General features: G+C 37.7%; 4 protein-coding genes across 6 annotated transcripts in view; 3 read left to right on the top strand and 1 right to left on the bottom strand.

The window, feature by feature from the left end:
* The first annotated feature begins 4,128 nt into the window (after positions 1 to 4,128).
* LOC143847218 (isopentenyl-diphosphate Delta-isomerase I) lies at positions 4,129 to 18,605 on the top strand. Of its 2 annotated transcripts, none has more exons than XM_077355963.1 (6): positions 4,129 to 4,230; positions 11,412 to 11,467; positions 13,493 to 13,584; positions 17,679 to 17,781; positions 17,868 to 18,005; positions 18,115 to 18,605. In XM_077355963.1, exons 1-6 carry the CDS (start codon positions 4,169 to 4,171, stop codon positions 18,366 to 18,368), a joined length of 705 nt encoding a protein of 234 aa, XP_077212078.1. In that variant the 5' UTR covers positions 4,129 to 4,168; the 3' UTR covers positions 18,369 to 18,605. The 2 variants fall into 2 exon arrangements, with proteins under 2 accessions (XP_077212078.1, XP_077212079.1); XM_077355964.1 differs by lacking the exon at positions 4,129 to 4,230 and adding an exon at positions 5,893 to 6,038.
* A 1,635-nt stretch (positions 18,606 to 20,240) lies between these two features.
* LOC143847215 (Putative adipose-regulatory protein (Seipin)) lies at positions 20,241 to 24,222 on the bottom strand. Its single transcript, XM_077355959.1, has 2 exons — positions 23,518 to 24,222; positions 20,241 to 21,125 (listed from the first exon to the last, which is right to left on the bottom strand). The coding sequence occupies exons 1-2, from the start codon at positions 24,097 to 24,099 to the stop codon at positions 20,364 to 20,366; spliced, it is 1,344 nt and encodes a 447-aa protein (XP_077212074.1). The 5' UTR covers positions 24,100 to 24,222; the 3' UTR covers positions 20,241 to 20,363.
* A 5,009-nt stretch (positions 24,223 to 29,231) lies between these two features.
* On the top strand, positions 29,232 to 46,400 carry LOC143847214 (WRKY transcription factor SUSIBA2-like). The gene is made up of 5 exons (XM_077355958.1): positions 29,232 to 30,358; positions 35,814 to 35,996; positions 41,920 to 42,767; positions 43,371 to 43,529; positions 45,409 to 46,400. The coding sequence occupies exons 1-5, from the start codon at positions 29,999 to 30,001 to the stop codon at positions 46,106 to 46,108; spliced, it is 2,250 nt and encodes a 749-aa protein (XP_077212073.1). The 5' UTR covers positions 29,232 to 29,998; the 3' UTR covers positions 46,109 to 46,400.
* Positions 46,401 to 51,715: 5,315 nt separating this feature from the next.
* The window catches only part of LOC143847212 (cyclin-dependent kinase-activating kinase assembly factor-related / CDK-activating kinase assembly factor-like protein), a 12,730-nt gene continuing 7,490 nt past the window's right edge, over positions 51,716 to 56,955 (top strand). The window contains exons 1-2 of one of the 2 annotated variants that reach the window (XM_077355957.1): positions 51,716 to 51,993; positions 52,434 to 52,561. In XM_077355957.1, coding sequence (XP_077212072.1) covers positions 52,494 to 52,561 — 68 coding nt within the window. In that variant the 5' untranslated portion in view covers positions 51,716 to 51,993; positions 52,434 to 52,493. Of the gene's footprint in view, positions 51,994 to 52,422; positions 52,562 to 56,955 lie in introns of both variants that reach the window. The other variant, XM_077355956.1, reaches the window with a different exon arrangement.

The raw sequence follows: 56,955 nt of genomic DNA, 5'->3' as shown, positions 1-56,955 counted from the left end.
AAAATAGGTCTTAAATCCGTTTTTACAAGGACTCTCACGGGTTGTTAGATAACGACACCCTCTTCTTTAAAATTAGGTAATTTATTAATTCGAATCCCTTCTTTGTTCATAATGGCACTTAGTGTAAAGGCTACAAAATTTATTAATGTTATTACTTTTAATAATTGCTTAAGAGTAATTTAGTAATATTACAATTTATTGAAGGATAACTTAAAGGGTTTTGTTGGAGGCACTTTTTAAGGTGTATTGAAAATGTAAATGTACATATTATTTGAGAAAAAAATACTCAAAAGTCATGTAAATTTACATTTCCAATGCACCATTTATTGTATATTTACATTTTCAATGTAACAAAACCCTAACTTAAATACTCTATGCATTGATTTTGATACTTAAAATTTTATTGATTTTATCGAATTAATAAAATTTAAGTGCCAGGGTTCCTAGATTAATTTAAAATATTTTTTTGTCTACTGATATTGGAACTACCATATTTTGATAATTGCACTAAGTCATCTTGTCTTTTAGTATTTAAACGGATGACAAAGGTTTTTAGTTTTTACAGTTCTCAAAATGCTCTAAACAACCAATTAAAAAAGAAAAGACAGGCTGAGTTTGTGCAACTATTAAAGATCGTAGCGCCAATATTAACCTTTTTTCTAAACTTTTTTGGTCTCCCACACACCATCTACCACTTTCTGAACACTTGGTAAACTAATATTCCATCGAAAAAAAATCCCACGTTGCCAAACATGGCTTATGTGACCAAGGTTTTAGAATAATCCAATTATTATAGCGAGACCAGTTGCAATGTGTTACATTCAGGGGCAATGCCAGAAATTTTGCACAAGGGGGGCAAAAATTATAGTAATTTTTTATCTATCTTAAAATTAAGATAGAAAAAATTTCTATCTGAAATTTTGCACAAGGGGGCAAAAATTACAGTAAATTTTGCACAAAAAAGGGAGATAAAAATGGTAAAATTAAAATTTTAAACTTATTTTCTATCTTAGGGATGATTGGAAAGGGGGGCATATTTTTTAAAAAAGGGGGTAAGTATAAAAAAATATTAAAAAATAAAGGTTTTTTTTTTTCCAAAAAATTAAGGGGAGCAATTGTCCCCTTTCCTCTCATGTGGCATCGCCCCTGGTTACATTCGTAGTTGCCAACTAGCTCAATAGAATTAGTTTATTGTGTACATGTGACATGCATGGCCTAGAGGGTTTTAGATAAATCTAAATTTTATGAATAGACCATTTGCAATGTGAACTTATAGTTACCCACCTATAATTAGTAGATTTAATTATGTAAATGTGACATGCATGGAGTAGATTCACCTTTCATTGTTTTTGTTTTGTCTTCTATAGCATAAAAACAAGAGAAAACATGAGGCACTCTTTTTTTTGAAAAGGGCAACAGAATATATATATATATATATATATATATATATATATATATATATATATATATATATATATATATATATATATATGTAAAAACAGAACCGAGGTGGTCCTGAAGGAACAAAGATAATACAAAGATAGCAGTACAATAATTCAAGGAGGTAGATAGTCAAAGCACTCAAACGCGGCCCGAAAGACTCCTTTCTTGGCAAGGGTGTCTGCTTCCGCATTGGCTGATCTCCTGACATGGCGAAAAACTATTGAGGAGCCCTTAGCTCTGTCCTCTATTTCCTCTAAGAGAGGCAAAAATCGCCAAGGGGGAGAAGCGTTACTCGAAAGCCAGCGAATAACATTTAAGGAATCCCCTTCGACGATAATTTTGTCGCACTCTAGACGAGGCATCGAGAGAAGCCCGCTATGAACGGCTCGGACCTCTGCCTCGTTTGAGTCTGCCACTCCGATAGGCCCCGAGTAGGCCCAGAGGACTTCCCCTTTATGGTTTCTACATAACCCCCCTACTCCTGCCATTCCTGGATTGCCGATAGACGATCCGTCAAAGTTAAGTTTCAGGGACCCCGGAGGAGGAGGAATCCAGGAGGGGAGGATTTTCACTTTGGTAGCCGATTCCAAGCATATGATTGACCATCCTTCCCAGAGGTCGAAAGCTGAAACAAAACGAAACAAGGGAAGGCTTCGAGCCCAGGATATGACCGCAGCTATCAACTGACTATAAATCCAATAGGGAGATCTAGCCTTCCCTTCAAAGATACGAGCATTCCCCTCTTTCCACAAGAACCACCATGAGGCCAGGAGACACATCTTCCACAGCGTTCTGCCTTTCCTTTTCCAAGGAGTCCAGGCCCAACTCTGAATGAATTCAGCCATAGAGTTGGAGGGGACCCAACTGATTCCAAAACGAGAAAAAATAAGACCCCAAATATGGCGAGCGACCTTACAGTGTATGAAAAGGTGGTCAATGGATTCCCCAGAGGATAAACATAGAGGACAGTGATCTACCAACCACATTCCTCGTTTCCTCAAAAAATCCATAGTTTGAATGCGGCCCCAGCTAACCGACCACCCAAAGAAAGCAACTCTCGGAGGGCAAGATTGTCTTCAAACCGAGGAGGACACATGCTCCACTAAAGAAGGGATCAGATGGTTATAAAAAGATTTGACTGAAAATATCCCCGAAGGATTCCAAATCCAAATCCGACGATCTACGCCCGAAGACTTGATGAAGCAAGAATCCAATAAGGAAAGGAGGGTGCTGTAAGAGTTTAACTCCCTAACAAAGAAGTCTCTGCGAAACTTAGGAGACCAAGCCACCTTCCCATGTTCCCTTGCAAAACATTCCGATACCCAGGCCTCTTTCTGAGATGAAACGATGAATAAGTCAGGAAACATCACTTGAAGAGGAACGTCCGAACACCAAGGATCCTGCCAGAACCGAATCCGATCCCCCCTATATACTCTGAATCGGACGCCAGGAGCAAATAACGACTTCAACTTCAAGATGTCCCTCCAAACCGTGAGACCTTTGAGTTTAAAATTATCAACAGAGTCCCAATGCCCATGATCTGAACCATACTTACTTCCAATGACCCGGACCCACAAAGAGGATTGTTCTTCGCCAAATCTCCACAGCCACTTGCCCATAAGGGCCTGGTTAAAACTCTGAACCCTCTTGATACCCAAACCTCCATTTTTAGTAGGCAAGCAGACCATACTCCATTTAATCAGGGAGACCCCCTTGGAAGACCCTGATCCGCCCCACAGGAAGCGTCTCTGAATTTGTTCGATGCGTTTAGCAACCGAGGCGGGACATTGAAAAAGAGATAGAAAATATATCGGCATATTGGATAGAACGGCCTTTATAAGCACTAATCTACCTCCTTTGGAAACCAACCGGCGCTTCCAGGTGGCCAAACGTCGCTCAATCCTTTGAATAATAGGAGCCCATAGGTTGTGTTTCGGTCGACCCACACCAAGAGGAAGACCCAGATAGGTTGCTGAACATGAGGCACTCTTTACACCCATTTCTGGGTATAGTTGGCCATGAAAGACCTAGTTGTCAACTGGCAATTCATTTGGATTGGGTCAATCAAGTTGGGTAGCTATTAGAGGAAGCCCAACGTGGTTAGTTACTAAAAAGCTCCTCCTAGTGAATGTGGGGTAATGAGGAGCGGTTACCTGGATAAAGTTATATATGGAGGCGTCGGTCTCTAAAGAAGAGGTCCCAGAACCAAATCGTTGTCTCTGTAGATTATGGAAAACTCTATAGATTGAAGGGCTAGTATCGTCCTATGGAAATTACTTTTTGGGCACAAGCTATTTACGTTATGGCTATCGAATGGACGGTTTGGATCATCCTATAGTGTGGTCCGTACAGTATTTCTTGAAAAACTGTATAAAATCTCATCATATATTCTTCCCGGGGACTCTCCCCTGACGTGTTTTTGACTTATGGCTATTTTAACACTACAAAGGGTGGCCTGGGGAAGAAAAGGGGACGAACATATCATTTACCAAAAAACAAGTGCAAGTACATGCGAACAAAACTACAGAATCTCCCCACCTAACCTGTCTAGATTTTTTAAATCCACAGATAGCATATAAAGAATAGATTTTAGTCCCTGGTCAGAGAAAGGGTGCCACGAGTAAGACCACGAGTAACACTGCACCACGCTCCCCGTTCGTCTATAAATCAAGCTCTCTCTCTCTCTCTCTCTCTCCCTCATTTTCTTCCACTTTCTTACACTGCGATGGGCGAAGTTACGGATGCCACCATGGACGCAGTCCAGAGACGCCTCATGTTCGAGGACGAGTAAGTACCCATTTAGGATCCGATCTTATCCGTACAGATCCGATATCGATCCCTCCATATTTTCATCTCTCTTTCTTATTTGTTTTTGGCTAGTCAAGTAATCTTTCTTTTTTCGATTTTTCTATTCGTTTATGGATAACATGTTGGATTTTTTCTCATCTGTTGTGAAACTAATAGCAATAGTTCTGTTGATTGGTATACTACTTAATACTTATTCTTAATTTTAATGAAATCTAATCGGATTCAAATATTTTATGTTAGACTCAGCTTATATCTCGGTTATAGATAGGGTAACACCTGGCAAAAAGTGACCCAGACCCGCATGTCTACCTGTAATTTAATGGGTCTGGGTGAAATTTGACCCGGCCCGTACTGGTCACGTCAAAACTGGGCCGGGCCGGGTGGACCACATCATAGGATGATCTAAACCGTCCATGTGATGGAACACAACTTAAATAGGCTGTGCCCAAAAAAATCATTTCCATAGGATGATCCTAGCCCCCGAGGATCAGCCCTCCGATCTCGAAGGGCTAGGATCATCCTATGGAAATGATTTTTTTGGGCACAACCTATTCACGTTATGGCCCATCACATGAACTGTTTGGATCATCCTATTTTAGTGTGGGAATAAAAAAAGCAGAAAAAAAAAGAAAAAAACCGGGTGACCCCAGGTCCACCCGGCCCGTACGGGTGGGGTCCGGGTCCACCAATTAGTGACCCGTAAAATTCTGGGTCATTTTTGACCCTGCCCGTATGACCCGTACCCGTAAAGGTTGGGTGGAACCCGGCCCGGCCCACCCGTTTGCTAGGTCTAGATAGGGTGTGCCTAAAAAATGAGCTCCATAGGATCATCCTAAACCTTTGATTAGCGGACGGACCGTTAACTGAGGTGATTAGTGGACGGACGGTCAACTGAGGAAGTCTACCTCAAATTCATTGAAACTAAAGTGTCATCGTTGAATGTTTCAGAAAGTTGAGGGGGTGTGAGTGTATTTTTCCCTTTACAATCTATATGGCCCCACTCCACTTTTTAGAAAAAAGAAGTGATATATTTGGCCCTTTTCTTCCCCAGCCACCCCATTAATTAGGGGTGCAACTCGAGTCGGGTCGGGTTTTTATTTTTTAGTGTACGATAGTGACTAATTTTAAAGATTGTAGAAAAAAAAAACACTCTTCACACCAAAAATCTCTAAATTTATGTCATCAAGTGTATAAATTTAAGAAGGACACTATATTTTCACATACAGACATGATCACCTTAACGAAAATAATAGTATCAATATATTGGAAAATAATTTGCTATGTTATTTAAGAGATATTTAAGAAAGTCATAGTACACCCATATGAGTCGGGTCGGGTTTCAGTTTTTTTTTTCTTTAAACCCGGCCCTACCCAAGATTGAATTGGATTTTCCAATTTAAAACCCGGCCTTACTCGAGACCCATGATTTCTAAACCCGACCCATGTTATTTTAGTTGCAGCCCTACCTTTAATACGCCAAGGGCCACCCAAGAGAAGAAAAGGGGGCGAATATATCATATTAAAAAAAAATAAGCGCAAGTAACATGCGGTTACACTACAGTATCCACTATCCACCAACCCAAATAGCATTGATTAAAGTAATAAATTTTAGTCCCTGGTCAGATAAAGGGTGCCACGAGCAAGACCACGAGTAACACCATACCATTCTTCTATAAATCTCTCTCTCTCTCTCTCTCTCTCTCTCTCTGTCACACCCACACTACGATGGGCGAAATTACCGATGCGGCCATGGATTCCGTCCAGAGACGCCTCATGTTCGAGGACGAGTAAGTCCATTTAGGATCCGATAAGTTCATTTATGATCCGATCTTATCCGTACAGATCCGATATCGATCCCTCCATATTCTCACTCTCTATATCTTATTTGATTTTGATGAAAATGGTGCATGGATAAACTTGTTCCATTTTCTATTCTGTTGTGAACCTCATAGTAATAGTTCTGAGGATTGGTATACTGCTTAGAATTTATACTTAATTTTAATGGAACTTAATAGGATTCATATATTTCCTATGACTCTCACATTTTTACTCTGTTGGGATTTTTTTTTACCTAAATGTTTTTTTTTTTTTTTTTTTCAATTGATTGCAATAGATAATTTATTTCCAGTTTAAATGAACTGGAAATAAGTGCCAGACTCTAAAGCTCCATTTGGATTGCAAGATAAAAACATTTCTGATGGAATACTTTTCCTCTGTAATTTTTTTTTTCTTTCGACAATTTAGAGGGAACTAATATGATTATGGTTAATTTAGAGGAATGTTAGTATAAATTGAAGGTCCCTCTAAATAAAAATTGAACAAGATTGGTTCAAGTTATTTTTTTTCCATGGGTAAAATATTTGGCAATTTTACAATGTTTTTTCCTTTCCTAAATTTTCTGCAAAATTTCAGCAATCCAAACAGGGCCTAATGCTACCCTTTTTTTTTCTCCTATTGATGATTATTGTTACCTTAAGGGTTTGGATTGCAAGAAAAAACATTTCTGATGGAAACAAATTTCCCAGATTTTTTCTTCTTTTTCTATAATTTCGAGGGAAGTAATATGATTATGGTTAATCTAGAGGGATATCATAATAAATTGAAGGTCCTTCTAACTGAAAATTGAATAGGGTTGGTTCAAGTTATCTTTTTCGGTGGTTAAAAAGAAAAAAAAGAAAGTTTCAGAAATATTTTTCCTTTCCAAATTTTTTTAGGAAATTCTTGTAATCCAAACAGGACAACCAGGCTCGGCTCGTTAAGCTCAAGAGCTCGGCTCGGGCTCGAACCAGGCTCGCGAGCCTTACTGAGCTCGGGTTATATTAAGCGCAATGATATATTCACACCCCTCATCTTCCCTACCTAGACAGCCCTATCTAGTGTAATTTGACTACTCTTTTTACACCACTGGTGGTGGTTCAAGTAACAAATGGGGTTCCCAAAAAGAGGTGACATATTTTGCCTTCCCCTTTCACACCCTGGACAACCCTTTTAGTGTGTGTGTGTCTATATATATATATATATATATATATATATATATATATATATTTAAATAATTAAATCATTAACAAGCTGAGCCGAGCCTGGCCTAGCTCGGGCTTAGCTCGTTAAGTTTAACGAGCCTGGCCAGCCGGGTCGAGTCGGCTTGGCTCATTAAGGATTCGAGCCGAGCTCGAGCGAGCTTCCGAGCTCGAGCAAAATTGACACCCTTAAGGAAACTTAATTTCTCATTGAATTTTTAATTTTTATCCGAAGAAATACAGAACTCATATATAGTATGGGTTAGACTTAGTCAATTTGAGCCGGGTAGATCCTTTCAAGAAGATATTGTGGTATTTGGCCACCAAACACTCAATATATTTACTTCTTTTTTTCTGTCAGATCCATATTAAGAGTAAAATCATATTCGTTGGGACAAAGAATGTTTCCTTTTAATATCAATTTGTGCTTGATTTTGATAGGACTTCTTTATGCTTTTTTTTTTTGGTTTTGTATTTATTGTTGTAGTGATTACTCACTTCCATTGTGGTATTTCATGATATTTTTTGGTTTATTACTTGGAATACAATATTGGATATCAACATTATAATGCTTCTGACGTAAGGTTCATAAGCGTTTGAGTACAAGGGTCAACCCTTCCTTGGTTGAACATGGAAGAGAGTTCATGTTTCATAACTCATTTAGTAGCAGATTTGGGCCAAAGATGGTTCATTGAGACCCGTCTTTTATATTTTGCTGTTTTACCTTTTCTGTTATGGATATAATCTAAGCACTTTTATGATTGAAGCCACACCTTGCTGTATGTGTAACTTCAATAGCTTATGGAAAGTGTGCTTGTTTCCCAATGTCGTATTCATTTCCTGGTTCCCTATTCATGTAATGTCGCATCTTGACTGCAAAACGCACGCTGGTTTTGCAGTCATGTCAATCCTTGGAAATAGTTGAGATATGATATCCTCCAACGTATTAGGAAGGGGAAATGGTTCATAAAACTTTAGAAGGGTTTTACAACTGTCACAATTCCGTGAGGAAAGTAGTGTCACAGTTTTATGGTGGTTTCTGACATATTCCTAAAAATGACATTTTTAGACATTTTTCATCATTTGAGGACATCTGTCAAAATCAATGTTACCGGGATCACCTTCCCACCCTCCGACCCACGATCCAGGATCACAAAAAATAATGACCCAGTAAAGAGAGAGATCAACATAGAGAGGGGGAAGAAAGCAGGAAAGAGAACAAAAACCGACATTCCTTTCGATTTCTGCAACCAAAGCAATTGCTTTTGCTGTTGCTATGAGAGAGAGAGAGAGAGAGAGAGAGAGAGAGAGAGAGCATCGGTTTGTATATGGCATACCTTCGGTACTGTTGTTGGAGGGAAAGGGGTTTATGATCTGGTGAGGACATATTTTCCCTTCTCTTCATGTTCTTTGCGTCTTGATTTCAGAGCTTGCTTAGCTTTTTTATTCAAGTTGATTTTCTAAATATTCACTTCTTTTTCTTTTGTACGGGTTTTTTAATGGAAACTTCCGTTTTGATATTCTCTTACTTCCCTCTCCGTTCTTTCATTTTATTTTGGGTTGGGTTGGAACTGAAATTTTCATTTTGAATAAATATGAATGGCATACATGAGGTTTTTGATCTTTTTTTTTAATGGCACATGAGGTTTTTTTTTATCTTGTTTATTAAATATAAATACACATACACACAGAGAGAGATAGAGAGAATTAGAGCGACCTGAATTAGCGCTCCAAACCGACCCGCGACCCCAAATAGCGAACTAACTTAGCATACCCTCATCGTACCGCTTACCGGGCTACCATTGTACCCTGTACCCATTCCGTGCTGCTAGGGGTGCAACTCGGGTCGAAATTTAGGAACTCAGGTTGAACTTTTACCTCAAAATCAGGTCGGGTTCGGGTTAATTTCAATTCATTTTTTAGCAAATGCTCAACCCAACCAGACCCAAGTGGCATCACTACATGCCAAGTACTGGAACGAACCATGTTCCAGGTAACATTGGTCAAAATTACTACTAAATTTGATGTTTATCTACCAAAGAATCCTAATGCCACTAGGGGTGGCAACGGGGCAGGGCCGGATGTTGCACTCCCCGTCCCCGCCTCAAGAAAAATTCCCCATCCCCGCCCCGGCACACTACGGGGAAAAATTCCCCACCCCTTTCCCGCATTTCTATAATAAAAATTTCTACTTTTTTAAATCTAATTAAACACTTATTAAATAAGAATCCAAATTTCTAAACAAAATTATAACAATTTATGGAAAGACAGCCACTTATAGGGATATTTATGTAATTTTATAGATGAGGATTATTGGGCGGGGCGGGTCTAGAGGCATCCCCATCCCCATCCCCCCCCCCCCCCCCCCCCTGTTCGTGGAATTTTTGCAATCCCCATCACTGTTCCCGCTTAAATCAGGGATCCCCGCCCCGTGCGGGGCGGATCCCCGTTTCGGCGGGTTTAATTGTCAGCCCTAGATGCCACCAATTTTCAATTTGATAACAAGGAAATCATAGCAGGCATAATCCTGTTTCAGTATGTAATTCTCTCTCCTGAGTTGTATTGTAAGCCTCTCTCTAGCCTTGACATGAGTCTTGGACTCTTGAGGCCCTTTTCTTCCACCTTGTTGTCTGGTGTAAGCCATTAGCCTAGATGCAGTAGCCTTTCGAAAGTCGAAACTATGTATACGATTTAGTTCTACCAACTCACATTTTGAGTAACATATTTGAATTTTATTTTATGAGCATGTTTGATAGTGGTAATGGTTAGAATTTTCTCACTGAGTTGCAGAACTTGCTCATCCATGAATTGAATTTCATGAAGATAGTTGGAAGGCGATTGACTTACCTCATTTCAGAGACATTGCCTTAGTTATTTAAGTTCAAACAGTCAGCATATTTTTGGACCCAAAATGTTACCAATTATTGTTGTAACCCAAAATAAAATACAGGGGCTCTGTTCTCCATATAACATATTGCCTACATGTTATGGCTTTGGAGTGTTTATAATGGTTGGCTATTTTTTTTTGTAAATCAATCTAAAATATATAGGGGTTAGGCCTATAGCTCAGTGGTGGAGGCTTTGTTTCTCAACTTTGAGGTCGTAGGTTCAATCCCAGTTTACCGACCAAAAAAAATCTAAAATATATGTGAGACATCTGTCGTCCATACTAAAATATTTATAACGATTCTAAATATAGATGTATCTCAGCACAAGTAAATTATTTGACACCACTCCGCTTAGTTGTAGGTAATTTCATGGCTTCACAATGTAGTGATCCCTGGTGCTTGGCCACTTTATAGTGATCTCTGGTGCTTGGCCACTTTAATGGTTCATTCATAGCAGAGCCTCAGCCAATATGCAAAGTCTATGAGCTTTGGTTTGATTATCCATGGCAGCTTGCAGATTATGTGGAGGAGATTTTGAGCCTGATTTAAGAACACCAAATATGGTACAACATGTATTTTTTTGGGTTGATAATTGAAGGCAGGTACCATGAAAAGGGTATGGAGCTACAGATACACTTAAGCTAATTGCTAGATATCGGTTTCCTATTGTTGATGTAGGTGTAACAAGGGTGGAGTACAAAATTATTGTTTCAGTTGTTTCTTTCTATGCTAACCTTAGTGTCTTTATGTTTTCTTCTTGTTATCTCTGTGCCATGTTTAACATTTCGCTTTCCCAATATCATTTATGATACGTACACCATGAATTTCTATCTTTTTTAAGTTAGCAATGTTTAACATTAAGCGAGCCTTGGCGCAATGATAAGGTTGCTCCATTGTGACCTGGTGGTCACGGGTTCGGGTCACGGAAACAGCCTCTCTGCAAAGCAGGGTTAAGGCTGCATACATCTAGCCCTCGCCAAACCCCGCAATGGCGGGAGCCTTGTGCACTGGGCCGCCCTTTTTAAGTTAGCCATTTAAGTCTAGTTTATTCTCGCTCAACGATTAACAATAGGTTGTTCTTAAATTCCTTTTCAGCTTTCCTATTTATATTTCTTTTAATCATGTAAATGAGTATTATATGATAGGTTTCCATCTCTTTAATTATGTGAATATCATCTCTTTACTCTAAAGAAAATTAGATGTTTTTGTGAATATCATAAAAGATTAAAATAAGTACTTTGATGACTTTGTGCAGATGTATCTTAGTGGATCAGGAAGATAATGTTGTCGGCCATGATTCTAAATACAATTGTAAGTGTTAACTTCTTACGGCAAAATCAAATTGCTGTCTTTTTATTAATCATTTGAAGAATCTTTACTTTCATGTGATAACTATTAATTTTCTAGGTAACATAGCTTGTAAACAATACACGTATGGTTTGTATACTAAAGAAAAAGGTTATCACAGCACCCTTTTATTTCCGTTATTTTCTGCTAGAAATGTTATAACGTTAATTAATGCAACAGTTGTATGATCACTTTAAATAAACATTTCTTTGGACTTTAGTGGCACTTTTTGACAATTTAATATTGTAATAATAATATGGACAATATAAGTAATAAAATAAAGAAAATTAATTATAACATTTTTTTTCACTGCGGCTTGTCACTATAATGACCATTAGACCAGTAGATAATGGCCATCACTTGACAATACAATGGCATTTAATGCTTTTTCTCTTTAAAAATTTCAAAGAAACAAACAATGGTGTTAAAGATTAAGAGGAACTGATGGCATCAAAGGTCGAGAGCAAATTGGCTTAATGCTAGAAATCATAATACAACCTTTTTTAATTGCATTGCGACTTTTAGAGGAAGAGAAAAGTTTTTTAAAAGTATCACCCTGAGCAGAGATGTCTCCAATTGTCATTCTAGTTGAGTATGGACGTTAGGATGTTTTCCATGCTGACCCAGATTTATCTCAATTTTTCATTAAAATGCTGTGATAATGACCAGAAGGAAAGTCTCCTGTTAATTCAAATTTATCACCTGTCACAACCATGGATTTAAATTTCGGTTCGAAACCCTTTTTTTTTTTCAAATTTCGGTCATTTCGGCCGAATTTTTTTTACAATTTCAGTCAAATGACCAAATTTCGGCCGAAATCTGAATTTTCAGATTTTGGAGCCAACGACCGAAATTTCAGATTTTGGCCGAAATTTAAAACAATGGTCACAACTCAAATCTCTACCAGGACCATGTCCTCCATGTCCCCACCTTCTACTACCTTGACCCTCTAGACATATGCAGTTCCGCAGTAATTTGCTTAATCTGATGTATTCTAGTGGTAATGCTTGATACACAGTAAATTGGCACCAAAACCTTATACTATATATGAGATAACCATGGAGTTATACTTAGGAATTATTGCTCCTCTCATAAAGAGGGCATTTATTGGACAATTTGGAGTTCTGGACTAACCGCTTGAAACCTGTCAGTTGTGTAATTGTACACCCAAATTCGCTGTTTGTCACCATTGAGTTGATATCCTGAGAGGTTGCAGTGATCCTTTATTTCTTTCAATTATGCATTTTCCAGCTCTTGCTTGCTTAAATGTTGCCAGGACCATTAGCAGTTTTAGAGTGTAGGCAAACCACTCAACATCTTCGAGTTACTTACTGTGCTCAGGCATATCACCTGAGTATCCTGCTAATGTGTGCGTGTGCGTGTGCGTGCATGCACTAGTGAGACCCGACATGCGATGCACGACACAACAAAGAAAAAGTATATGATACAAAAAATGATTAGTTAACAATATGTAGAAATAATAAGAAAAAAATTAAGTAAAAATAATATAATTTTTGCTGTAAACTGCATGCATACCCAATTATCAAGTAATAGAAAAGTGCAAAAGAAAAAAAGGGCGATGATTTTTTCGCCCCCTATAGGATTATGTGACCCCTTTTCACGTGATTTGACGTCAAAAAGTGTTTTTTTTTTTTAAATTATCTTTTTTTTTTCTCTCGTGTAAAAATAGTGGGAAGTGTGACAATGGTTAATTTGGAGACCTTGTTTGGATTGCAAGCAAAACATTTCCGATGGAAAAAAAAATTCTTTCTTTCCATGATTTAGAGGGAAATGATATGATTATGGTTAATTTGGAGAGATGTAATCATAAATTGCAAGTCCCTCTAGATAAAACTAGTATTAAAGGCTATGCATGGGTGTAAAAATGTATATTCCTTCTCATTGCTCGGGAGTCAACATGTATATGGCTGACCTCTAATTATTCTTAAACTCTGCTTGGTCTTATTATGGTTGTATGCTATTGCACAGGTCATCTGATGGAAAAAATAGAATCTGAGAATCTGCTACATAGGGCTTTTAGTGTCTTCCTATTTAACTCAAAATATGAGTTGCTCCTCCAGGTAAGTAAATTTTTATGCCTGAAAAATGGAAGTGTACTGATTGTACTTTACCTTCTACTTAGAAAGGTATTAAGGTACATCATGTCTTGCATCAATTTGAAAGAGCATAAGGATCTAACTTGTGTATATAAAATACTTTTTTTTATGGGTAATGTGTATAAAATACTTGATCAATGCTTACCAGAAGAAATACTTATGTTTGTTAATATTCAGGTAACTTTAACCACCAACATGAGAAACCAGTTGCTTAAGTATTGCTTAGCATGACTTGTAGTATCTACTTGATATCTCTCTTAAGAGATCTGCATTGGTTTGTTTTTGCGCTATCTTTTCTTTGACACTCTAATGTTAGTAAATGTGCCGTGTCTTATGCTACCTTCAACTTTTAGTATGTTTATACATTTCTTAATGATAGTGGAGCATTAATTTAACCTCTGGTTGTATTTATTTGTTTAATTAGCCTTCTCGGTTTAGATATTACATATCCCAAAAATTATGTGACCCAGGTTTTAGAATTGGTAAAATATGTATGTGACAGGCACGTACTCCGCATTGACAACCCCTTGTTTCGAGATTTTGATATTCCATCAATCTTTCTTAAGCAAACTGATAGCTTACTAACCCAGTGTGTTTCCGCCCAAAAAGCTATAGCCCACATTTCTGCATTGAGTAGAATCACTAAGATAGTGATTTTGGGTGGAAGTCCACATTCCTGGAAATCACGATTTTATGCACTGTCCAGAGTCTCCAGACTCCCCAAAGAAACCAGAAAAACTCTAATGGGCATTTTTGACCTGCATACATGTACGCCCAATATATTCTGTCCAACAAATTATGGTACCGGTATTGGTAAATGACACTCCCTGGCTACTACTTTTTGTCGAATTAACTATCATGCTGCAAGTACGTCGCTTTCTTTGAATTACCTATCATGCTTCTTGTTTGTTAGTGTTATATGTGTGCAATTTAATCTTTGTGCATATGATTATTGTAAAATCTATGATTAACCTATTTTAATTCATTTTCAAAGAATTTTCTACTTATATATGCCTTTACCTTATCTCATTGTATCGGATGTCCGCACCCGTATCCGTGCCGTAGATTTTCAACAAATGCATATCTGTAACTCCTCTCCTCATCCGGGCTTGTATATGAGAGTTTCAATATGATGGCTAAAATTGATGTGTCATACTGATTTTCATCGTGTTTCACAAGTCAACAATTCTCTCAACAATATTATTTCCATGGCAAGTGAAGTACAGTGTTGCACAACAGAATTAACAACATGTCCTCTTATTCATTTTGCCAAGTTTTGACTTTTAGGGGTCCCAGATTAGTAATTGGAAATACCTGATTTATGCCTTGCAGTTCTTTTGATTTTCTTTGTTTCTCTTTTTGAAATCCTTTTTCATGTTCTCTAATTCTATTTTACTCATTTTGCAGGGGTGCTTGGTCATAGGACATTTTTCTATTGTCTAGGGGGTATTTTTGTTAAAATCCAATGTCTATCAGTTGTCACTTGAATGAGAAAATAGTTCATTCTGGAACTTCACTTGCTATTAGAGCCATTCTCATTGTTCTGTAATTCTTTTCAATTCAAAATGTCATCTCTCCATTTTTATGATTGTCAAAATAGAATCATTTTTTCTTCCCAAGCCTACACTTCCAGGGCCATTTCATCAATTCATCATCAATCTTACAAGTGTGAGGCTCCTTGTTTAGGGTTGTTCTTTGTACTTTTTGAAGACTAACTTGTTTATTGATACCGAGAGCACACTGTAAAACATGAGAAGTGATTTTGATAAAATTTCTGAACATTTCCCAAGAACATCCTTACTGATTTAGAGTTTCCCCGGAAATTCACGATATGAGAATTTTTTTTTCTAGAAAGCTATTAATCACGGTGTCCATGTTAGGTACCTTAACAACACACCAAAAGCTCCAGAGTTGATGGAACGAGTTAGGCTAGGCCCTTTAAACCCGTCCCATACAAGGCTGGGTCCCACCCAGTCCCACCTAGGCAGCCTCCCACTCAGGACCGTAACATTCCATCATGCTTCTACATCCGCCGTTCTCGACGGCCCACTCTGTGACGGCTTTCACTTTAGCCTTTTTTCTAGGTAGCCCTTTCCACATGTCGTCCCTTCTGCGGCAGCCCTCTCTGTGGAAACTTCACTCTGGCGGTAGAGGTGGCAACGGGGCGGGGCGGATGTTGCATTCTTCGTCCCCGCCCCACCCCCGCTTCAAGGATTTGGGAGATTCCTCCCCTCTTTCCCGTTCCATCCCCGCCGTGTTATAATAACAATTTCTACTTTTTTTAATCTAATCAAACAATTATTAAATAAGAATCCAAAGTTCCAAACTAAAATATAACAATTTATGGAAAGACAACCACTTATATATATATATATGCTAGTAAAAAATCCCGTGCGATGCACGGGCTGACAAAGAACTGTATGGACCACATCATAGGTTGATCCAAACCGTTCATGTGATGGAACACAACATAAATAGGTTGTGCCCGTAAAATCATTTCCATAGGCTGATCCTAGCCCTCCAATCTATAGAGGTCTCCATAATTGTTGTTCCTCTTAAGGTGCCCGAATTGAATTCGTCAATATTTTTAAAGGTGTCCTGAATCCGTAGTATTATGTAATATGTTCACAAAAATCCGTAGTATTATGTAACACATGCACCAAATCCGTAATTTTGCAAAGAAAAAACGCCGTCATGTTGACTTTGTGGACAAAATGTATAATAAAAAATTCATAAGAAGGGTAAAATAGGTATTGTGAAGGGGGTAGGATTGAAAATATGGGGCTTTAATAGGGCCTTTGTTAACAAAAGCAAAAAAAAGTGAAGTGTAATTCAATTAGAATTTTGGAAGAAATTCAAATAATTCTCTCATTTTCTCTTCTGCTATATATATATATATATATATATATATATATATATATATATATCAAGATTTTCATTTCAAACATGAACATTAGGTATTGAATCGGGGCGGGGGCGGGGCGAGAGAGTCATCCCCATCCCCGCCCCACCCCTGCCTAAATCAGGGAAACCCCACCCCGCGTGGGGCGGGGCGGATCCCCGTTTTCATTGGTTTAATTGCCAGCCCTATCTGGCAATTTCCCTCTGGCTTTTTTTACCATATAGCCCTTTCTAGGTAGTCCTCTCCACAGGTCGCCCCATCCATGACTTAAGCGCGGGACTTGGTGGCTGCTTTGATACCAAATGTTAGGGTACTTTACCAATACGCCAAAAGCTCCAGGGCTGATAGAACACGTTAGGCTAGGCCCCACCCAGTCCCATACCTAGGTGGGCCCCCACTCAGGACCGTAACTGTCCATCACATCTACTGCCTTTTAAAACTGGTAAGGAGTTTCCATTTCACTTCGTACTGTACATGCCTTCAACTTAGGGTCCCATAATATGTTGATTTCCCATCTTCCTTGGGTTCAATTTAGTTACCTTATCTGGTTGTGGCCTGTGTGTGAGCATATTCATTACCTTTTTTTCAATGCAACCTGTTTTGCTTGTCGATAAAAGCCATAATAGGGAGCAGGGAAACCCTCTGTGCTGCCATTTGGTCCATCTAAAATGGCAGTTTCTCAGCTAAAGGGATATTTCCTCTGTAATTTTATGTAAAGAAATTTCCCCTTTAAAAGCCTGTAACCACCAATGATACTATCACATCAGAAAAAATGACACTATCACATCAGAAATCTATGAATGGTTTGAATATGGAGAAGGATGTAAGAGTAGAAGAGATAGATGGGAGAAGCCACACAATTTTTGGTTGTTATGATGGTAGCAGGAGATATTAGTTTCTTTGCCTATATGGGTTTCATGTCTCTTGTGCTCTTTTAGAAGTAAGTTGCATTGTGTTGTACATTAGTACGTCTCAAGGCTGATAGCCCTTTCTGATCTAAGGGATCTGCCCAGGTTTTATTGGCTATAATTTTCTCAAATTCCGTGAAATTGCTGTCATCTTCTTTATCTGACAGCAGTTATCTTCTATATCTGACACTCGCTTTGGATGGTATGAGTTTTCTTTACAATTATATATGCCTTTCTTTTCTCGACAGCAACGATCTGCAACAAAGGTAACATTTCCTCTAGTGTGGACAAATACCTGCTGCAGCCATCCGCTTTATCGCGAATCTGAGCTTATACAGGAAAATTTCCTTGGTATTTCTTGAACCACTTAACACTTCTCAGTTTGTCTACTTACTCATTCTCGATGGCATATAATTACTTCCTTTTTTCTTATACAGGGGTAAGAAATGCTGCGCAAAGGAAGCTTTTTGATGAACTGGGTATTCCTGCTGAAGATGTACCAGTCGATCAATTCACTCCCCTTGGCCGTATGCTGTACAAGGCCCCATCCGATGGCAAGTGGGGAGAGCATGAATGTATGTCCACATGCAACATAAACCCAACTAGCTTAATTAATCTTTTGGCTACTTTTTTTTTGGCTAGTAATTTATTAATGATCTGTATTTGACTTTTGCTTAATTACAGTGGATTATCTACTCTTCATTGTGCGGGATGTTAATGTACATCCAAACCCGGATGAAGTTGCCGATATTAAGTATGTTAATCAGGATCAGTTGAAAGAGTTGTTGAGGAAAGCAGATGCCGGTGAAGAGGGTATCAAGATATCTCCCTGGTTCAGACTAGTTGTGGACAATTTCCTGCTCAAGTGGTGGGACCATGTGGAGCAGGGCACTATTAAGGAAGCTGCTGACATGAAAACCATTCATAAATTGACTTAGAGCAGTTGCAGTCATAGAGGGGTGAGATTACTGTTCAAATAAGGCAGGAGCAAAGCCATTTTACTGCCCCATTAAAGTTGTGTTTTCTTTTCTTTTACTCAGTCTCAGACTCACAGTATCTAAGAACTGTGGATTCTATTATGGTTTGAACTTTTCTCATATGTGGGTTTTTGTTTTGGTTGACTTGTAATTTGTATTTGGTGGGTTATGTTGTATGCTTTTCTAAGTTGTTTTCTATCTCTTCTGCTCATGTTGTGGAATGTTAAGGGTATGTTTGGATCTGCGTAATTCGATTTCAATAATTGATTTTTGCAGGAAGTTAATTTTCTGCTTGGAGTTCTGCGGAAATCGATTTTCATTGAAATTGATTTCTATCTAAAAACCTATGAAATTGCTTTTGTGAAATACCAGAACTCTCATGAGAACTTCTCCCTCCCTCGTGCTCTCAAACCCTCCTTTCTGTTCTTCCTCCCACTATTTCAATGCCGCTGATATCTTGGTAGGATCTTCGTTGCCACATACCACATATGTCATGTGGCTCGTATCATTGAGTTGTGGATTAACACTCAGAAAAAAGGGTGAATGTGGAGAGGAAGATTTGACTGAAGAATTATTTTGGTGGACTCTCTTATGTAGGAGATTATTGTTTTTTAAAACTGTTCATGTGCTTGCATTTCTTGGGAATCAGGTCTGGTTACAATATCAACTGGTAGCAGAGCCAATTTTGGCTCCGAATCGAAATTAACCTTAAGATCATGGGTGAGGAGGTGAAGAAAATGGCACAAAAGGTTGACAAAGTTGAAGTCGTTAATCCGAAGGGTGACTGGAGGAAAGGAAAACTGGCACAAGGGGTTGTCACTGAGAAGCCCTTAACCAGAAGGGCGTCTGCCATAGAGGAAAGGAGCATACACATGATGCCCTTGTAGTGGCAAGTAGTGTTTGTTTGTCAACTGAAGTAGTTTTCTGGTGCGGAGTATCATTTGCAAAATAAGGAGTAAGTAGGGGTAGAGAAGAGTGATAAATCTCATGACTCTAGTCGCAAGAAAAAAACCTTTTTTTCAACAGTTTGGCAGGGGACAAAAGTCATGCCACAAGGCAGAGACAAGTCAAGTAGTCAGCTGTTTGGATGGATAGATTTTGTAACCCAAGATAGTATAATCGTGGACTTCACAAGCTAAAATCTTGGAGCCGTTTGGATTATATAGATTTTTATAACCCAGGATAGTATAATCGTTTCACAAGCTAAAATCTAGATTTTATAATCCTAAAAATGTACTAAAATCTAGTTTTTTAACCTATATAATCCAGGTTTTAGCTTGTAAAGTCCTGGATTTTGCAATCCTAGATTATCAGATCCTTGTATCCAAACGGCAGTACTTTGAATTAAAGAACGCAACCAAACACCACTAAGTACATGACGTGGCACCCGAAAACCAACCAAAACACCTATTAAACCCTAGAAATTGTGCAATTAAACAAACCCCAGGGTGCAGATGTCTCGGCTTGGGGAAATTTTGGAAGACGGACTCTTCATCTCAAGATTGATCGTCCCCAATTTGATGGTCAAAATCTCTATGATTAGATGTTTTTAAGGCTGAAAAACACAAGACCTGCAATAACATGCCTGTACGTTTTGAACTCAAAATAGTGCCCAAGTCCACAGGCGAAAACAATCAAAGAACGTCCACTATACAAAGATTAAAGATTACCTCACAGAAATACAACCAAGACCTTATATAAGATCTCAACCATAATCCCAATATAGAATTTCCACCTACACAGGAGACCATGCGATTTCATCACAAAAATGGATCGGATCTGAAGATAAATTATGGAGAACTTGAGAAGCACTTTCCAGACAGAAGGCTATAATTAAGCAAAAAACTAAGGATTACAACCCCCAGTTTCTATCAACTTTGATATATTTCTGATATATTCTTACATATTATTTTGCCACAACAAGCATTTAGATTAGATCCTACTGACACCCCCCACTTAAAAACCCACAAACTCAGATTCTGACGCCGCCAACTCGCCTGAATCTTCAACAACCACCTCCATATCTTCTCTGGTCACACTCAAAACAGAACCAACGGGGTCCAGCAAGTCACCTGAATCTTCAACACCCTCTCCCATTTTTTCTCTGCCCACGCTCGAACCAGAACACCCAACTCCATCTGGCGAAACCCCGCGTGAAAACATCAATGCCTTTCTCTTGTTTCGGCTTTGACGCCATTTTCTCAGTCTATCTGAATCAGAGCTCTCTCCGGCCCCTCCAACACTCGACTGCCAATCCCTCACCACTCTTATAGATCTGTTTATCTGATTCTCGTGCTGTCCAATTGTCTTTGGGAAAACAAATGGCTTGAAGTAGTAAACTAGAATGATCAAAAGCATTACATACACATACAAAGAAGCCCACACATAAAATGTCCACTTCCATTTATGGACCAACTCTTTCCACCGAGGGAGCTGAGAATTCATGAGGATCTTAGCAGTGTAAAGGAGAGGAAGATCAGTAGTTCCAGCTCGTGGTTTTAACCATACACGAATCATCTCTGTTTTTGGATTCCCCTCTTTGTACTTTAATATTTCGACCGTAATTTTCTGGGTTTCACTGGAAATCCCAATTAGAATGGGTACACTCATAATAAACGTCCGCATTAGTCGGACTGGAAGGCTGTGGTAGTGTAACATGCATGGCTGACTGGATTTTGCGATGATACTTCCGGTGGCTGAGATGACCTCTGCAGTTAACTGATAAAGCAAGTGATGAAAAATAGAAATAACTGATGAATTGTAATCAGACTTGGTAAACAAATTTAGCTTCACTCTCAGATGAAACACAACAGTCGTGCTATGCAGGTCCATTTGCGAAGTAGTCGCTAATCTTATCCATTTAGTTACATTTTGGATGATAGGATATGGTGATAATATTGAGATGCATGTCTATGAGTATATGCATAGAGGAATGGGAGATGGAGTTTTTTGTTAAGCACTACTAGATTTCAATCTATTCCAGAGAGGTCTCTTTGTATAGTGCTTGAACCATTGGTTATGGTGCTATAAGCCTACAACTTGTTGACGGAGATGGGAAACTGTGAAACAACCAATGACTCCAAAAGAATATGGACCGTGGAATCTTTGGGCATCTTCTCTGTCAAATCTTTCTATCTTATCTTTATGCCTAATGGTGTATCCTCCATCTCATCCAAGGTATGGAAATTTCAATGTCCACCTAGAGTTTGTTTCTTCGGGTGGGCAGTAAGCCGCAATCGGATTCAAACGGTTAACTTCCTACGAAAGCGTTGTATGTTGCTTATTGACCATTGCCCTCTATGCTTGGAAGATGGGGAATCCGTGGCTCATCTTTTCATGCATTGCTCATTCACGCGTCAGAAATGGGCTTTCCTATTTATGAGGTTTGGTATTGCTTGGGTGTTTCCATTATCTATTCCAAGTTTGCTACAACAATGGGGTTTTGTGCCATGGAGTAGGAAAGGAAAAACTTTGTGGAACTTATGCTTACTTGCGTCATGGTGGGTGATTTGGAAAGAGAGTAACTCTAGAGTTTTTAAAGGGATTGCCAAATCGCCTCATTGGCTTTACATGAAAATTATTGCACTATTGATATCTTGGGTAAAGTGTCTTCTACCTTCCTTGTATCGGCATTTGATCTAAAAGTGGGGTTGGTCGTATGGAGTTCGAGTGGTTTGATTTTCTCCCTCCGTAGTATATTTTGTATTTTATGTTTTTTGCTTTATTGTATTTTTCTTTGTTTTTCCTTCCCTGTACATTTGGGTGTGGACCATCTCGGTCCCCCCCCCCTAATTCTATAATATATCTTTGCCATTTCAAAAAATTAATGTTTAACTACTGTTTTAAACCTCCCTGCATTAATCGTCGAATCACAAGAGTTGACTCCCTTTTACCTTTGACTGAGTTCTTGTCCGAGTTTTGAAACATTGTGTTTAACTATTATTTTATTTTTCAGGAGGGATGCCTGTTCTATGCACATAGGAGGCACAGTGGCAATATATATCGGCTTCGAAGTTTCTGAAACCCAAAACAGAATGCTATGGTCGATATCCAAAACGGCCAAGAATACACTTGATCAAAAAACATCAAGAGAAGTGCTGCAGGCAGTGATAGGCAACAATTCTAAATAAATCAACATATAAACAATTGCCGGAGAAAGAAGTGTAAGAATGGCTAGGGATGTGTGGAGCAGCATACTGATGAGATTCGGTTTGATCTGGGTCTTCCCATTAGGACATATAGATCTTTTGGGATGTTGGTTTTTCGTGCCCTGGCGAAAGAAAGGTGCCACATTATGGGTGCTTTGGAAGGAGAGAAATGCCAGAGACCAGAGTATTTCAAGGCATTTCAAGGCCTGGTAAAGAGTCCGTATGTCATATTCCTAAAGATAAATCACCTTAACTATTTCATGGCTCAGGACTCTTCCTCATTTCAAGTTAGATTCAGTCTATGACTTCTAGCATGGGTGAAGAGAGATTTGTCTTAGTAGCGAGCAGGAGGTGACACGTACTCAGGAATGGGAGCTGCCTCCCGGTAAACTAAAAGTCAGTTTCGATGGATCTAGCTTGGGTAACCCTGGGCCAGCAAGTGTGGGTGGTGTTCTCAGAGACAAGTACGGATCGACTTGGTCGGCTTATTCAAGCCCCATCCCAATTGTGCGTGGGAGAGTAGTGGAATGGGAAGTCAAACGGGAGAAGCAAGGAATAACGGTCAAGAGGGAGATGAGTGGTAGGTGTAAAAGTGTCGTTTGGTTATCATGGAATTGTGAGGGAGCTTGCTTGAAAATAAAAAGTCGTTTGGGTTTGGTTGCATGTATTTGAGAAGAAGAAATGTGTCACTTCAAGTTAATATAGTTAATATTGTGAGGGAGAGCTTGCTTGAAAAGGAGACATGTGGAAAAGTAGGCAGAAATGTGTCACTTCAAGTTAATATTCCAGAACTCTACTTTCATTAGAAGAGTCCTTAAATAAATCAAACGCCACAATAGCCAACAATTCTCAATAAATCAACATATTAACAATTGGACGATAAATAATCAAAAGAGTCCCAAAATCAATCAAACCCCCAAAACAAAAACAAATCAAGGATTATTATTATTATTATTTTTTACCTGGAAAACACCAACTCTGTGGTTGTAATCAGAGTCAGGCATAAGAAGAAAAACAGAAACATGAAGAGTGTGACCCAAAGGAACAGCCCTTCTCTTCTTTCCAAACGAAATAAAAGCCACAGGATTGGGTTCTGTATAATCAAAATGCAGAGCTTCCCTCATGAACACAGGCTCATCCACCCAAAACCAAACCAAACACACACCAATCAAAACTGCCACAATAAACAGAGCCAACAGAACCAGGCTCGCATAAACCGCACCGAAGAAACCGAACCCTAGTTTTCTCAAGACAAGGCCAACGCCATGGCCAAGGCGAGAGGGGACGGATTTGACAGCCTTCTCAGCCTTGTCTTTGGTTTCCTCGGCGAGTCGAAGGGAAGTGGAAGCCATTGAGAAGATGGTGATGATTGGGGAGGAAATAATTTCTATTTGGAAAGCGATGAATTGGATAAACCATGATGTGGGTTTCAGTAAAAACAGGTCATTGTGGTCGTTATACTCTGAATAAGGAGGAAGAGGAGGGTTGGTGGTGGTGGGTGCTAACGTGCGCCTGTGGTGGGGTTTACTGAGGTGGGTTTCCATGGAGGATGAGGAGGAAGGGAGAAGGGAAAGAGGAGATGGAGATTTTGCATCTGGGCTGAGGGTTTTATTTTTAATTTTATTTTTCTTCAGTGAGAACTGAGAAGTGGCAGAGAGATAGTGTTGAGCAGACACGTGGTAGTGTAGTGTATGAAGTTTCAGCCACGATTCAAATTGGAACTGGTGCGTAACTACGCTTATCGGTTGCGGGAGTCATTGCTGGTGGGGTGAGGTTTAAACTGGAATAAGCTCTTCCCCCGCCTGTTTTTATGGATTGCTTATCCTGATTTGGTTTATCTTTTGTCTGGAAGGATTTATACTATTTTAGATTCATTTTTGTCCTCTGTTTGATGGATGTCATACTATTATAAACTGAGATCTCACATGGTTCTCTACTTCTCTCATGAAGTGGCCTATGTGTTGCTAGAGACCCACTCCCTTCATTTTTATGTCCTTTCGGCCAAAGAGTTACAAGCTATTATTAACTATATTAGAAGAGAGAAAAGATTGCAGGTGCAAAGTTTGTCCTAAATACTAAGGAATCCAGCGAGGCCCTTCGGAATATGGACAAAATAAATAATCTACCATCATACATTGTAAAGAATTCATCCAAAACCGTAGCTAATCTCCAAGAGAATATACTTTTAACTTGAGCCCAAGAAATAACATCAAGACAAGGTGGGTAGCATCAGCCTTCGTGGTGTCTATTATGCCAATCAGACCTGAAACACATGAATGATGATGTCATTGCTATCTCTAAACACATGCAAATTCTTGCTTTTGCCGTACATTGTAAAAAAATTTCATCCAAAAACTTAGCCAATCTCCAAGGACATGCGCTCTAACCTTGAGCCCAAGAAATGACATTAGACGAATCGCCTTCCACCCCTATTTTACCTTCCATCAACTCGAGAAATATGCTCATGCCGAGGTGGATAGCCCGGACATCATCCTTCATGGAGTCTATTAAGCCAATCAGACTTGTAAACACGTGAATGATGATGTCATTGCTATCTCTAAACCCACCCAAAATCCTGATTTGCCGGGGTTACCAAGGAGAGCAACTGTAAACATTGAGTTTAAGAGTATTGGGGGAAGGTGGTTTCCACAAAGCTAATATCTTCTTCTTTCGCATCGGTGCATGACAAGATCATCTTCCAATTCCTAATAATGCATTGAACGGAGTAACCCCAAAAATCTTGGTGACGACTAGCCCATGTAACCACATTGAATTTGATCTTCCAAGCTAGATGGCAGGGGGAGGCACACTTATCCTTCAAAATTCCGGCATTTCCTTCTAGCCAAATTCCTCACATAATTGCGAATGGGATGATGATGCACCAAATAATCTTTCCCATAGAAACTAAACCAACAATGTTCGAACTTAACATGAGGTTTTTGATTGAGTCAGATGCCACCCATTGGTATCCAAATCATACATAGACTTGGGTCCAGATCATGTAAGCTTCTCTGCAATGGATGAATATCTTCTCTTTTTCTATCAAGCGGAGAATGCACCTTTCGTTCACGGATCGAGTTGAGAGGTTCTGACAACATTAGTCTTTAACTATAAGCTGGTCAGACATGTAATGCATCCAAAAGTACAGTGAAGCCCATAAATGAAATGATATGATCATCCAAATAGGTAGGCCCCACTATACATTTTGCTACACTTGTACCTATTAATTGCTTAAAGATATGAGAAAAAATTCAAAGGATATTTGAACATTTTTTTATTAAGGGTTATATTAACCTACATAAGAATAATTTATAATAATCCTTTATTCATCATTTGTCAAGTATCTATTAAGGACAAAAGTTATTCCAAAATCCGTCTTTAACCTGAAAAATTAGAATAAATGTAACTCCCCATCGTTCATGGATAAGATTTGTCTATCTATACTTGATTTTGGCCAAAATCATATATCTTGTATCGACAACAGCCATAGTTGTTGGAAAATCTGGATTTGTATTCTCAACATGAATGATGTTGTGCATCATAGTTTAGCTACGGAGAAGACCCCTCGTTACGCTTAGAACGTAACGAAAGAATGACAAGGCTTACTTATTTGTCTCTCCTTCATCTAGAGATTTGGCATTTTCAATTGCAAATACTCTTATCTTGTTTAGCAAATCTTCAAGTATGTTCCATGTCTCCCTTCCTCCGTTTTCTGTTTCCATTGGAGACTTGTTTACTGTATAATCTTCAACTATTTGTTGTTTGGTGCAAATCCATGGTTCTGGTCTTTTTCCATATCTGATCCGTTAATATGAGATTTGTGATTTTCTTCTTCTCTTTTCTGTGTTTGTAACATTAAATTTGGGAATCTGAGACTCTATGGTTTGTTATAGCTTATGTAGATGTCATTCTGAGTAATTTAGTACATTTTGTTGTGTATTTATGGCTCAGAATTGGAATCTATTGATTTTCTTATCCATTTTTTAGACATTGAAAAGAATGAGAATTTTGTGGCTTAGGTTATATCATACTATCATAGTAGGGTTTGGTCATAATGCTTATTTTAAATGAAAATAGTGAGAATGACAAGAAAATTGGTAAAAAAAAAAAAAAAACATAGGCAATTCGGTGCCAGGGTATGATCAAAGTGATCTCAGAAGGCTCTTGGCGACTTAATATTATTAACAAGAGTGCTGCTATTATAACATGTTGCCTAACCAAGAGTGGAACCGAACAAATCCCTACACACCACATGGCATTGGATGTGTGTGTGTGTGTGGTGGTGGTGGTGGTGGCATGTCAGGGTCAGGGGAAAAAAGGAATTGAGTTAAAGCCAAGTAGCTGTTAGCGTATGAAGGGGCTATTTGCTGGTTCCATAGGTACCCAACTTTGTTACCATATCATTATTCTATCAACTATTTGTCTAACATCACCTAATCTGCACAAAAATAAAACCATTTAAAAGCTTTAAGGATGCAGGTACGAATGATAATTTTTGAGTTCAACTGAATGGATTTCATCACGCTAAAAAAATGTCCACTAAGAATATTTTGTGCATAGCTTTCATATAAAAATTTAAAGAGCACTCTTTATTTGCACATTTTTAAGTGAATGAGTTCTCTTTGGAAGGGTTGTCAAGAAGAGAAAAACAAAGAAAAAAGGAAAAGAGAATAGGAGACTAATGTTCAAGAATCTATCGATACTCTTTGCTATTTCACCCATGCATGGTATTAAATTTCGGTTTTGGTACAAAATCCAGCCTTGGCCGGAACCGAAATTTCAGCCGAAATCCGGAAAAAAGAATACGAAATGATTTCACCATGTCAAGCTCATGCTATAGCTAGCAAAAATGAGGTTCTAGTAAGAAGACTTTAGGAAAGTTTGGCAGGGACCATCTAATGACCTACATGGACCATTGCAGAACATCCAATGACTTCGACATTGGTAGTGAGAGCTTTTCTTCGCATAAATTAGCACACATGGTTGGATTGATGCTTCTGTATGGGGTGAGCTGATTGTAATATATATAATGAGGCACACCATATTATGGCCTATTGGGTCTTACCCATGGTTGTTCAAAATTCTGTATTTGATAGCCTTTGATGCTATGTGACAAAAATCAAGTCAATCATCTAATTGTAAGTTAAATAAGGCTATTGATATTGCCACTACCATGTTTTGATAAGGGGTGACTCACCTTGTCTTTAATCATTTAACCAACTTTCAAAGGCTAGTGCACTTTCCAATAAGCTCCGGCAGCCAAAGAAAAAATAAAAGACAAGGTGAGTTCACCTCACTATAAAAGCATGGTAGTGCGAATATCGTAGCTTAAATAATATATATATATATATATATATATATATATATATATATATATATATATATATATATATATATGGAGAGAGAGAGAGGTTGCTGCGCTCGAGCGCAGCTAGGCTTAGACGCTACCAAATCCCATATTATTACTGTCGATATGGACTTTAAAATACAAGTTATTGCGAACAATTCATATTCATCAGCTACAAATGTATATTATTAGATGCGACAATTAAATGATTGACTGATTTTAAGAGATCGAAAGCAAGGCCTCCTTTCAAATGGATGGTTGCATATCAAATGCATGGTTCATATCAGTTAAAGGTGAGACCCACTATGCCGAACTCCATAGGGTGACATGTAATGATGCAAGTGTGCTGTAACTGAGGCCATGTTTGGCAACCACGAAAAAAAAATCATGAAATATTTGTTTACCCAAGGTGAGAGCATGGGATGGGGTTGGTGAGTGAGAGAGAGAGAGAGAGAGAGAGAGAGAGAGAGAGAGTTGGAAAATAGGGAAAACAAAACTCTTATCTTAAACAGGGCAGTTGAAAGCCAACATGTTATTTTAGAAAGGGAACTTTTTTCTTCGTTTACGGCCCCTATCCCATGCTCTCCTCACTCACCTTCCTCTCAAATCTCTATCTCACCACCCCTCTCTACCCCTCCAATCTCTATCTCACCAACCCTTATCTACCTCACTCTCACCTTGGGTAAATAAATATTCCATGAATTCTTTTTCATGGTTCCCGAACATGCCCTGAACCATCCTCCAAAACTACTCATGCTTATTAGCCGGATCATTTAAACGTACGGCGTAGATGCACGCGTTCATTGGGCCCACCCGTACCATAAAATATCAAAGTAGCCAAAGGCATGTCACACACATGCTCCCTACCACCAAGTGTTTGTTACTACACAGTTCATATTCATTAGCTAAAAATGCATATTATAAGATGTTACAGAGTTGCTAGGCAATTTTGTGGAAAGCCTTTTCGCAGGTGACTTTTGCATGATAGAATAGCCGCAGCCTCACTTTTCTGCAGATATTGTCTTATTCATTTAATTCATCTGAGTTGGCTGTTCCCTCTTGCTAAAGTCAGCTGCGAAATGGCTTTCCGCAAAATTGCCTAGCAAATCTCTAGCCATAATATGCAAAGGCCTATCAAATGTATGGTTTGGATCAGAGGCCCACCTGTATCAACAAATGGCATATTCACACGTGTTCCTTGATTTTTGGCTTTTCATATCTTGAAATGGCAAAACTACCCCTCCCATGCCATGTGGCATGTAGGTATTTGTTGGGTTCCACTCCTGTTTCGACTCTCCGTCTTCCACAGCAGCATTGTAGAAAATAAGGTGGCCAAAGGCATGTTACACACGTGCTCCTTACCAGTTAGTGTTTGTTACTGCACAGATTAGGGTGTCCAACCAGGGGATAACACGTGTGAAGCCCATCCAAAACGTCCCGTAAAGATTTCCCGGCGAAAACCAGGGATCTTATGCCAAACGCTCATTACACATATTACACCGTAACGGATTTCTATTTTTAGATAAATCTCTCATTTTCACAATTTACGAATCTCAACAACCTTATTCTGTTTTAATGAACTCAGATTTTGTGCGATTTTCATGTTTAAGACTAAGACTCTCCAATTTTTCAGATCTTATTTTTTATTTTACATCTCTGTAATTTCGCCATTTCTACAGCTTCAAACCCTAGGATTTTTTATTTTTTTTTTAATTTTTTAAAAGCGTTGCTTTTTGAGTGCTTTTAGAAACCCTAGATATGTGAAGGGGGGTGTAGCTGAAGGTATATTAGGGCTTTGATGCAGGATACGAAGTTTTATTCTTGCTGAAATTTTTCTGCGATTTTCATGTTAGAGTATCCAATTTTCAGATTTTTTTGGATTTTGCATCTGTGTAAGTTCGCGATTTCTATAGCGTCAAACCCTAGGTTTTTAAAATAGCTGATTTTTTAGATTTCAGAAACCCTAGGGATTAGAGCTGAAAGAATGTTAGGGTTTTGATGCAGGATAATTAGTTTTATTCTTGTAGAGAGATTTGCTGGTCATTTTAATGGTGGAAATGAGGTTTTATTCGTGTAGAGATTGAGTAGTCTTTGTAATGGAAGAAACAGAAGAAAACAGTTCTACCATTGGTGATTGGAGATCTCTGATTTCAAGCCCTAGGGGTTTGTTCTCTGCTTTTGTATCTGATGGTTTTGGTTCGAGTTCTGGATCTAATGTTACTCTTTCGGATAAGGTGGATGATTTTCAGACGAGTTCGCAGAAGAAGAGTGGAGGGAGTATTGCAGAGAGAAGGGCTGCGAGGTGTGGATTCAATGCTGCGAGGCTGAACACTGCGAGGTTTAGATCCGATAGTCCTTTGTCTTCGCCAGGTGTTCGTTCGCCGTATTTGACACTTCCGCTGGGTGTCAGTCCTAGCACATTGCTGGATTCTCCAGTCATGCTTCCTAATTCTCAGGTAATGTCACTTTGTGTTTTGAATAAGTTTGTTTCATTTGGTCTGTGTTGTTGGAGATGGGCTACAAACTATGTTGCATTAGTACGGGTATTAAGTGTCGGATTCGGCAAATCTAAAAAAGAACGATTCATGGATTCGTCAAAATGTTATGATCAATTCTCAAATTTTATTTTTTACGTAATAATATGTTTATAACGAGTAATATATTGAATATTTTAATAGGATAAGTGGATATAATATTCTATCTTCGTTTAAGAAACTTAATATTAGGATGGGTAAAATTCAAAATATATGGTAATTGTAAAGTTTTGGTAGTAGTATTCGGAAACAACAGGTAAAATAGATCTAGAAGTGTCTCATAGAATCTTGAAGAATTGGAATCCGAGACGTGTCCAATACGGAATCTGCGCCCATTTAGAAGAATCCCTGTAACAGTGGCTACAAAGGGTAAATTATTGGCCCTTTCTTTGTACGGTCATCTGATTGGGCAGGCGAGCCCTTTGCCCGCTAGAAAATCCTGCACTCTCAGGCCCCTCAGAGAGTTGAGGCTTTTTGCTGGACTGTGAGTCTTGATAATATCCTTATTGTTGACCATCTTTTTAATAGACCATGAATCTTACTCAATCATTGCTTGTTGTGTATAGCTGATGCTGAGTCTGTTTAGATTCATGCGTGAGATTTGAGACTTCGCCTTTGGTCTTTTTGCAGAAACAGAAATATTTTGGTGGAAAATCCTGTAAAATCAAGAAAACATATTCAAATGATAGAATTTAAAGATGAAACTTCAAGAAATGCTAGAATAAGCACAATACATACTTAGAGACCATTACATACGCAAGACAATCATCTATAATGGTTAAAAGCTTTGAACACCTAGTGAAATGCACTGCGTATGTTTTATAATTTAGAACATATCAAATTTCACATATAATTCATATAAATATTACACAATACATGCTCCACTTTTTTCATGCAATTTATATTAATATAATTATGTAATGGGATTTGCTAGGGACCATTACATAAATATAATTACGTGGATGCTCTCCATTCAACAGCCAGCCATGAAAAACTTTTCTGTAATGGTCCCTAGCAAATCCCTTATGTAATACATACTAATATAGTATACCACTATTACACTTGCAATTTTGATTTATGAATTTCGGCCGTTTCGATTTTGTTTTTGTTTTCGGTGGGGATGGAAACAGAAACATTTCGATTGTTTTGTGCCGGTTGAGGGTTGGGATTGGGAATATGCCCTTTGGCTTTATAGAGATATAGTCCTTTGGAATCTTTTCCTGACTACTGCGCTTTGGTGCTTTGGTTAATCTGGAGAGAAAGGAATAGGAGAGTGTTTAAAAGTTTTTCTACCGACACGCACTACATTTAAAGGCAAATCTTTTCTGTGATTGTCCAGTGGGCAACAAGCCTCTCCAATATTTCAGCGGGAAGTAACAATGAAAAAGATGCAATAACTTCAAAAGTTGAGCCGTCCTTGGGGTTTGAAACAAATTTCAAATAATTCAAGAGATTGGATTTGGGAAGGAAACAAACCAAGATGACTAGGAAGAAGAAAAACTACAAATCGGTTTGATATTAAATTTAATTCACCTGCAAATAAGAACTGAACTGTTCTGCGAATGGATTTATAAGTACCTTTGATTGAAATAGAGTGAGAAGGATAGGTTTGTTGGAGTCACACCAACTACACCTAAGGCATCACACCGATGGTTTTACTAAGGCATCACACCATACGATGTCAAGGCTTCACATCTAGACTAGCGATATCACATCCCTGTTTTGCAAGGTTTCAAGAGAAATCTGTTTTTCAATTCATCATCCATGCTCTAAAATGCTTATAAAAAGCCTTTAAATAGAGAGGCTTAGAATACTCGGGAATACAACAAGACTAAAGTGACTAATAACTTTCACAATAACTTTGAGAGGACCTAGAGAATTCAATCACTAGATTAATCTAAACACTTACGATTTTCAAGGCTATAAATGACTTAGACACTACTTTCAAGAGCATAGATGATTAAACACTTAGACTTCCATGACCATAAATGACTTCAACCACTTACTTTCAAGAGTCAAGACCATAAATGACTTAAACAAAATTATAAAATTGGCCCTCAATCCAAAAAACAAAAATAAAGGATGTACCCTTGCAATAAAGGAAATCCTAAAACACTTATGATCGTATGATGGATCCCACTCATAATTAACCCTCCTTTATGATTTTCGTGAAGGACAACCCCCATCAATTGGCTTCTCTAATAATGTAAACAAATGGAACATCTCGTCATTTGCTAATATTGCTATGTTTAATATGTGATTAAGCCTCCATGGCCCTAGATTTTGATGTGCACACCAACTAATCCTGTTTGACGAATTGCCCTCCAGCAAAAGGCTACCCCTATGATATATGATACCCAAATATGAATACGGATACAGACATGGACACAGACACAGACACGGACATGAAACGAAGATGCTAGGCACTGTCCAAATTCTATGACACAAGTACGGATGCAAGGCCCTGTACCATGAGAAAAGATAGATGACATGTATAAATTAAATGTTATAAAACTTAATTATGTTGTTTTTTGAAAAAAATTAAAAAAATTAACTATATTAAACTTACAAGATGGAACTAGTCGTAATTTTAAAATAGCATCTATAAGACTCACATGAACATTCAAAAAAAAATAAAAAAATCTATAAGACACATGTTCAAAATTATAATTACAAATATCTCACTAACAGGTAAAAAAAATTATATTAAATTCGAAGACAGTGACATTTGTTTTGAACATTATAATTATTTAGACCAACAAAAATACCCACGCAATATCCGAGTATCTGAGTATCAGTATCATAACGTGTTGGGCACTGTACGTTATGCCTACACAAGTATCCAAGTACCATTGGTTTACCACGCTGTTTTTTCTTAAAAAGAACAAACCCATAGGAAAAGCATATGTGTCGGTCTCAATTGCATCTTTAACTCCTATAGGACTGAATAACACTCCCAGTAATGTCCCCTTTTCACCCCTAAAAGAACATCCCACCCAAGTCGGACTTTGATTCTCCATAAAATTCTATCAAAATACTAATATTAGATGCGTTGGAATGCAAGCCAGCAACTCTATTCTCAGCTTACCAAGTAGAATTCAACTAGAGCAGTTCTTAGAACCTTTCTAAAATACTGCCTATTTCTTGACTTGGCTTGGACTACAAGGTTTTTTCCAAAATCCTAATATCAATCCATGTCAAAATTAGAAAGCCCAAAACTCTTTTTACATTTTAACATGATATGCCCCATAAAATCTTCTTAAAATTAATCTGATTAAGGGTTGCTACAAATCCCCGTAAATTAAATCATTACTCTCCAATTTTCATAGCAAATAGACACCTTTAGGGCCCACTTTGACCCCTTTGAGAGGAAACAATTTAATCAAGTTTTCTGCAAAGTAAAGGACACGCTTGTTGAGCAAAGGGACACAATATTAACTTGCGATCTATAGGTTTCACCTCAACCACAAGGTCCACAACAGGTCGATAATTCATCATCTATAAAGAATAGAAATGGCTACTTTTTTGATGAATTTTAGTCTTAGATGCTAGTCAAATAACAGCAAGCATCTTGGATATAATGTTTTCATATTGCTGCCATGAGGTTCTATCAAGCTTGAAGCCCCATCATGGATCTTTAGGAACAACAAACCAAAAATGTATCACAAAGTCCAAATGCCATGCGTAGGTAATTTATGTTATTTACCGTGTTATGTATGTTGTAAATATATAATCTGGGTAGCTATTATATGCCCATGAGTTGAAGAGGTGCAAGTTACGGATGGCGAATAGGTGCGTCATGTGCTTGGGAGAGGAAGAATTTGTTGATCATTTGTCCCCCCATTGCAAAGTGGCAATTGTGAATAGGTATCAAGTGTGGTTGGTTTGGTGTGACTTGGCTTCTCTCAGCATTTGTCACGGGTCTCTTAGAAAGTTGGAAGTCGGTGCATCAGATGGCTTGGATTATTAGGTATGATTTGGGAGATGATCCCCTTTGCCGTAATATGACCAATATGTGGGTAAAGGAGTGCTCGTACCTTTGACGATATGTGAACTTCCATGGGTTCAGTTGCTGTGAAGATTAAGTTTCTGTGGCACGTTAGGTGATGAATATAAACGATTTTGGGGGATATTCTTCGATTGCAGGTCTCAAATGTCTCAAGTGTGGTTGTTTTTTGTGTGAATTGGGTTCTGTTGGCATCCATCGCGTGGGTCTCTTGGAGAGTCGGTGCATTGTTTGACTTGGATCGTTATGTGTGACTCTTTGGGTTCAGTTGCTTGGTAGAATAATTCTCAGTGGCAAGTTGGACGATGAATAAGAAAGAGTTTTGTGGATATTCAATGAATCAAATTCTTAGGAAATGGCAAGATGTTTTTAGGGGTGTCTACTGGACGAATTCGAATCAGTTCCACCCATGTTCAAGTCACGATTTGCTTAGGTCCAAATTGAAGTGGATCCAAATCGGAGTATTCGTCCAATCCTAGGTGTTGAGATTCATGTCCATTCGAACTCTAACCATCCGGGATCCAATGGCAAAGAAACCACGAGAAGAAAAATAATTTTGTCATAACAGTCCCACTATAAAATGAGGAAAAACAATAGTTGCTCAACACATTGACTCGATTGACCTAGCAATGCAACTATAATGCCATGAACAATCTTATGGTAAATGTGTTGTAGTGATCAAATTTGTGTCTTTTTATGACATGTCATAATAACAGTCTAATTTTATTATTTTGATGAGTGAGTATTTTTTCTCTGACATGCATAAAAAATGGCAACTAATGTTCTATTCAAATGGTAACTAATATTCTATTCACTTCTTAATAACATGTACTCCCCAATCCAACAAGTTGTAGGGTAGGAGCCAAACAAATCTCTTATTTCATCACTTCATAAGCTATAAGTAGGAGATCATGTAGCCCACCCATAGCAACAGTGGTTGCAACTCCATTGATGATCTGTAATAATAAAGTACCAGATTTGAGAATCTTTAGTTTGAACTTTGAAGTCAGCCACATCTCAATGATGTCTCAGAGCTCCGTGACTAAAATAGTTAGAAAAATGAAAAATCTCAGCCTTTATGTTCATCTCTCCAATGGAAATGTTGCTTAAATTATGAATATTGCATGCCAATTTCTTTTTGCCTCAAAACCATGTTCTTTTTTCTGCATTGACACTCTTTTGGATCAATGCCAGTAGGGACCTTCCCATCCATTTTACTATGACTAGTGCTTTAATATGCACAGAATCTTTGGTTTGTTTACGTGGGATTTTACTTGCAATGCTTTACCTTTTGAACCTAATACCTTCCCCTTGAACCAAGCCTATTACAATGCCATCCATTTTCAATTTTTATGGATCATATTGTTGCAGGCACAACTATCTCCAACAACTGGAACATTTCCATTCCCATCCTTCAGCCATGAAAGCCCAATTCCAATTTCAGTAACTTATGATACAGACAAGGACAAGTCTGAGGTTGTTGATTCCTCATACATTTTCAATCCTCATGTAGATCTTGTTTCATTGTCATGCCTTTCAAGTGCTGAAAACCAGGTATTGTTATTGTGATTTATGTGATGCTCTACTGATTTGCACTAGTGTTGATATTGCCTTCATTTAAGTTGGTGTAAAATCAACACATTCAATTATGATTCTTGCAGTATTTTATTAAATTTTAATCATGGGTCGAGGAACTCTTGATTTGTAACTTCAAAATGCTACAAATTCATCCAATAAGTAGAATTTATTGTTCTGATTCGTGTGCAATGATGCGAAGGACCATAACGTCCATAACTACATAACAACTTGCATTTCTCAGTCCTGTTGAACTAAAGTGAATGTTTTTGGAGAGAGGCTATCACATGTGCCTCGTGTGTTTCTTTATTAAGCAAAACATGCATACATGACTACAATATATATATATATATATATATATATATATATATATATATATATATATATATATATATATATATATATAAAACATTTCCTACACACTTGTGTAGGTAAGTTACCTACACACTAGCTTAAAATACAGTGGGGGCCTACATTGTTTGGGTGATCCAAACCATTCATTTGAATGGTCCTCACATAGATAGGGTGTCCACAAAAAATCAGAACCATAGGATCATCCCAACCCTATGAACTATGGAGGCAAAAAATGGACTAATTTGTGAAGGTTTATACACGTCCATTTTGCCTCCATAGTTCGTAGGGTTGGGATGATCCTATGGATCTGATTTTTTATGGACACCCTATCTATGTGAGGACCATTCAAATGAATGGTTTGGATCACCCAAACAATGTGGGCCCCCACTGTATTTTAAGCTAGTGTGTAGGTAACTTACCTACACAAGTGTGTAGGAATGTTTTCTCTCTCTCTCTCTCTCTCTATATATATATATATATATATATATATATATATATATAGCAGAAGAGAAAATGAGAGAATTTTGTCCATTTAACACGTCAATGTGGTTGATTTTTATCATTTTTCGCCCTCCCCATATATTTGTACATACTATCTATGTGAGGGTGAAAAAGGTATGAATGTTCGGAATTATTTGCAAAATCTGTGGCATTAACACTTGGCTGGTAATTTCGAATCTTGATTTGCTAGCCACCTTCTCCAAACGCTATGTCTCGCCCATCCTTTGCAATTGTATGTATTAAGAGATTTGTCTTATTAGATGTGATGAAAAACTGCACGGAAATACTATTTCTTGAAAGGTTGCTAGCAGTAATACATAAAGAAAGAAGCTAGCAATAATAATCATTACGTAGTAAAGTTTGGGAGGGAAATTACGGACAGTACCTGGATATGACAATTACGGAAAAAACTACAAAGAAGAGGTTTCAAAATATGACAATTACGAAAAAACTACTTTCCCTTATTAATTTTTTGAGGATATTACGAATTACGCACACCTGTAAAAATATTTACAAATTCCGAGCACCTTCAGACGGAACAACAGATTATGGAAACCTCTATAAATTGGAGGGCTAGGATCAGCTTATGGAAATGATTTTACGGGCACAACCTATTGATGTTGTGTTCCATCACATGGACGGTTTGGATCAACCTATGATGTGGTCCGTACAGTTCTTTGTCGGCCCGTGCATTGCACGGGGTTTTTTACTATATATATATATATATATATATATATATATATATATATATATATATATATATATATATATCAGATAAAGGTTTCTGAGCAATAATCCTACTCGGACGGGTATATATATATATATATATATATATATATATATATATATATATATATATATATATATATATCAGATAAAGGTTTCTGAGCGATAATCCTACTCGGACGGGTAGATAAGCTTATCTACTCGGTCGGGTTAAAAACAGTGGGGGCCCACATTGTTTGGGTGATCCAAACCATTCATTTAAAAGGCCGTTACCTGGATAGGGTGTCCACAAAAAATCAGATCCATAGGATCATCGTAACCCATCCAAAAATGGAGGGAAAAAATGGTTTCTTTCCCTTCACTTTTGTGTGGGCTAGGATGATCCTATGGATTTGATTTTTTGTGGACACCCTATCCAGGTAACGACCTTTTAAATGAATGGTTTGGATCACCCAAACAATGTGGGCCCATACTGTTTTTAACCCGACCGAGTAGATAAGCTGAGTAGATAAGCTTATCTACTCGACCGAGTAGGATAACTTAATTCAAAGTGTTGACTAAATTATAGGGTGGAAGACACCTGTTAGATCTCAATCATAATGAGTCTTCAGCCAAATCAGCTCACAAGCTACATGTGCATTGCTTTGATAATTTGCCTCTGTACTAGATCTATCACCATCGACTGTATCTTTCCATATTTCCTCTAATATAATAACCATGTGTAGTCTACCTTTTCATAGCGAAACTACGCTGGTCTATTGCCCATGAGGAACATATCATTTCTTTCATACAACAAAGGACTAAAGATACCTAAGGATCTTATTAACAGGAGGAGCTGGATGTAGAATTCTTAGAGTGTGCATAAACTTCTTAGGTCTCCTTCCTTTTACTAGATTTAGTATAGCAATGGTCAAGTAAATGAGCTGTCCTGCAGTGATAGACTTAGGAGTTAGGATCACTGCAATGTTCCAGCATCAAGACTAAAATGGTGATGTGGTATTTTGTTTCCCTGGGGGAATCCATAGGATAAGCTCCCAATTGGCATTTTCTTATGAAAGGTTGTGTGTAATTATGTTGGGAATGGAGATCTCTCTTCTGATCGTTTCACTTTAATCCCCCAGATGTATCTAGTTGTCTCAGATATCAAGACTATGACGATGATCCAATATTTCATCTCCATTAGTAATGTATCGATACCATTTCAAAAAGAAGAAGAAGGAAGTAATGTATCGGTTTTGTTCCCAGTTCACATTTTTCTTATAAAAGGTCAAGTGCATCATTATGGTGGGAATAAAGTTCCCTTTTCAGATCATGTCAGTTTAGTTTCCAAGATGTATCTTAGTTGTTTGAGATTCTTGATGTCAATTACTTCGCCCGGGTGTTTCTTTAATTGTGTCATTGAGTTTGTATTCCTGATGAGGACAATATCATCTATACAGTAAATTGTATTGCCTTTTTTTCCGCCCCTTCACAAACACCAGATGATTATTATTGTTCCTCTTGAATCCAGTCTTTACTGTTGCACCATAGAATGACCGACCAAACTATTGGAGGTAACTTGAGTTTGTAAACTCCCTTCTTTAAGTTGCACATTTCCCGTCTCTCAGATGGCAAAATAGGGGTAGTAGGCATAGTAACTTTAGTCGTTCATTGAAGAATATATTCTTCCGGTCGGTACCAAGGTTGATGTACTCTCTGAATCACCCCGTCATTCGTCATAGTTGACCCTTTTTCATTACCACTGTTGGTGCCACTTTTTCTTAGCGTATATAAAATGTTCCAACTTGTTTGAGTCTTTTTTTAGTTTTGGCATGGCTTGGTGAGTCATGACCTTTTTTATTTGTTAAATAAAACCAAAGATGTACTACATTAGTCTAGTGAACTCACAGCTTTTGATTGAGTTTTATCAAGTCAAACCACATCCCTCTTCTGTTGACAAAAGTTCATTTTTTTGGTAGGTATGTTGGCTTGGATCAACAGCCTCTTGTAATATCGGTTCATATGCTGACAAGTTCTTCTACTTATATTTGTGTTGTGAGGTTTTCTCAGGGTTCTTTTCAAACAGTGAGAGTTTTCGCATTTGCAATGCATCTACAGCGGGGTTTACCTTGGTAGTGGGTTTCTAGAACATCCATGAACTCCATCCAAGGTTTTAAATTTCGGTTTCGGTCATCACGGAAACGGAAACATCTCGGTTTCAGTGGAAATTTTGTAAATTCAAGGAAACACGTGGGAAAACATATGCAAATGATGAAAGTTTTTAATCTCGTAAGAGGCTTGTGCAAATGATGAATTCTTAAGATGAAACTTTGGGAAATGCTAGAATAAACACACATAAATACTTAGAAATCATCAAATAAGCAACAGAATCATCCATAATGACTCAATCGCATCGAACATCTAGTGACATGTGTTGTCGCACATGTCTACAATAATATAATCAATAAAGAAGTACAATGTAAAGAAGTATAAGTACAATGACCAGTCTCCCCTCTAAGAACCCCAACTCTATGTCAATAGACTCAGTACCACATAGAGTTACGTGGTATTGTTGGTCACTTGGTCTCATGCCGATTTGACATCCGATGCACAAGATACAGTTACGTTGCTGTGCAGTTCAATGATGTTGCCTACCTCTGCATTAATTAAATTAAATGAAATGAAAATAATAACATCTTTCCATATTTTTTTGTCGTTTTGACCATTTCGGTCGAATTTTGAGAATTTCAGTCAAGTTTTGGAATTTCGGTCAAAATTTCGGGGAAATAATGACATAAAAAGAAATCATGTAAATTTTATTCGGTGGGGATGGAAATAGAAACATTTTGGTCATTTCGGGGAAATTTAAAACCATGACTCTTTTAAAACTAAGGAAACAGAAATCCTCATTCTTTTTTGGATGAAACGCTTTATTTCTTGATCAAGTTCCTCTTTCTATAATTGTTGTTCTTCAAGAAAAGCCTTTGTCCACAACTGACGAGTTTCTTCCTTCAATGATACTTTACTCTTTCACCCACATCATTATTCTCTTCCTTTTTTCTTTTTTTTTTCTTTTTTCACCTTTTCTAAAACTTGTCGCTTTATAGCGGTGCAACTTGGACCTCGCAAAATCTGTGATCTTGGGAGTGCTTTTCATTTCTGAAGGACCCTTTGTATGCTTTATCATCATACAGAGAAAAATGTTTAGTTATAAATAGAAACTACACTCCCGATTCCATTTAACTTCATTTCTGAGCATTGGGTGGCACATACAGTCCGTTGCAGAAGCTCTCTCTTCGTGGTTAATAGGCATCTCATGTCCACATAGAAAACATGGTTGTTCAATACATGCTGCTTCCCAGCTTCGTATAAGTCATTCATTAAGCATTGTAAATATTAATTTGCATGGTGAACTTCATCTAAGTTAGAGCAAACTTCCGAAACATAGTCGTGTCAGGATATGTAGCCAAAAAATTTCAGCAAATTCCCTCTGTTTGTGCCCACCCACCCATTGGACATGATTTCAGCAAATTCCTGTAGCACTATTAGCACCTTAGTGGAAGTCACTGACAATTTTTCTATTAAAAATGAAAATTGGGTGAAAAGAAAAAGAAAAATATTGTATTTTTATTTATCTATTTTGAAAGAAACAGACTATTTATGAGTGGCTTCTTCAACTTTGTTGCAGTAATGGTGTCATCTCTTGTCGTTTGTCTTTGGAAATAAATGATTGTCTGTTGTCATTGTGGAGGAAAAAAGGGAAAAAATGTTAAGATCAACCAAGAACGTGAAATGTATCCTTATTGGAAAAGTTTTGAGAAATAGAATCACCTGGATTTCATCCAATGATACTTGTTTGGAGGGAAACACAAGCTGTTCTGTTTGGGGTTTGATACAACCAACCCTACTCTCATTTTCTCTTATCTAAGGAGACCCTTCTTGCCCACCCTCCCTTCAGTGGTCATTTCAGGCCATAGTTGTGGGTGGTTTAGTTCTCCTGTGACAAGAGAAAAGTATCATTGTCATTTGTTTGGATGAGAGTAACTTCTTGATGTGAACCTAGCTCTGATACCACTTTGGTGCAAACCTAGTGTTCTCGGGTTTTCTTGGAGAACTTTTAGGAGCAGAAGTGACTAAATTTCAAGTTAAAGTTAGTGTTCTCACTTCTGGTAACAATATTATGTAGGGATACTTGGGATGCTTTAAGCATGTTTAGATGCTTTCTACAATCTATCAATTTTTTTCCAGTGCTAACTGGTAAGTGCTTGTTAATATGGAGTAAAAAAAAGCACCACCTCATCCACAAAAACTTTTCTTTGCTTATTGTTCTTGATTTCATTAGGTTTCTTCCACAACCAATCCGGCGCAACATCTTGGGATGGCTGATCTCAACAATCAATCTATGGACCAAATGCAATCAAAAGTTGACATTGAGTGTCAAGGAGGTTTTCTGCAACAAAGTATGACAAAGAACTATGCTAATGAATCCCTCTCTGATCTTGATGGATCCAACAATTTGATGGCAAAGGTAAACCCCATTACTTTGCAAGCTTGCTCTCCCAGTGTTAATGACCAACCACCACAGCATGAAGAGACATCCCACGGAGAAGATGTGGGGTCGCAGCAACTTTTGGAAGAGGACCAGAAAGGGCCATATCCTTTATTGGGAATGGGAAGGCCATCAGAGGATGGATATAACTGGAGAAAGTATGGGCAGAAACAGGTAAAAGGTAGTGAGTTTCCGCGAAGCTATTACAAATGCACTCATCCAAATTGTCAGGTGAAGAAAAAGGTAGAACGCTCACACGATGGTCAAATAACTGAAATTATTTATAAGGGTACTCATAGTCACCCAAAACCTCAGCCTAGTCGTCGCTCAGCAATTGGATCAACATTTCCACTCAATGATATGTTAGAGATACCGCCTGAGGGCTCTGCATCATGTGTCAAAGTTGGTATGGATTGGATGGCGGATGGTTTAGAGAGGACTTCATCTACCTCTGTTGTAACTGAGCTTTCAGATCCACTGTCAACTACTCAATTGAAGCATTTAGGTGTACTTGAATCAGAAGATAATCCTGAGCGTTCATCTACTCATGCTAGTCCTGATGACGACGACGACGGGGCTACACAAGGAAGCATATCACTTGGAGATGATGGCGAAGATGATGAGTCTGAGTCAAAAAGAAGGTTATTTGTGAACTTTGGAAGCAGTTTTTTTTTTACTTTTACTTTTAGGCCCTGTTTGGATTGCAAGAAAAACCCTAAACCCTAAAAGCTAAAACCCTACACTCAACTCTAAAGTTACATCTTTTCATGTGTAAAAAAAATTAGGAAATTTTAGAAATATTTCCTATCCCAACTTTTCCAAAAAATTCCTGGAATCCAATCAGGTCCTTAAGTTCAAGGTTTAAAATTTCAGTTTCGGTACCGGTTTCGGACCTTGAAAATTCAAAATTTCGGTAATTTCGGTCGAAATTTCGGTGAAATATTAAATTAATATGTAAAAAAAAAGATTTTTTATGTCAAATTTCGGAAAAACCGAAATTTCGGCCAAAATAAATGACCATTTCGGTTTTGTGTGGTTTCGGTGTCGGTCTCCACCGAAATCACCATTCGGATTTCGGTCGAAATTTAAAACCATGCTTAAGTTACACCAACAGTGATTGGAACAGAGATGTTTGGTTAGCTACATACTTTTAAACCCTTTGTCATTTTAATTTTTATCAGAAATCTGGTTACACTATGAATAAATCTGGGCATGTAATAATTTCCGATGTTCTATTTTTTCAGGAAGAAAGACAGCTGTTTGATAGAAACAAATTTGGCATCCAGAGCTGTTCGTGAACCAAGAGTAGTTGTTCAAACAGATAGTGAAGTGGACATTCTTGATGATGGATATCGCTGGCGCAAGTATGGGCAGAAAGTGGTTAAAGGAAATCCAAATCCTAGGTAACTGTGTTCGTACAGCTTTCATTTTGTATATATAAGCAGTACTATTGTTTTTAATGCGATTCTCATAATTTTTGTGCTCGTGCTTGCTAGTTAATGAGGATACAGAATTGTCGCCTATAATTTTTTTTTCCTTGAATCGTTGAGGACATGCCTAGATATATTTAACCTTTTTTTTCAAAGATGAGGAAGCTGAATTTCTTGCATAACTTTGCCATTGTGTTTATCTTTGCTCTGTGGTCTTTCAGGTTATAACAATAGTTGGTAATGTATCATTTTGGTTTTACTCATAACCGTGGTTTTAAATTTCCACCCAAACCGACACGACTCAGCCAAAATATTTCTGTTTCCATCCCCACTAAAACCAAAACCAAAACGAGCGAAATGCATAAACCATATTCGTAAGTGTAATAGAGGTATACTATATCAATTTTACTTTTGAATGGTTATACTATATCAATATGTATTATATAGTTGTATTTATATGAATTACATGTGAAATTTGGTATGTACTAAATTTTCTTATATGCGACGGTTTTAGTTATAAATTCCGTTCTGTTTCGGCTGGAACGGACTGGAATTCCGGTTCTGGCTCGAAATCCAGAACGGAACGATCATATTTTCTGTTCGGATCCAAATTCCGGTCGTTCCGGCCGGAATTCCAGAAGAAACAGGCAGAATGCCCTGTTTCGTTAGGAATTCCCTATTTCTATGTTTTTCTCATCTCTTCTTGGTTCTCTTTTCTTCTTAGTATTTACATGTAAAGTCATTTAAGTAAATGTCGATTTACTTAAGATTTACATGTAAATAAGGGAATGCCCCCCATTTGGATCTATTAAAAATAGTTTCAGGACCCAAATAAAAAAGGATAAAAGTCAACTTTCCAGTTATAGTACAAAACTCAAAGAAAATGAGTCGCGTCAAAATCTTAACTTTCAAACGATGGGGTATTTTTTCAATTTTAAAAATTCATAAATTCTATCATGTCTAGAGATTATTAAATCCCAAATGTCCAGTAAAAAAATCTCATAATTTGTTCTCTAAATTTTTTTCATTTTGTCAAGCACTGGTCAATACGGGCATTTCAGCTGATAGTGATTTTCCTTTAAGTAAATGTTGGAGCTTTTACATATTTTGTTCATTTAATTGTTTCTTATATTTTTTCTAACAATTTCTGATTTTTTCATATTTTTTACTATTTTAAAAAAAAATTCCCTCTATGTAGCAGAACGAAAAGTTTCGAACAAAACGGACGAAACGCCGAAATGTTCCGTTCCAGCTGCCAAAACTAAACAATGAATGAAACGGAATTTAGGCGACAGTGCATGTCATTACGTGTTCGATGTTTTCAAACCGTTATAGATATCTGCCTTGCTTATGTGGTAGTTTTAAGTGTGTATTTGTACTTATTCTAGCATTTCATGAAGTTTCATCTTTAAATTCTATCATTTGCGTATCGTTTCAAAAAAAAATAATCTATCGTTTGCATTTGTATCCCTGATTTTATTGGATTTCCACTGAAATTTTGATCCGAAACTGACAAGCTTCCATTTCCATGGCGACTGAAACCGAAACCTAAATTTTAAACCATGCTCGTGACTTAAAGGCGCCGTGACACCCTTGCATGTACATGTCCAACACCCACACGTCACTTTTTTGGTGAATAGGTGAAATTTTTCATCTGTATGAAACATAATGTGACATTGAGGTCTAGAAACTATGCTCACTTGAACCAAATAACAAAACTAGGTTGCAAATAACCATCGCTTTGAAGTGCTACTGTTTTTACAACGATTACTTTACCTTTAATTTCGTAGCATTTTTTTACCATAGTTTATCTAGTTAAATCTTTTTCACTTGCAACCTTTTGCTGTTACAGGAGCTACTACAAGTGCACAAATGTCGGGTGTTCCGTGAGGAAGCACGTGGAAAGAGCCTCACATGATCTGAAGGCCGTGATCACTACTTACGAGGGAAAACACAACCATGAAGTACCTGCGGCCAGAAACAACAATCAAATGAACTCTGGTGGTAGAAATCCACCACCTTCCTCAAATTCTCAGAGCACCAGGCCCTTATCTGGGTCCGCCAACATCCCTAACTGTGAACTACAAGTTCAAGATCTTGCCCCTCGTTTCGAAAGGAAACTTGAACTGAGTAACGAATACTTAAAATCGGGTTATATTGGGAGGTTTACTGGTGATATAAAACTGGGGTCTCATCCCTGTTTTGAAATGAATCTACCACCCTTACAACCCATGTCTTTCGCCTCTTTAGGACACAATGAAGCTCATCAAGCAGCTTCTGTAGGACCAGTGGTTCCAGAGTTCCCACTTTCATTTCCTATGGGTCTCCACCGGCCTTCAAACCTTATGCTGCCCAGCTTTGATTTCAACAATGGGAAATCCGTCGGTGTTTCTCAGTCTTACCTTGGGCTGCATCCTAAAGATATTGACATGGGGTTCCTAAGGCCGAAGCAAGAGCAGATGGATGATTCCATATCTGAGGCTCGGCCTCCCATCAACCATAATGCATCGCCGCCTTTATATCGGCAGATTATGGGAGGATATCCATTATAAAATTTTCTTTGTTTCTTTCTTCTTCTTTTTTTCTTGTCGGTATGCTGGGATTGACGCACCGACCTTGCGGTTGAAGAACAAACCCTTGGAGTTATAAAATTTTGTTTGCTTCTCAAGCTGAACCCTCCTAAGGATGGGCTCAACAGGCTTGTACCAAGTTCAGCAGATGCTGTCTTAAATGTCCTTTGGTTGTTTGTGATGATAAAAGCTTGTTTATTTACTACAGATATACATACAGCATCTGTAATTATTATTATTATTTTTGCCTACAAAGTTTATTGATATTCTCTTAGCAGAGGCCTTTTTTGCTTTTATTGTGACTTTTCTATGTTGCATCGGCATTTAAACCATGTGCCTCCATTCAGAGTTGTCTCTGCTTCTGATCCCTTTTGATCTCTGGCATTGGTGGAGAGTGATATGTTAAGGTAGTAATCAAAGAACCATTTCTCAGGTTTGGAGCCCCCCTGTGCCATGGTAGTTGAAGCTCAATTTTGACGGTTTAAGCGTAGAGAATCATAGGCCATCAGTCATCGACGGTAGATGATAATGGGTCTACAAGGCTGTCATTCTCTGGACCAACTAATTTAGCGGATTCTAACAAAGCGGAGCTTTGAGTGGCTCTCCAAGGTGTGGGAATATTGGAACCGGCTCTTCTTAACAACGTAGTAGCGGAAGGCAACACTCTTAATGAAATTCAATGGTTGAAGGGCTCTTCTTCCCCTCCTTGGTGCTTGGTGCAATGGTAGGACGAGATTAAGGATCGAAAAGAAGGATCTTTGGTTTCTTTTCATGTCAAAAGATCAGCTAATAGTGAAGCGGATAGGCTAGCCAAAGCCGGAGTGGCTAGGTCTAGTTTGGAGAATATTTACTATCTTCTCCCTTTGGGGTAGTTAGTCTTATATTTTCATCTCTTTGTTATCTTGTACTGACCATCTCGGTTGTTGGTTTCCCCTTCTTACTCATAATAAAAGGAGGGAAGAGATATATCCGCCCCTTTTGATTACCGGGAACACTCTGTCTCTGTCAGTGTTTCTGGCAATCAGGGGCATTGAATTCTTCTGACCTAAGTACAACAGCCCCTCTTTAGTCATTGATACGCTGACATGGGGTGTTCCTGGTGATCAAAAGGGGCGGATATATCATTTTCCAAAAATTTAATATTAAGAGTAAAAAAATTGTAAAATAAATAAATTTTTTAAAGAAAAAAAATCAATATTTAAACAATCTATTGGAAGCTCCTTATAACTGTAGGAAGCTCACTTTTGAAATTAAATTCTTCTTACTTCCAAATTTTAGTTGTAAGCATAAACTCTAGGGTATGCTTCTCATTGAACTGGCTAGTTTTTTCGTTCAAGTATTTTTTTTTCTCTGTTTTATTGGAATGTATTTAAAATTTTCCTGTTAAGCTCACTAAAGAAATGTATTTAAAACTCTAAAAACTCATGTAATTTTCGAAGTGTGCTTAAAAAGGTCTGAAATAAACTTCTTTAAATTTTGTTCAACAGCTATACTCAACTCATAAGTGTAATTTTGGAATTGAGTGCAAAATTAAGTTCATTTTTTTTTTTTTTGAATGGTTGCCAAAAACCAATATGATGAAATTAAAAATCCCTAAACTTGTTTTCTTAGTCAAACATGTAAACCTCTTTCTAAGTTACTTGTAATCATAACTTACATCAACCCTCCCTCTTGAAACCCTGTATCCTCTATTCAGCACTGTAGTCATCTTTAAGTTGTAAGCTTAATTTACGTCTACCTTCCCTCTTGAAACCTTGTGTCTTCCTATTATACATCTTGTCCACCACAAATGATCCTCCTTACATGCTTCATTTTCACTATCCATGGACACATTCCTTATACTTTCTGTGTTCTTTATTGCTTCTCATATTATCTCTTTTCAATAGCCTTCTCTCTTGAATGAATTGCATAAAACCCTCTTTGCAACAGGTTTCCCTCCAAAAACCCCAAATTAGATCCAAAATTCTATCTAATTCAATTTCAATTCCAAAGTCTCAAATTACAAGTGTAAGGTCTAAAATGAAAATAAGTGGCCAATTGGTTCCGTTTATTAAATCCTTAAACTGCCCTTACTTAATGGGAAATGACTAAAATGGGTATAAAAGTACAAAAAATAACTACACTGTCCCTAAGCCACGACACAAAAGAGAAAATTCCTAATTAATGACCTCTCTAGGCCGATGTAGTCTTTGCCGAGGGGATGCCCCAGCAACATATGATCCATCCAAAAACATTAAGAAGCCAAACAAACCAATATAGCCATTAGCTATAGATACTTTGAAAACAACCCAGAAAACATTAAGAAGCCAAACATCTAACCAGAATGTACCCCATTCAAAATAAAGGAATTCTCAAATCAAACTTAGTTACAGGTAGATAAACACTGTTTTATACCAGATTATCTAAGCTGATTACCTCATTATGTTCTGGAAGACATCTCATTCTAACACGAAAACAAGAGGCTTTAAGAATTTTTTTTTTTTTTTTTTGTTAAGATTTTGAGGTACACTTTCATCTTTTTTTGTTATGTTTTTATTCATCTAGGTTAAGTTTTGAAAGAACCCAAAAATAATAGCTTCTATTTTTTACATTTAGAGAGGATTCCACTCATAAGTTGTGTTGTTTAGGATTCCGATAATTTAAAGCTTATTAAAATCCATAAAAATAATCAGTTGGGGATTCAAGAACTGAAAGGGTGACTACAAAACTTAATAGAAAATGTCTTGGAACATAAGAGATTTAGAGGAGCAGATTACAAAACTTTGTACCATAAGCAAGAGTAGTGCAGCTCAAAAGAACCCTTAACACCCTTCGTAGAGAAAATGGTATCACAACAGTCAATATTAATAGGCTAATGTCTTTTCAGCAAGAATTCAGTGCACAATCTAACTTATTTAAAGTTTCTGAATATAGTGGAGGTAAAGTTAGATTAGTTTGCCAAAAAAAAAAGAGTTTAATACGTTTAAAACATGTTTTAAACATATTTAAACGTTTTCTCTAAAGAAATTGAGTTTTTTGTACTTTAAAAGTTTTAAATTGAGTATTAAACCGTAAACCTATAGATCGTGTTTTTCAAAATAACGCCTTTTAAAACGACGTTTTGCTCATAGTTTTAAATTTCAACCTAATCTGAAATTCGGATTTCGGTTGGGTCCGAAACCGAAATTTGGCCGAAATCCAAATTTCGCCGATTACCAAATTTCAGCCTAAATTTCTAAAAGTTGCATTGTTTTAAAAAAATATACTATTATTCTGAAATTTTGGCCAAAATTTTGAAATTAATTAAATATTAATTTTTTTTCATTACCATCGATGTCGGCCAAAATTTTGGAATTTCGACCAAAATTTCAGTTCCGGTGAGGGCTGAAACGTATTCCGAAGCTGAAATTTAAAATCATGGTTTTGAAAAGTATGATCCAGACCATCCATATTCATGTGCAAAGTGATCAGAAGTATTGAAGAGGTGGGGCCGACGTTGGATGGGTCTCTGGTTAAAAGATCCCAACGAGTCGAACGATGGAGTTACAATGAATGGTTAAAACAAAAGTAGTTGACATTTCATATTTGAACAAGCAAAAGTCTGCAGATTATGAATTGATGATTTAGAATCATCCATTCAATGCCATTTTTGGCCTACGCCCATTGCCAATGTGGTGTCTTTTCTGGTTCCAGTCAGTATAAAGGTGGCTCATGTATGATGGAGATTGGTTAGGGATGTGGGTCTCCCAGTCAACGTACCTTGAAACCTCTCAAGTAATCTGATTCTAGTGGTTTCGTAACCGTAGATTTGAATAAAAGAAGACCTTAAAAATGTGGGGAAAACCTGAATTGGGCATAAAGACAATCTTTTAGTCAGATTGTGTGGATCCGTTCTTTTAAAAATAAGTATCAATAGGTAGGAATTTGCTGGGTAAGAGTAAGATGTAGAATAAGCAGTTTATTGTTTTGTTTAGTCCCACATCGATTCAGAAAAATAACTTTTGCATGCTAGATTAGTCGAGTTAGTCAACATTTGTTAATGTGATGAGAAATATATATAGAATGCTGTAAGCGGTATTGGATCATGTTCTTACACTTACAGAACAAGCTCTGATACCACTTGTTGCAAATAAATATATTTGTCATTTTGTTATTATTTACATAATTTTTTTTAAAGAGTTAACCGTAGGTAAATGATATTTACACTCCCTTTTGTTTGCATTAGGGAGTGGGTTGCCAAAAAAGCGGTTGGAAATATTATTTTCTTCATTTATATCCAAACAGTATCCTCACTTGTGTTTTAAAACACCGTAGTTGAAATCGGTACGTGTGGGCTCCTCTCTCATGTGCACTGCATGGGTGGCCATTCGGGCCCGCTTCCATGCACTACGGCTGTGATTTTCCCAGGGCTTTTGTCTGCCTTTTTAATGAAATTGATCCACGGTCTTTAATACTTTTCTTTTGAAGGATGATATGGGGTTTGACTAGAGTCGCCACCTGAGATTAGGGCTTCAAACCTGAGCGTGACTTTGATGTTACTGATCATGATTCTCTAGATAAAGTTTGTTGCCTGGCTACAAGAATGGAAGGTGTTATGCACAATTCCCGCCTGGCTACACCCAGTCTCTATGTCATATGGCCTTGTATTTTGTTAAAATGAGGGCCGGATCGGATTTAAAAGATATGAGAATTAGTTGAAATCCAAAATTAAGAGGAAGGTAGCCAGACTAGAGCTTGCGACCACAATTCCCAGTGAATGTAACAATTGTGATAACAAACTGATGGTTGCAGCCGCATTATTTTACTGGAATGTTTCCTAACTTTTACTAATTTTTGTCATCAGTCCCAGTCTTTGAAAATATTAAGGGATTCTTCTTCTTCTTTTTTCCTTTGCAAAGAACTACCGAGGGGACTACTTGATCTAGGCTATGGTGTTAGGATATAGCGACATGAGCCATGAGAGGACAGAAAGTTTCTAAAACTATGATTAACCCAGGTTACATGGTTGGGGTGCGCCCTGGGGTTTATGGCATGTTTGGTTATTAAGAATTTTCTTTTTCATGCGGCTAAAAATCAAGAAACAAAAAACTCTACTCAAAATAGGACCTGGTTGAGGTTTAGGGTTCCGCACAAACTTTAGGACCTGTTTGCTTTAGATTGTGAAAGCCAATTTGTGAGTCAAAAACCTATTAATAGGCTAAAAAATAAGGGTTATAATAAATTCGCACCCCGTTGTGGGATGATTCACACCGCTGTAACGTGAATCGACTCAAAAAGCATTAAAGTTTGGGGAAATGATATTTTCCCCCCTCTATCCCCCCTGAAACGTTATTTGTTAAGTTCTAAAGGCAAAGAAAAACGTTAAAGGGAGGGGATTTTATCAGTTTAGGGGAGGAATGCGGAAGCAGACACCCTTGCCAAGAAAGGAGTCTTTCGGGCCGCGTTTGAGTGCTTTGACTATCTACCTCCTTGAATTATTGTACTGCTATCTTTGTATTATCTTTGTTCCTTCAGGACCACCTCGGTTCTGTTTTTATATATATATATATATATATATATATATATATATATGTATATTCTGTTGCCCTTTTCAAAAAAAAAAAGTTTAGGGGGGGAATATCATGTCCCGTGACGCTTTTTAATCCCTTTTTAACGTCAATTAACGTTAAAGGTGCGAATCATCCGACAGCGGTGCGAATTTATCAGCTCCCAAAAGTAAACTTAAATTTTGAGTCCAATATTAAGGCATTTCCTGTTGCACTGTCTCTCGTCTGATAGCAGCAATGGCGTAGAAGAAGATACGCGAAGAAAACCCTAGAAAAATCAATTGAGATTCGAACGAGTATCCGTGGGATTGGATCAAGTTTTAGAAAAACTGACGTAAACAGGTATTTTTCTTATTGCTTATTTGATTCCCCCCTCCTTTTAAGAGGATTTGTTGGTTGTTTCGTATAAAATATTTTATAGAAACCCTAATATGCCGTTTGGATACAAAGATTTTATAATCCAAGATTGTAAAATCCTGGACTTCACAAGCTAAAATCTAGATTTTATAAACTAAAACCTAGATTTTATAAGCAAAAACCTAGATTCTACATTTTCAGGATTGTAAAATCCAGGTTTTAGCTTATAAAATCTAGGTAAATTTCAAGATTTTAGAATCCCACATTATAAAATCCATGTATCCAAACGACCCCCCAAGTCATTCTTCTCTGAATCTGTTCTTCTATAGTTAGCTTCAAATTCTTCCATATCAGCAACCTTAGTTTTCTTATTCTTCTTCCCTCATTACCTTTCCTTTTTATTTTCTCTTCCAGTTTGTTCTCAGGCCTCTTCTCGATTGGGCAAGAAGAGAAAACCAGAAAGTTATCCAGCCAAATAGGCGGTGATGGGCGTGGCCTCAGGAGCTAATCCCTACGCAAAAGAAATGTCCATCCGAAAGAGAATAGGCAATATGTATGTACTGACTTCTCTCTGATTTTCTCCTTTTCCTTTTTTTTCTTTTCTGAAAGCTGTCGATTGCCCTTTCTCCATTTCCAAATTTTTAATAAACCCATCTTGCACATTTCAAGAATCTTAATCCCTTTAATCTACATTTTGTATGAAACCCAATCCAAGAAATCAAAGAATTTGAGTGCAGAAGGTGAAACTAGAATATGAAACTGATTTACCTGATGTGTTAATAATAGTTATGTTTTTTTTTTTCTCCTTTTCTTCTCTTCATTTGTCTTCAGTGTAGGACTCTAATGCTTATCTGGTGTTCTAAGGAAATGGTTGTAGCAAGAGCTAGAATTTCATGATTGGGGCCAATCTACGGATATATTACAGCTACACACACACTGAAGGGCTCCCTTGCAAAAATCCAGCCGAAAGGGCGCCCCCCATTGGTTCCACATCATCAGTCTCTATTTATAACGGCATTGAAAAATGCAAAGTTGAAGTAGTGATGTTGATGTGGATCCAATGGGGTGCCCTTTTTTTTATTGGTGAGCTGGGATCCAATGGGGCGCCCTTGCGGCTGGTTTTTGCAAGGTCGCCCATCAGTTTAGCATTCCTCACACACACATTCTTTTTTGGATTAAGAAACAGAAATCATTGTTGGTTTTGATGATTTTTTTTGTTATAGATGAATGCAGTAGGTGCTCTTTATGCTATTGAGAGGCAAGTACCACCTTTGACATATACAGTATTGATTTTGGACATATATAAGATCTTACAGCCTCATTGTACTACCCTTGCAAAGGATAATTTGATAACATTCGGTCAAGATGACTTGGATGTTGTTGCATTGATTCTGGTTCCGCTTATATACTGCAGAAAATGGTATTGCATATCTGAAAGGAGATAATGTACAACAATCCATGGAAGTATATCATCTTTCTAAGTTTGGACTTTGGAAAAACTCAATACGTCAAGAAATGGGTGACATTGAATAGAAGACTATACTAAAATACAGGATGTACTTGGATGCCTATCATTTGACTACATAAGATATGATAACACTATGCTTCTGTTAACTGTAGAGGCCAGAGAGGAAATGAGCATGGAACAATTTCTGAAGAAAGATGTCCAGGAGTACCTCTTAGGTTCAATGCCTTTAACAAAGCATGTCATGATATAGAGGACGTACACGAAAAACAGTTCTGATTTTTTGTTGCACCCATACCCTATCATTGCAACATAAGATAACAATACATAATGGGTTTCTAACAGCATTGTGAATGTTTGCCTTCCTTTGCACTTTGGTGCTCCTCCAACTTGGTACGCTTTATGTTATTTTTCACAAACTTTCTGGAATGGTTTTAAACATGAGGAAAAGGATTGTGCGGTTGAGCGCATAAGGGTTTCATGCGGTTGAAGAGAGAGAACCATTCTCATTGGTTGATTTAGTGGGCCCGGGCAGGAAAAGAAAGAGAGATTTCGTGCGTTATCATTCTCTTCGACTGCTTAAAGAAACTTTTTTGATTTGACAGCCTCTATTTTCTCTCGTAATTGTCATAACCTCCTATATGTGATTGGTATTTGTTTCATAATTTTAAAATTTTATAACCCGTAATTTTTCATTCAAAACCTTATAATTTAGCTAATTTACTTTTTGTTGTGTAATGATTACTTTTTAACCTTTTCTAGCAACATTTTAGCAACATTTGGATGCGCGCATCTTTGCACACACGATGACCACTTGCCGAGAAATTGCCAAAGGAGAAGCTTGATAGCAAATTCTATTAAAATAAAAACCACATTTAAATGTGGTCAGCAGTACTGGGCACTCTCACTTTATGTATGGCCCACACCATAGGATGATCCAAACCATCCATTAGTTGGGCCATAGCCTAAATAGGTTATGCTCCAAAAATCATTTCCATAGGATGATCCTATCCCTCCAATCTGAATGTTAGAGGGTTGATCCTAACCCTCTATAGATCGGAGGGTTAGAATCAACCGATGGAAATAATTTTGGGGCATAACCTATTTAGGGTATGGCCCATCTAATGAATGTTTTAGCTAATTTACGGTTAGGATCGTCAGATCAATGTTTTTTTTAATTGCAATGGGCTACCTATGCAATTATCCCTTCTGCTTAAGTTTCTCTTACAGAGAGAAAAAAATTATTGCTTGTACATTTTCTGATATTAGAAGACTCTTTTTCTTTTATTGGGCATTTTTCTTCTGATCCACCGTCCTTGTCTTCCATGAAATGAGTCTGTAATTTTTTTGCGTCGTTGTATGGGAAGCGAAGGACTGCATCAAAGACTAGTAAGTAGACCTGGCAAAAGTGACCCGTACGGTATGTCCTGCACCGTAGGATTATCCAAAGTTCCAAACCGTCCATTAGATGGGCCATACCCTAAATAGGTTATGCCCCAAAATTATTTCCATCGGTTGATTCTAACCCTCCGATCTATAGAGGGTTAGGATCAACCCTCTAACATTCAGATTGGAGGGATAAGATCATCCTATGGAAATGATTTTTGGAGCATAACCTATTTAGGCTATGGCCCAACTAATGGACGGTTTGGATCATCCTATGGTGTGGGCCATACATAAAGTGAGAGTGCCCAGTACTGTTGACCACATTTAAATGTGGTTTTTATTTTAATAGAATTTGCTATCAAGCTTCTCCTTTGACAATTTCTCGGCAAGTGGCCATCGTGTGTGCAAAGATGCGCGCATCCAAATGTTGCTAAAATGTTGCTAGAAAAGGTTAAAAAGTAATCATTACACAACAAAAAGTAAATTAGCTAAATTATAAGGTTTTGAATGAAAAATTACGGGTTATAAAATTTTAAAATTATGAAACAAATACCAATCACATATAGGAGGTTATGACAATTACGAGAAAATAGAGGCTGTCAAATCAAAAAAGTTTCTTTAAGCAGTCGAAGAGAATGATAACGCACGAAATCTCTTTCTTTTCCTGCCCGGGCCCACTAAATCAACCAATGAGAATGGTTCTCTCTCTTCAACCGCATGAAACCCTTATGCGCTCAACCGCACAATCCTTTTCCTCTTTAAACATATGTTAACTTACCAAGTTCTCCAAAAGCTTAAGCTGTTGGAGAAAGGCGTTATTTAGCAAGGTACAAAATGTATCGTCAAATATTCAATATGATTCCACAAGATCTATTTTCGTTCAACACTCCCCCGCATGTGTGGCCCACTTGGCAAACACCTGACACATGTGGCCCCACTTTGGGCCGACCATCGCATGTGGATTTTTGCTATCCGGGAGGTTTGAACTCGAGACCTTTGGCTCTGATACCATGTTAACTTACCAACTTCTCCAAAAGCTTAAGCTGTTGGAGAAAGGCATTATTTATCTTTTATACTTTACAATATACCAACACGTGTCAGTTTTGGCCATTATGTGTTGATTTCTGTGGGGAACAGTCTTCTTTCTAGGTTTGGAGAGAGTATGGGTGACACTGAATAGAGGATGTATACTAAAAAAAGAATGTCTTGGATGTGTATCATTTGACTACAAAACATATGGTAACACTATTCCCCTATTAAGTGAAAAGAGGAAATGAGTTTGAAACAATTACTGAAGAAAGATGTCTAGGAGCTTCTCTTAGGTTCAGTGCCTTTAACAAAGCATGTAATGATTGAGGCTGTTAGTAGTAGGTGTCAATTTTTTTATTGTGAGCGAAGTTCTGATTTTTGTTGCATCCATGCCATACCATTGCAACCTAAAACAACAAAAGGGGTTGCTAATAGACTTTTGAATTTCTGCCTTTCTTTGCACTTAACATTGGTGCTTCTCCAGCCTAGTCCACTTTATCTTATTTTTCACAAACTTGCAACCTAAAACAACAAAAGGGGTTGCTAATAGACTTTTGAATTTCTGCCTTTCTTTGCACTTAACATTGGTGCTTCTCCAGCCTAGTCCACTTTATCTTATTTTTCACAAACTTGTAACCTAAAACAACAAAAGGGGTTGCTAATAGACTTTTGAATTTCTGCCTTTCTTTGCACTTAACATTGGTGCTTCTCCAGCCTAGTCCACTTTATCTTATTTTTCACAAACTTTCAGGCACGGTTTTAAACTTCTACCAACGCGTGTAAGTTTCAGCCAATATGTGTCAACATCCGTGGGGACCAAATTCTGAAGTTTGATTCTTGTTATGCACCGACATAACAAAAAAATCTCATATATCCTTAAAATATTAATGCCCATTCCATGAATACGATGAGTAAGTTGAAAAGTAAAAGAAATGACACCAGCATTAGATTTCATAAATACATCGGAAACATGTGGAAAACACCTAGAAAATGTTTGCGTGATGTGTGGAAAACATGTGTGAAACAATTGGGAAATGTTTGTGAAATACATATGAAACACGTGAAAG

This window comes from Tasmannia lanceolata, unplaced genomic scaffold (assembly GCF_043159265.1).
Source record: "Tasmannia lanceolata isolate RefF3 unplaced genomic scaffold, GAP_Taslan_0.1 ptg000015l, whole genome shotgun sequence".
Classification (NCBI taxonomy): Eukaryota; Viridiplantae; Streptophyta; class Magnoliopsida; order Canellales; family Winteraceae; genus Tasmannia; species Tasmannia lanceolata.
Note: the sequence above shows the minus strand (reverse complement) of the source record. Positions and strands in the feature narration are given on the sequence as shown.

Excerpts from the sequence above, each read along its gene's own strand:
- LOC143847214 (XM_077355958.1), top strand. The coding sequence starts at position 29,999 with ATGGAAGAAACAGAAGAAAACAGTTCTACCATTGGTGATTGGAGATCT. Across the intron at positions 30,359-35,813 it reads TCATGCTTCCTAATTCTCAG|GCACAACTATCTCCAACAAC; the intron begins GTAATGTCACTT and ends ATATTGTTGCAG. Across the intron at positions 43,530-45,408 it reads AAAGGAAATCCAAATCCTAG|GAGCTACTACAAGTGCACAA; the intron begins GTAACTGTGTTC and ends TTGCTGTTACAG.
- LOC143847218 (XM_077355963.1), top strand. The coding sequence starts at position 4,169 with ATGGGCGAAGTTACGGATGCCACCATGGACGCAGTCCAGAGACGCCTC. Across the intron at positions 13,585-17,678 it reads AATATGAGTTGCTCCTCCAG|CAACGATCTGCAACAAAGGT; the intron begins GTAAGTAAATTT and ends TTTTCTCGACAG. Across the intron at positions 17,782-17,867 it reads TATACAGGAAAATTTCCTTG|GGGTAAGAAATGCTGCGCAA; the intron begins GTATTTCTTGAA and ends TTTCTTATACAG.
- LOC143847215 (XM_077355959.1), bottom strand. The coding sequence starts at position 24,099 with ATGGAAACCCACCTCAGTAAACCCCACCACAGGCGCACGTTAGCACCC. Across the intron at positions 21,126-23,517 it reads ACAGAGTTGGTGTTTTCCAG|TTAACTGCAGAGGTCATCTC; the intron begins GTAAAAAATAAT and ends TTGCTTTATCAG.